Source organism: Rhopalosiphum maidis, chromosome 1 (genome assembly GCF_003676215.2).
Source record: "Rhopalosiphum maidis isolate BTI-1 chromosome 1, ASM367621v3, whole genome shotgun sequence".
Classification (NCBI taxonomy): domain Eukaryota; kingdom Metazoa; phylum Arthropoda; class Insecta; order Hemiptera; family Aphididae; genus Rhopalosiphum; species Rhopalosiphum maidis.
Window position 1 is genome coordinate 68,716,819 of NC_040877.1, and position 61,513 is coordinate 68,778,331.

The window sequence follows — 61,513 nt, forward strand, 5'->3', positions numbered from 1 at the left end:
AATTATAATATATATAATAATATACATGTATATGAATTATTAAAGAACACCATTTTAGGTCGTTTACAACCGTACGATCTATAACCAAATCCCACACACAACATATGAACATGGCCGTGTACATATATACGAATATACGATGTACAGGTATATCTTATAAGCAATCACAATATAATACATTTGGTAGGTACTTTTCTGTCGTCCGTAGGCGGTGCAGATTGAGTTGCGTTGTAGGAACGAGATAACTTACATTTTTTTCTTTTAAACTTGTTTCACGAAAGAAAACCCATGTGTTTGATAAAGGCATAATTAAGTTTAATAAATGCCTACTTAGATACATATTTGGATAGAACCCACGTGGTTGCGTATACGATTAAACTTTTTTCTAGGGAACACGATTACGTATACTAAATACGCTCTCCGTCTCCAACATTGTTAAATTTAAAGTTATATAATTTTCAAAATAATACAATAACATGTTTTTTAATAGTTTCAAAAATCAATCTAGCGACGAAAATGTAATGGTATACATTTACTTAATTATTAGTATCATATTATAATATAATAAATAAAAATAATTTTATATCTTGGCAACTTAATTAAAAAACTAAAAATGATTACTCGAGGAAAGTATTATGTATAAAAATATAATAGTAAACTAAAATCGATAAAAATTTAAGATAAAATATTAAGATTATTTTAGAGAATTTTGTTAACCTAAAGTTACCTTAATATACCTACGTATATACTTGTATGTTTTTGTTTATTTATAAGAGTACACCTACTGTGTTCGATTTTACAATTATATCGGGGATCACCGCCAATTGTCTTTGACTTTCCATAATTTCTAAAAAAAAATTGACGTATTTATTTAATTATATTTTTTATAAAATATATAATAAAGCTTGAAAATATTTTATACTGTTTGTGGTTTAGATTATTTTATTTTGATATTTAAGTTTACAGCATTTACACAGTTGTAAAATTTAAACAATTTGGAAACATCGCATAAAAAATTTAAAATTAATTTAACTTGATATACAGAATCATATGTACTATATATTATGAAAAAGAAACCACCGTTAAATACTTTCACGAAAAGTGAAAATAAATTATTACTTAGTTTTTAAATTTTGGCCAGTACTCAATATTTATTACGGGTACATATACATACCTAGGTTTTAAAATCGTCAAAATTATTCATACAATAATATTTTTTCCTTAACTAAACTCTATAATTTATTTTAAAACAATAATCTATCTACAAACGCTGATCTAGTTTTATTTCACATATTTTATGAAATAATCTACTTTAAAAATCAAAAAATCCTAACTACAGCCTGATCATAATAATTATACAATTGAAATTACTGTCGTGTTCATAACATTTGCAATACTACGTTGTACGTGTGCATTTATCACACACACACACACACACACACACACACACGCATAATGAACAGATAGGTAATATAAACTTTAAGTTGATCTATACTCTATAACACATATGCAGGTTAACCTATTGAATATACTGAGTATAGGTTATAACCACCTACCAATCAATTATATACAGAGTGATTATCGAGCGTACTCACGTACTCCTTTTATCCTTAAATAATACATTTATTCAGGATTCTGAGTTTTGTGATTTTTAAGTACTAACATAACAGATTTCCCTACACATATATTCTTATACTGTTTATAAGGAAAATCCTCTAACAATGACAATACAAACTTCTTTTTTTTCAAATCAGAACTAACTTTTTTTATTGAATGATCTTTTTTGAAAACGTTGACGCATCTAAATAGAAATTCGAATTATTATACTTTATAAGTTATTTGAAAACACATACATTTTAACTACATATCTTACTATATCATATAATTTAAATTTATTAATAATGGTTCAACATAAAATATAATAAAGATGGAATATTTATAGTCTACTACTTATATTTACTGCACCTTTTATAGATCATAAATTTAATAATACATCCAATATTTTCTAAATACACCTATTATCGTTGATATTATTACCCTTGTAGTATTTAAAGTTCATGAAATTTGAAGCTACCTACTCGTTTGAATTTTAATTATATATCAAAATTTAAAAAAAAAAAAGATCATATCAAGAACATATAAGTATATGTATAGCATATATAGTTCTCATTTAAACAGCACATTCCTTAAACGGCATAGAAAAATATAAATAATTGAAAATATGGTCTAAAAATCCTAAAAAAAATCCTAATTAAATTAACTAATGCATGTAAACTGATTAAATAAATATATAGGAATAAACACTCCACCTGTAGACGGTATAAAAAATCCAAATATTTTAAAATATAATAATTTCAGTCAAAATTCAATTACAAATCATAAAAGAATGTGAACATATTATTACGCAGTGTTTGGTGAATCACTCTGTATAATGGATGACGGCCAGGTGTCGCGGGAAAGGACCGGTCCTAGGTCGCGGCGCGCCGTTGTAGTCGGAGCGCAGACAATACTATACCTGCCGTGCAACGCGTATTACGACGATACCATCCAGCAATGATAATAATAAAATAGTGAACGCGTTTCGTTGCTCGGAGGATGACGTGCGAGCGTCCGCGCGGTTACTCTTCGTTCGCTACGCCATAATATCGTCGTCATAGTCGTCTAGTGGAAATATTGTAACGTCGCCGTCGTTATTGTTATATTTGGACGATCGCGATAATAATATCATTTAAAATGTATAATAATTTATTTTCCTATCGCGATACACAAAAGTAATAGTTATTGTTAACACGGTACGGTTAACCGCCGTCGAGTATAGTTTTATTTTGCCATCGCCAGACGTACTTTAATATCCGATTGTCATCATGTCCAGGAAACTCGAGAAATTCGTCGTGCTGTTCGACAACACCAACCTGTTGTATTTCCCGGGTCAATTTCTCAGCGGCAGAGTGTTGGTGGAACTCAAGGACGACACGCAGGCCTTGGGTAAATAATAAATGCAACACAACAATATACGACAAACAGACGTTGCAGACGGATTATTTTTTGTAACATTAAGTACAATATGTAATAATAATTACACTGCATGCTATTCATCATAGCTACTGCGGGTAGATGCTAAGTAAAGACAATACATATATTGATACATCGTGTTCGTGTACATTTATATTGGTATACAAACGAGTAGGTGTAGGTCTGCATGATATTACCATTCTTATTAAGCGTTATTTAAATACTATTAAAAGTAAATAGGTACGAAACGCTGGAAAAAAACCCAATTATACTTTTACGGAATAAATTATACGGGGAGAACGTGTCTGTATACTATTAGTCAAATCCGTTGAGTTAATACAATATTTTATGTTAGTATAAAAACTTACTGTGTACTTGCCTGTAGTACCTACAATTTTTGTTTCGGAGAGCTTTCGCCAAAATATCTTTTTAACATATTATGTAGTTAACCACCTACCAACTCATTTTAAATACGTACAAAAAGTATTTTTACAAGCATATGAATGGATATTATTTGTACCCACTTAATATATTGTATCGTATGATTTCTCGTAATCTCGTACGACAGATTACATTTTCCGTCACTCAGCCGATCGCAGTTTATTAAAGTACAATAAATATACCTATGTGCGTATGTGTGTAAAAAAATCTCTGCAAATATATAATATGTATAAAGGTATTATAATTTATAATAATATATATATATATATATTATATATATTATGTGTTGTAACCGCTAGTGAAAGTGGTAGGTATAATATTAATATCCTACCGGTTGACGGAGTAGGCGTAAAAAAACCTGCAGCTCTCGGCACACGCCTCGTCGACTTGTACCTACATATATATATATATTTATTAAACATGCACTGTATATATAGGTATATGATATGATTTAAACGCATTATTGCGCGCGTCTTTGTTTTCACTAGCAGTGTCGTATTATTCACAGTCTTGTGTTTTGCGCCGTGATCGCGGAAACCGAACGTTTTGTCGACGTAAAACTTTCATTTTGATAAGGCTAGAGAATATTTCTATGTGTAGATCCGCGAAATTCTACATGGAAATTCATCCTCACAACCGCAGAATTCATATCTTAAAATATTATATATATTATGTTATAAATTTATAATAATATATAATCACCTCGTGTGAATCGTATAAAAACTTGTCTAAATATATGTTTGACGTCTGATTGGTTAGGTAGTTTAATATATACTGATAAAATTCAAAAATAACTAATTCCTGAAAAAAAAATTTTCATTTGATTAATAAAAAAATCTTTCAAACCAAAAAACAAAAAAGGTATGCAAGCGGATACCGCTTGATTGTACTATAGATATCGAGTGTGTCAGTTTGTCAATATTATGGGTGTGTTCAATTTGAAATCAGTGATAGGTATTACCAATATATAATTGCATACGAAAAACGATTCTGAACGGAAACGGTCATCAGCCTTAAACATCACTAAGCATATTTCGTGATAATCGACAACCGTGATATAAATTATTTTTTTTTTTTGTATAGCTATTAAAGCCATTTAATTTATTTTTAGTATTATAGTAGATTGATATTTTTTTTCTTGAATAATATATAGTATTAATATTATAATAATATACATTTACAGAATATTATAAAAATGTATATAACTCGAAATTTAATTTTATCATTCTGTAAATACAGTAAAACAAAAAAAAAATAGATTCATAATTAGATATTATTTTTAAATATGTAAATGGAAAATTCCATTGCGTATAGTAAAATGTATAATACTATAATATTCGTAAAAGTTTTAATTTTTCACGAATAATGTTTTTAAATTGTAACAAAATAAATAATATCGTTTAAATAAGTAATTTCGTCCAAATTTGAACTCAAAATGTCTATAAAAAATAATTGCTTTTAAGTATATTTTAGATTTTATGGTTTCAGTACTTACAACTACTTATGAGGAATCTTGTATTAAACTCATAAAACTTAAACATAATTTTTTTTAATAATAAAACAATGTTTCTTAGAAAAACAAAATTATATTTCATATTTGGATTCTCAGCAGTACCTAAGTACTTTTTAAAACGTACATTAAGCCTTACTATATATGTCTTACTACTCTCACTACGATCAAATATGACTTTACAGGCAAAAATGTAATCACTTATATTGAATACCAAATCTTGATTATATCATACGGCCATACGTAACTGCCGAATATGGATATATAATATGTGGCGAAGGTATGCATATAGTCGTAAAAGATCGTTAAGAGTACGCAAGTACCTATAATACGTATAACGTAGGCATAATAGTTGAATTTGGTATGTATTTCACTTTTTCACATTTTACCATCTACCTATATAGTATAGATTAATAATAATATACATCTGCTGATCTGCTATAGCTATATCAAGATGATGCTCTTCCTGCGCTCACTGAAATTGTTTAGCTAAACGTCGTTTTTTAAATTGTTAATTTACTAAAAACAATAATTCAAGAGGTATGTTTATCTCATATTATCTATCACATCTCTCGAAAAGTAAATTTCAATATTTAGTCCTAGGGTGTTCAAATTATTAATATTAACATATAAGTACATACATAATAAGTATATATAAAAATAACATACATATATATATATATATATTATCCTGTCAACTTGTTATCCAGCAAAAAAAAATTGTAAATAATATAACCTAATTAATAATTAACACTTATAATGCATAATAAAGTATTTAATGGTAAAAATATTTTTAAATTTTTTTGCGAGGAATAATAAAACAAATATAATATAATTGAATACATAATATTATATTATAGGTGTTGCCTACTCGTATATAAATAATTCATCGTAGTTAAACATTCATATTATGCATATATTTAATAAATATAAAATATGTAGGCACCTGTGTCATAAAAATCAAAAGTTTTGCAGCGTGGTTAATATATTATAATAGTAATTGTCTGTTACTTTTTTTTGACCTTCCTAAACTAACGACGGCAGGCCATCGGACGAATAACATGAAAATTGACGATGTCAGTATCGCTGTCTTCTATGAAAATGTTTAATGTTTAATGCCGTATGATTTGAAGTTTCTGTCCTTATACAATTTCGATAGCAAAATCGGTGTAAAAAAAGATTTTAATTGCGATCCTAAGTAAATAGTAAAAAGAAAGTACCTATCAGAATATCAGATTGATAATTACAGTTTTAATTAAATTAATAAAAATAGATTAATTTATATGCATTCACCACTAAGGTCGGTTAGGTTAGCACGATTAAACTGAACAACTAAAAAACAATTATTGTAATAATATTGAAATAAAAATTAAATTAATTTAAATTATTATACCAACTCTTTTTATGAATATTGAATATTATAATAAATTTAATAAATAAGTTATATGTTTTCTAATTGAAAGATAAATAAAGTCAATATATATTTCTATGTACCTTACGTCCTACACTGCAATTTGATGGATTATCGTATACAATTATAATTTTTGAATAAAATATTTTAAAGTGTTGTAGCCGTCCAATGGTATCTAGATAAGTAGGTAATTTAAAATTATCGAGCAGCATGCCAGCATATACTACATAGAATGATGTGCAATTTTGTATCCGACTGCATCACAAATCCATCGCCGTTGCAATCTGCAGATGTCCTAATCCGGTTAGGTTAGGACTACAATAGTGCAATACATATTATGTTGTAAATTACAAACCTTTATTTAAAATTATTTTAATGAAAAACTTACGGATCACAGCGGCATCCAGGTGTCCTCGATCAAGACACCTCGACATATTATAGTTTATATTTTATTGTATACATATACCTATACCACCTATGCCGGCCAGTACCAATTATAACACGGATAGGTATTTTCTTTTTATCGGAGATTATTTATCAATATTGTCCTAAATACCTGCAATACTCGACCAATTAATATACGAATTAATAATGTGTAGGTTTAAACAAAACAAGATAAAATAAGACGCGTCTACGTTATAGCATCCATCTATGCCGTTACAATAAACGTGATGCAACATTATTTTGTACGCAATTTCACTTATTTTATTTGTACAGTTTTTATCTCTGTCTATACCTCGCTATAATACGTTTACAAGCCACAAAACGACCTTATTTTGGAATGTCAATTTATTTTCATTCGTTTCGAAGCAACGCTGTCATTAATTAGCTAAAGCACTTACTTAGTATAAGAACATACGCCTATAAGAACGGTAATATGCAATCATCGTACAGTTATAATAATGGCATGATGTTATTTAGTTGTTGACTGTTGTAAATGTTGTAATAAGTATATATCACCAAGTAGCGTGACTGCACGATCGTTCAATGCTATTTGAAGCTCGTTAACAATTTAACGCACCAATCAATGAGGATCCGTTAAATTCTCAAGTCGTTGAGAAATTTTGCTGCACAATATTTATTACAGTGGTTAGTGACCATATAATAAACTGTAATAACGTCCAAATAACATCATGACAAATATATATTTATAATGATTCCTCTAACTTTAGACCCCGCCCCTTTCAAAAAAAAAAAATAATTATAATAATAATAATAGGAATAATCCTATAATAAAGTTTTTGTATCACACATATAGTATGTAATATATTCATAAGACTTCAATATTAGTAAATTAGTTTTAAAACAAACAAATAATATGATACATTTGCATAAATATCAATAATATTAGTATAATACCTGTTGACGACTTTGACGAAATTCCTCCAATTATAACGTAATCTGTGCACTACCTACTATGGTATTTAACCCAATAACTCTAGAATTTAGACAATCGTTTATTAATACTTAAATAACTTGTAAAGCCAAAGCACGTTATTAAGTTTTCTTCTCTTTTCAAGTAATCCGATATCAAAATTGGTTTATTCTTGTTCGAGAAAAGCCATAAAAGCCGCATATAAAGACATTCGATCACGAATATTATGCAATAATGGTATATTTCGATGGGGATTCAAAATATCTGAACCTTAATTTAAAATAAAATAAACTAAACAATAATATAAAAATTTTAATTTTTATACTCATATTCACGAATTGCAACGTATGAAACCAAATTCGCATTGTGTTTCGCAGGATATCGCAGTACTTTTATTTTATTTTTCCCCATAACATTTTTTGTTCCTTTGTCGAAAAGTTTTAATTCGATACAAGGTTCGTTGTGAGTGTTTTTAAACAAGTTACAAAAAACCAAAAGTATCTATATGTTATAGTCACAATTTCCACAGTCCGTATAGATTAATTTTACAATTTTATTTTACTGCTGATTTATAATTGTAATTATAATGCAGCATAAAGCAATTAAATAACATAACAAAAAACATTTATTCATATAAAATATGTATAGTTTTTAGTATAGCTATTATATAAATATTATAAGTATTTATACTTTATCAAGCGTAACAAATCATTCATTTTAAAAAAATTTTTGTGCGCTCCCAGAACGAAGCACGTTTATTTTTTTTTTTTTATCGGTAATGGCACGGGCACGTCATTTGACTCGTCAGGCCGTAGTTCGCGTTTCTATTTCAATAGACGTCACGTTAATAGCAAGTTCTGGCAATGATTACACCGCCTTTCTAGTGGACCAGTGAATTCGACGTCAGCCACATCCAATATCGACGGGCCTTCAATATAGGTGCATCAATATATGCTGCCGTAACGACGACGAGCGAGGCGGTGATGGGGCCTTTGCATCGGTGGCTGGCACGAATAATCAAAGCCATGTTTATCATCCGTCGCATCTGTGGTCCAGCGTAGTTGGCCAACAAAATAGGTGACGGACAATATTCGTGTGGCGCGTTGGGAGTCTGTTGTGGTTCAACAGGACGACCATCGCCACCAGACGTTATTACTTTGATATTTAATATCGAAGCAAAATATAGTTTATAGTTATAAAATTTGTAAATTCCTAGTTTTCTGACATTTTTGTCGATTGAGCGTTTTGCCGTTTTTTTTTTCCAATCAAGAATTCAATGGTTTTTAAATCAGTTGTCATATTTTCCACGATTCAACTATAGCAATATTTGTATATGATTTACATTAAGAGAATCGAATATAGAATATTCGATGTGCTCTTAAAAACAATACTAAATACAAGCAATTAGGCGGATATTACACGAATATTTTATATGTCAACACTATATGGTTGAGAATAGCAACAATAGATTTTTAATTATCACCTATTCGGGCAAAGAAAGTACCTACATAAAATAATACAAAATTTACAACAGAAAAGAGCCGTTATTAAGTTTTACATTGCAAATATTTATTCAAAACCTAGACACAAATAGCGAAGTAAATTTGTTATTAAAATATAAGTAAAAAACAAAGCTGCTGCATTCCCTTAACATTCGATAAAGAAGACTCATTAAAGCTATATGATTAAGAATGACAAGGCACATAAAAAGTAGCTGTGGAAAACAGGAACATGCCAGTTTATTTTTTCAAGTTTTTCAGGATGCCATTTTACTATTTAAAAAGTTACAAATAAAATAAAGGTACATCATTGAATTTACATCTAAATGTACGTACTTAAGTTATCAACCAAAACGTTTAATCAAGCTTTTATGATAGGTGTCTTAGAGTTATTTTATGTAAGCCAAGAAAACACTATTCAAATATATAGTGAATAATAAACATATTTTTAGTTATTTTGAAAAAAATATGTAGTTTTTTTTAATTTGTATGTTGATAATTAGAGAATATTTACTAATTAAAAATTATCTATGATTATATCAAATTGATTGAATATCAAGGCTTGTAATAAAGATATAGCCGATATAGGGGAAATTATACAACATAAAATATAATTATATTATTTGCCTATAATATAGTCGAGAAAACTGAGAAATCAAAAAAAATTAAATACTTAAAAATGTAGACAAGTGGGCATTATTATAGTACTTAAAGTGAATATTATATTTAAAAATGTTGTCAATTTTTATGTTATTGGCAAAATACTAATGTCTAGAAAACAATTGTCTTTAATTATTAAAAATAATATGCCATTTCGTAAATTAACCTAATCAAAATTTTAGATCAAAAATTATAAAATTAAATAATAAAATAAGTACCAAGTTATAATATAATTTTTATAACAGAAACGTCAAGTATGATCTTAAAATTATAAAGAACAAAAAATACAATTATCCATAATTAGGTACAACTGGAAAAGTTTAAAAATTAAATTGTTGATATTTTGAGTACCCTAATCAGTGTTATAACTTATAATAAATAATAATATAGGTACCTACTACAATTATTTAACCACAGTGTATTCGTACTGAAGATACCATTAAATACTACAGCAGAATGATATGGGATTGAAATGGTGTTTGTGTAGGAGGAAGTGGATAATCGAAATACACATTTTGAAAAAACTTCAAATGTATATAACCAACTTCGGTATTCGCGTGCGCAATAAAACTTACTTATTTTAAATAACAATATATCAATTTGCTACAGACTTGGATAGACCAAGTTTTTTAAACAATTTGTGAATAAATAATTTGTTTTAATTAAAATATTAACAAAGTTAGTATAAACACGACTAATATCCTATTGGCTTCCTAAAACCACGCAAAATCACAAATATTCTTACCTTAATTATTAACCTAATGTCTAATCTATTTGCTATAATATTAACGGGAAGAAGTAAAATAATAAAAAAAAAACTACAAAAGGTAATACACAGCACGCCACAATTTAATGATTCACGGAACATCGCCTCAGCGGCTCAGCCGTGACTACATTCGATGAAATACATAACTATATACGAATAAATATATTATGTCAAAATCTCAAATTATATAACTTTACGGAGATATTCATAATTGAAAACTATAAATTTGCTACGGTACAGATCGTGTGGTCGGTCAATCACTGCAACGAACATAAAAAATATTATTAATTTTAATAATGTCTGCAATAATCATATACACATATTGTAAATTTATAAACTTATCAACAAATTAATTATTTGACATATCATATAATATTTGATTTATTTATGAAATAGGCTTACATTTCCACGTCATCGGCGAAGGAGTAGTGCGATTGAAAAGCAAACGGCGTGAACGGATTTACGACAAGGAAAACTACATAGATTTTAGGATGAGACTGCTCGGAGAACCGGGTACGTATAATTATTAATAATCCTATAACAACTTTCTTGATATGTTGTGTAAAGTCGTAAAGATGACGAACATTAATATTATATAGCAACAACGTGTTAAACACAAAGTTCCGACGGACGCGACTGCGTGACGTAGATATGACCACCGACACCATATATATTATTATGGTTATTCAACAAATAACTTACCCCTATTTCTCCCATTAACCAATTTATTAAAATATTCCATTTTTTAGAATTTTTAAGTATAATTATTAAGACCAAATTTTTAAGTAGGTTGTGTTGTCTCCAACTTACAAACGTAGAACACAACAAATTTGCGTTCAGCAGAATCCATCTTATATATTGTTCGCTTTAATATTATTAGAGTCAATTTACCTATTATAAATAACTGAAGGTAAATTTGCTACGCTGAACCCTTTTAAAACTGAGACATATTACGTGAGAACGAAACGCGAGATCCTCTTGATAATTATCTCCAGTACCATTATTAAGGGTTTTGTAGGCGGCCTTATTAATAAGGGTGGATATATTTATTTTAACCTCGTGCCTCGTGTACACAATTTATGAGCCAGCCCTCCTAAACATTTTTTTTAGTCATCCAAGAATAAACTTCTGGATTTTAAGACCAGATAAAAAGAAAGAAATTTAAAAGTTAAGATTTGTAGAATATACATATTATTATATATACAAATATAATAAACTCTATACAGCTCATAATGTATAAAGTAATTAATTTAATGTAAAACACACATTTCTACTATTTTTCATTGTTATTATTTTTACATTTTTGAATGATATTTCGTTTTGAATTTCATATTCCGAAACAAAATATTAATTATTTGGAGTAGGTATTTCATGGTATAAGAATCAAATTTTAGGTGAGTAGGTAGTTAATTAGTTATAAGTATTTAAACTTTAAAGTTTATTTACGATCTGAATAGTGGATTGATACGATAATATATATTATAATATTATAGTCTATAAAATAATAAGAAGGACCGCCTGCTAAGAAAAAATAAATAAATTCCTAAGTCCGCCTACGATCCTATATACGTACACGAGTGACCATCTGACTACGCCAACTCTCAAGGTTACATTATTATAATATTATATTATTTTATTTAAAATGTCGTCTGTGTTGTGTGTAGGACAACCGCCGGTGATGTTGTCGCCGGGTATTCACAGTTTTCCGTTTAAACTCGGCCTGCCGCCGGGGCTGCCATCCACGTTCCTGGGAAAATCCGGCTGGGTCCAGTACTACTGCAAGGCGGCACTCCGAGAACCCAACTCACTTACACACAAGAACCAACAAGTTTTCATCGTCATGAACCCGATTGATCTCAACATGGAGCCATCCATTTTATCTGTAGTATAACATGTTACACGCAATAATAATAATAATATGCCTTAATAATATATTATGACGTATACATGCATAAACATCGCCGGTGGCGGATTCGAGAATTATTCCTAACCTAACCTGGTGGGGCAGGAGGGCGATAGGGCAATCGACCGCCCATTGGAACTTTCCTCTTCGATATATAAATTAAAATTTGTTCCGCGCGTTAGAGTCAGGTTTGCTTTTAAATTCAAGATTAATAAAATTGAGTACCTACATACAGGTATACTAAAATTCTAATAAAATTGTATGTTACCAAAAAAATATAATACTCGTATAATAAATAGTATAAATACATAATTATATTGTTGCAAGCTATATAATTTTTACGAATTATAGTTTCTTATATTATTTTATCGTACCTGCATATTTTCATAATTGAAAAATACATTTCATCCTTCAGGCTTCAATTAGTAGTGACGTCTCCCTGTAAGTGAACGGGTTTTTAGTGGTGGATAGGGAAATGCGGGTGATAATATTCCCAAACTGTCGTCCCTCGAAACCGCCATTGCAAGTATCTTATCCTAAGTTCTAATGTCACGTTAATATTCTGTTATTCCACTGACACCGAATACGATTTTATATCATTCGTCTCAGCAACGACGCATGTGTTATTTTCCAGGAACCGTTCCGGTGCGATATCGATCACAAGCTTTCGAAGGCTATGTGCTTGGGATCGGGTCTGGTCGAGTGTCAGGTATGTTTAGACAAGGGTGCCTACGTGCCAGGTGAGACCATCGAAATCACGGCCACGGTCACCAACAACAGCAAAGTTACCATTAAATCGACCAGAGCTACGTTGACGGAGGCGAGTATAAAAGCATATTATCCCTATCCTTAATATTATAGTCAAACATACTGCCATCATGACGCAATAGTATAGGGCACAAGAATCAAACGATACTTAAAAAATTATTGAAATAAAAAAGTATAATTATCAGTTATAAATTTATAATACGTTTAATTAAACAAATATATTATACATATCTATAGGCTATACCCAATTATTTATAAAAGTGAAATAAAAAATGCATGCTAAAATGCTAAATTGCAAACTATACATGTCTTACTAATGTGCATAGTATATGAATATCGTTTTTTCTAAAAAGAATAACTGTGAATTTTTTACTTTTGATCGAACTCTTTAAATGTAAATACTATACAAAATCCAATTCGCTATATTAGATCCTATCTTCAACAGTCAACACTACAGATTGAAACATTTGTTCAATCATAAAAATTATAAACACAAGTTTAAAAAAAAATACATCATTATACAACAAAATCTAAAAGTTCAGTAAAACCAACACAACTGTTTATTATAAATTATAACCGATGAGATTTTTAACTATCGGTTTTATGGGTAACCTACTATTTGTTGAACGTATAATATTAATTTGTATTCCGGACAACTAAACTTACTTCTTACTTTCGTAGTTAAATCGTTTGTTTTTAACGCATTTTAGACCATTCAATATTTTGCCAAGAGTAAAATAATACAATCGGAGACCAGAGAATTAGCTTCGCTAAAGAGAGAAAAAATCAGACCTAATGAAATGGACCAATGGCACAATGAACAACTGTACGTGCCACCACTGCCGCCTACTAACCTCCGTGGGTGTCATTTAATAAACATTCAATATGATATTTATGTAAGTAGAATTGTATTGTGAAAATAAATATTCAAGGTCACATTTTTTTTTTATTATTTTTATTATTCGTAAATGAAAGTATCTCTAAAATAAAAATTCTAATCAATTTTTGTATTTTGTAGTTCATTATATCACCGAATAACATGGAAAAGGATGTAAAACTACAACTTCCTATTATGATGGGTACATATCCATTTAGAACAGAAAATGGATCATTTGATGGAAAACTTGGGACTCATTATCCATCTACATTGCCAATACTAAGACCATGGTTGGAAGAAAAGACTTTTAAATGATTAAATTAATTATTTAAAATGATATGTATTAGTTAACTAACCAATTTTCTTATTATATTTTAAACAAATTAATATTAAATATACCTATGTGAATTTGAATTAAATAATTTCATTTGTTTTACTTATTCCTAGTTTTTTCAGATTAATTTTATTCTTTTTTTTTCTGAAAATTGATATTGAGATAATACAACTATTTTGAATTTATTTTTAATAATTACATATATTTTTAATGTAAAAAGTAATTATTACTATATTATATAAATAAAATTATTTAATAAAAACTGTGTACGAAATTCAATGAACGTAATAATAGAAATAAAAGTAATTTATTTAAAAATATCTAAAATCAAACAAAATTGCAATATTACCTGATAATTTAATATTTTTATAAAACATTATATTATAGCAAATTTATAATAACTAAGTCAATAAATTATAGTTTTATTGAAATAACATTGTTAGTGCTTACTTACCATAAAGTTTGGTTCAGATTGTCTTGTATTGAGGTGGTAACAAATACAATACAATCAAGTTTACTTATATTAAATATGTTTAATATTTTCCATGTTAGTATGATTGTATAATCTCAAAGTAGGTACATTGCCATTTAAAACATAGTTTACTCAACACTTTGTTTGTATGTAATGAAAACATTACCAAAATAACAATGCAATAAAAATTATTAATAATTAAATATTGACAACAAGTTTTATTATACAAAAATATTAACTAGGTAATAGACAATTTTAGTTCATTTCCATCAAATAAAAAACAATGGATTGTTAAATGTTTGACATTCAGCAATTCCCTATTTTTCATACCTAAGTTCTACAAATCCTTGAAATTGATTAATAGTATGCCATCCTGTACAAGATAAACTATCAAGTACCATGCGATCACTGTACATCACTCCTTTCAAATGATCCATTTCGTGCTGAACTATTCGAGCGGTCCATTCTTTTGCATCTAAAGTTTTTTTCTCTCCATTTTGATCAATTCCTAAGATAAATCATTTAAATAAATAACAAGGAAACCAAGACGTATATAAACATGATATAACTTTACCTGTTAGAAGCACACGCTTATATCTAGGTACATCTGCTGAATAACCCTTAAAGCTTGCACAAGATTCGGTGAACGTAACTTTATCATGATCCAAAACTTTAAGCTCAGGATTTATCCAAACCTACAATATTACCAAATTGTCATCAATCAAATTTGTAAGCTCAAAATGTATTCTACTGATCTGATTATTAAATAACCTGATTATCAACATGTTCCATTCCTTTAAGTATTATTTCTTCTTTGCTGAAATAATGGGATGGATTCGGAAAATGAATTACAAATATTTGTAGCGGTATACCAACTTGAGGTGCAGCCAAACCAATTAGATTTGATTTTTTCATCAGCGATTTCAAAATATAAATTACCTAAACAATAAAATAATTATCGCTGTCACTCAGGTCAGCGCAATAAAATAATTATCACTGTCAGCACAATAAAGCTCAAACGCTTACTGCTTACCAAATATTCTTACATTATGTACTTCCTTTGATCCAATTTTCTCTGAAGGGACTGCGATTGCTTTACTACGCAGTACTGGATCACCGATCTGTACTACATGACTTGTGTAAGGAGGCTTTGGGTCCTTGGCGAGAAACATTCGATTGTAAGTACGTTTTATAAATCGCAAAGCCATAATTTATTATAATACTGTAACACGAGCCAAATAGATCAACGGATAAACGTCATTGTTATTATACCGACGCATTTTTTAATTTATGAGAAATATATTTCCTTTACCTATGTATCAAAACGTATTCACGTATGTGCACTGTTGGGTTATTCAAAATATTTTTTAGCAGACACTTAAAACCTCTATAATCCTTAATTTTGAAGTAACTCAACAGAAGGCATGTATGTGACTATGGAAGTATTCAAATATTTTCATTAGAGCAAATACTCGACTAAATATCGTATACCTATTATAGTATTTATGAGCGAGTCTTAACATGTGATAATGTGACTGATAACTACTATCACACTACTATTTCATCCAGGGACCATAGATAATAAAGATATGGATAGGCCATAACGATCGTATCAGCGGTCACGAAGGGGAACTACATGAAGTAAGATATCTTAGTTCGTGGGTAACTATTGAGGCCAAATAAGTTACCTATATCGAGTATCGACTATCAATATAAAAGAAGCCTCAATTAACCATAGAACACTAGTGTTCTATGAATTGACTTCCCCTCCAGGCACGTGGCCTCAAATATACTTAACATATGCTTGTCCTATCCATTTCTTTAATATCTATGACAGGGGCACAAGTTGATATTTGATAAAATATATTAAAAATCAAAATGGTTTCGTATCAGTGTTTACCGATTCCGTCATCTTTGTGCCTAATGTGAAGAGACGAAAAAATATCACTTATGATAAATACGAATTAAAATATTTAAAATCAAAATAATTAAATACCTAACAGAATTCTGTCATAACCATATCACATACAATTAATTTTAAACAATGAATTGCTGTATTCAAAGAAAAACCAAACGATGGAAAATTTAATATTTTGATTTGATTCGATTTGAGTACTAACATAAAATTTAATAAATTGTATTTCAATAATATTTAGTATAATTTGAAGACCTAAATTATGATATTCATAATTCTAAGTATACCACAGCATGGTTAGTTATATTATGTTAGTGTATTATAATTTAAAATTATCAAAAACTAAACAGTACCTCAACCATTTAATGATTTAGTCTTATATATTATCACCCCTAAATATAAGAACCGATTCGTCGTGAAATTAAGTTCAGGAACTATATATAGTATGTTCAATTATTCATACTGTTTAAAAAAACTTGATATTATAGTTAATTTCTTTAACAAAACAAAATTCACATGTTGAAAAAAAAAATATAATATGTATACTAAAAACAAGAAATCAACTTACTGAACCCAATGGTTATAAATGTTTAATATTTTCAAGCATAGCTCAGTCAAAACAAATATTAGACTCCCTTAAAATGTTAACTAATAGTTATTTAGATTAAATGCTTATATTTTCATAAAAATATAACAATCATTTTCAAATAATTTTTAGACAATAAGACAGTATTCCATTTTTAGTTATTAAAATAAAAATATTTGTAATGGCAGAGTACACTGAAAAAAGTTAACACGTTGACCATGTGTTTAAAAAGCATAAACATTTAGTTCATAATTCTTATTTCATAAATCTAAAAAAAAAAAATTGCAAATACAATAAAACTAATTAGTCTGATATTTTAATTAAATTTTTTTTATTATTAATTTGTATTATAAACTAAATTATACAAGTATTTTCTCCCAACAAAATAATTTACATGTTGCCCTAATAGAAAAAATAATTTTTACTTATCATTTACAAAAAAAAAAAAAAACTATATATACCTTTACTTATAATATATGTATATATTTAATAATTATTATCATATTGTAAGAATTAAGTGCGAGATCCATTTGAATGAACAAGCTACAGTGTAAAGTGAACTCTGTTTCTTTAATCTTGCTCAAACAACTCGCTTTAAAATAACTTAAACATTAGTACTTTGGAAGTGGCGTAACCAACGTTTTTATTCTTATAAAATTTGGGGACCATTGAAATATATATATATATATAAAGTCATCAAATTCAGTCGTACAAATCAGAATGGCAAGCTCTAATAATAAGTAGTGTTAAGCCACTAAAAGAAATTTTAACTGAGTTTGAGAAAAAAATATTTGTTCACATAAATAAATCATTTACAATTTTTAATTTTTATAGTGAAAAAAGTTTAACTGAAAATATCTCACAAAATTGTATACATACATAAATATTTTTTATTTAAATAAAATAAGGAAATATCTTAAGCCAGTTTTAAATTTTAATATGATTTTGAGCCAATATCCAACATTTTTAGTTACGCAATATAAAAATGAATAAAACAAACAAAACAATCTTAGCTTAATGATTACTTAAATTAATTATTACTCTTTTACTATTATCATGAAATTCATATATTTTAAATTAATTTAATAATATCGAGTTTACAAAAATGTATAATACATAAAAAACATTGTTAGTCAGTCGATTGTTGACTTAAGGCTGAATAATTATTTTGTCTATTAAGTGCGTCTAAAATTTTGTTGTAATTCAAAACCATCGCTTGGAGTTGTTGTAGAGTTAAGACAAATCTAAAATTATAAAAAAAAAAATCAATTATTCAACACATAATAGATATCTAAATAAATAACTTATTCGACAAATATATATTTTTATCAATTTAAAAATACTAATTCTAGATTGTATAAATATTTAAATGTCTGTACAAATTAAGTTAACTATTTATGATGTTGTGTTAAAGAAATTCATAAGTAGATATTGAAGCACACTTATGAATACCTGAATTTAATAAAAGTTTATTAGTAAATTTAAAACCTATAAATAAGAAAATTGAAGCTAAAACTGAAATGGCTATTCAGAAGTTCATAATGATAAAATATGAATGTTTTGATACCGGTTGAGAATGTTTATTTTTTGTTACCAATCAAAGTGTTGAAAAAGATTTTTTAGTGTCAAGAGAACAGTTAATCATTTTTCCATCCACTGCAAATAATAGTCAGAAAGTAAAAGACCAAACCACATTAATATACATACATAAATGCACCCTACACGTTTTGTCTAATATATAAAATTCTAGCTAATAGGTGAATTACTTCAATGCTGTTGTATAAACAATATGGCATATATATAAATAGAGAATAGCAAGAAAAAATCATTATAGATTATACTATTGTATCAACTAAGGCTGTAGAGGTATGATGAAAAATAGTATGTGTAGCTTATGCAGTAGAGTTAAATTATTGACAAAATATATCAATATGTCATCCAATACTAAAAGAACTCGTTTCCCATGCCATTACTACACAAAATATTATTGTATCCATCCAGCAAACTGGGAAAATAAAATGGTTTGATAACTGTTCATTTGTTACCAGTTTATATTGTGTTTATCACAAAAGTTATGTTGCACAATATTTTCCCATTACCATGTATATATAGAGGGATTACATTAATTATTACTCTGGCCAGTTGCCTACTCCATAGACAGGCTATCTGTAAACATACCACCAACTTATGCTTCTATACCACTTCCCTCCCCTTAAAAAAACTAATATCTATGAAATATTAAGATCAAGAATTAACAATAATTATGAATTTATGTATAATACTTATTTACAGTATTATTTATTTAATAGTTTTTAATTATTTTTATTATTTTGAAAAGTATTTTAATAATAGTATTTAATAATTAAATTTAGAAAATATGAAAACAATCAATAATAACTTACAGCTTGGATCCTCGGCTGCTTCAAAACGTCTGTGCAATTGATCATTGGAAAACTTAACAAAAGCTTCATACTGCTCAGATAATTTCATGTTTAAAATCTTATCATATTCTTCACGTAATTGACTTTCACGTTCATTTAACATACGTTCACAAATCATTCCTACCTAAAAAAATTTTTTTTTAGTATGTGGCTATTTACATTTTTATAAAACAAAATTAGTATTATAAAATCATTAAGCTTAACTAACTTAATAAAAAATACATAAAAACATTTTACAGGATGGTTGGTATATTTTTAAGTGACATTTTACAATAATTTAAAACTAAGATTTTTTGATTTATTTTGTTTTCAGTACTATGAAGTCTACCAGTCTTTGTCCTTTATCTCCATATAGCTATATTCACCTCTTTTACTCTTAGCTCTCCTCATATCATTCTTTATTCTATCTATTAATCTTTTTTTTCTCTTTTCCCTTAATTTCTATAACCAAATTTAATACATCCTCCAAGTCACCTATTATTATAACACAACTAAACTATCTTAATTTTTTCTTCCCAATTTTGTCTATAATTGGTGTCTTTTCAATAAACACCCAGAAAAGGCACTTCCTTTGAAGAGGCCCTGGGCAAAACTTATTTAACACGTTCACTGCCACCGCCGATCCATGATCGTCACTAGTTCTTTTATTTAAATATGTTTAAATCATACGGCCATAGAGACACTGCTTCAATATTTATCATGACCAATCAGAAAATATTTATAAGCAATGCATTGCAGTTGGTTTTTGTTTCCCGCGTATTTTTGTTAAGTTATATAGAAAACAACTGTTATCAACAATTATACTACGTGGCCACAAAAGGCCAGATTAGGAATATACGAGCGGAGGTGAACGTGTTAAACAATAACCATAGCAACCTATAGCCTATAGCAGGAGTCGACAACTGGCTAACCGCCATATAAATTACCATACACTCTCTCAACTCCATCTAGTCAAAATAATTATTCTGCTAAATCACCAACCTTAAACAATTGAACCTATTTATTTCATACACTACCCCTCATGCCTTCTCTCATAAATTTCTCAATTACAACCTCAAAAATCATACACATTTATCTCTGTTATACTCCTACCTGTTATCTCCTTATTATCTTGGCCCCTTCTTCTGTATTCCTTACTAATCCATACAATTACATTTATGTAAATCATTGAAATAAATTATGAAAAAAAAATTTACCACTCAAATAAATAAATTAAGAAATTTGAAAACAAAAGTGTATATATATTTGTATGACGCCGCTCATAAAATTATATTTTCAATACTTGTAAATTGTAGTTATACAATATGAATAGTGTTTTTGAGTTATTTAGTAATTATTAAATATAATACTTGACGAAAAGTGAATAGCGGTTTGTCTTTGGCTGATGATGGAAATGTATTCTCAGATGAACTATCTGAAGAACTGTCATCTAAATTACGGTTTTCTGATAATTCCATGTTAAGTTGACGCTTGCGACGCATCCTTTGAACTTCTTCAGTTAAACTAGCAGACAACATTTCTAAAACAAAAATATTATAAATACAATATTAATTAATTTTCATACAAAAGTAAATTAATCTCAGAACATTAATTTTTATTTCTTAATAGTCGAATACTATATAATTTAGCTAAACAAAATCAATTAGGATAATCTGTTTTATGTAATAATAAAAATATTAATGAATCTCATACAATTTAATACGATGAAATAATTAATAAATAGGTATCTAAATTTGCTAATAATAATGATTCTAAATTTCTTATCTGATTTAACACTGAACTAAAAAATGTCTTTTTAAAAAAATCTTTTCTTTCAAAAATTTAAATATTAAACAATTCAGATGATAATAAATTATTTTTCAATTACAGAAAAAAGGGTAAAATTTAAAAGAATACTAGTTACCATAATAACCAACTCCAAATACAAAGTCAATTATTTCTAAATTCAAAATACTTTTAGAAGTAGATACATAAAAAAAATTACAATCCAACAATAATCTCATGTGTCATGCAGTACCTATGCCAGTACAATAATGATTAATTAGCATACAAGTTTTACCTGATTTTTGGAAATCTAGTTATATCACACATATTTAGAAGGCTAGTAATAGATCAGACGTCACTTACTATAGATCAAAATATAAGTTAAGTGTTCTACCTTAACTATTTGAACCAAAATTATTAAATATATTGAAACATACTCTTAATCATTGAACAGTATCGCTTACGTCAAATGAAATCAACCAGCACTAATCAATTAATGTTTTTTAACTATATATCTAGTAGGTGGTATAGACAGGAATTTTCATTAGGGGTGGCAGGCATGTATCTGGAACCTCATCTTGAGAGGAACAATTAATTTTTTTAGGAATAGTCCAAATCCTCCATCATAATATATTTGTACAGGTGTACTCTTATTTAAAAAGGGTTGCTCGTTATATATAATTAATAATTAGGGATGAGAAGTTATAGAACTTGCATATTTTCGGTTAAGACTCCTAATTATAGTTAAAGGTGAGTTATAAATCCATTTCATAAGTTAGCGAGTTCATTTTTGTTGTTATTTTTTTTATATTTGGGTACTTTTTTAAGAATAGCATATTTAATGTTTTTTCACGAATAAAAGAGCATATTTAGTTAATATTATCAAAGATTATGCTTAAATTAAATATTTTACAGTAAAACCTTGATAAACGAAACTTTGATAAACAGAAGCCCTGGTAATACAGAAAATTTCATTGGTGCTGTTTTCAAATTTCATTTTTTTGAACCCTGTCAAAACAGAAACCGTGTTAACACGGAAAAATTGCAAGAGGTTTTACTGTACTTAAATAAATACATAAAAATATCCTCTTGGACAATCATCGTTGATTATACGTTGACAATCTTAAAAAAGCTCTAGTTGTCCAATACAACAAATTAACAGGAATGAAAAATAATTTAAAATTAAATGTGAGTGTCACAATATTTATAATATAATTATTTTTAGATATACAAACGTTGAAACAAGAAGTCGTAAATTAGATGTTAAAATTTTGACATTGTTTATAAATTGTAAGTATTATATTATATTATTTTTATTCATAATAAAAAATGCTTTGAAAAATTTTTTTGTCATATTTTCGTTTTTCTGTGCGTATTTGCCTATTTTGACAATTTTTTTTCCTTTAACTTCTTATCCCTACTTATAAGTTATTAGTAAGTACTAAAATAGACTATAATATGAGCTTTGGAGGGGGGATATATATAAAAAAAAGATAATGGGGGTCCATCTTCAACAAATTTTAAATCAACATTAACATCTTGGAATAAATACATTTATTTTTAAGTAAATGTATTTGAAAATTGTTATAAACGCTTGCTTAAAACTTATTATAGTCAAAATCTTTTAAATCACATATTATAGAAATTATAGAGAATCATATATTTAAAGATTTGACAACATTTGTATAACTATACATTTAATTTGTAAAAGGATTGATGTACAATTTTAGATGATTTTATCATACTTAGTGTTTAATATTAAAAACACAAAATTAAAAAAATTAAATAACACCGCCCACCATTATTGTCATTATATAATCATATAACACAAAAAAACAATTTTGGAAATTTTAGGAATGATAAAAAAAAATACTTTGTTAACCTTTAATTTTCTATAATAGTCTTAAAGTACCATAAAACAATCAGATGATTGACTCTATATTATAACATCAACACCTTTAATGCATGACTGTCGTTTGTCACACTGACAATGTTTACATAAAGTTACAGAAGTAATGTATACTTTTATTTTGATAAGCTGCGTAATATATAAATATTACCAGTGTGACAACTAGGAGTTATGCACCAGATATGAAATTGAGTCGGTTATCTAGTTGTTGTATGCCTGAAATTAGTGCGATTAAGTGATAGTATTACAATACAAATATATTGAAATCAAAGAATGCTTACTATCATGGAGGTAGTTCATGTTTATTTACCAATAAAAATATAAGTATTCACAAATACCAATTATGTGTGAAAACATACCAATTGACAATTTTTTTTGTTTTATAGGTAGTATTATCTAATCATATTATTTCTTAGTACGAGTACCTATATTCGATCACCGTATATAGAAGGTTATGATTGCTATTCTTAAGATAGGCGATAAGCCATGAATTTTAATTAAATTATTGATTACACATTTCAATTTACAATCAATAATTTTACAATGACTCCACTGATAAAATCTGTGATTCCAATATTAGGACAATAGGTAGTATAATATTATTTGAGCAATCTTATTTTCATCATATTACCCAATAACTATTTTTATAAGTATTGAGTATGTATCCTTTAGTTTTTATTAAATTCCAATAACTTAGCTAAAGCACTAAATCAGTACCAATAAAATTCTAAATTATTGTGTATTTGTTATTTATGTCTTCTGTGTTATATTTAAACAGCTCTTCACACAAACTTGAATATTATCTATTGCTGTATGAATTTCAAAATAATTGCAATATGTATATATATTTTTTTTTTAACGATGACTAGATTATTATGTTATTATTAAAAATTTATCAATATGTTTTTGTAACAAATCTCAAATACATGTAATTAAAATTAGTTTCTGTAATTATAATGATTAAGTATACATAAAAAGTTTTAGAGGCAGAAAAAGATTGTTTACTTCATGAATTAGATAATTTTACATTGAAGTATAATATTACAATCTGCATTATAGAACCTATATTTAAACTATATAATACCATTATTTAATTTTTTCATATCATACAAATATATTATGTAGTGGTTTTTTAAAACTTCATTATCAAGTTCCTCTAGATATGAAATTTACCAAAACAATTAAATTAAAAACAGACTCAACTAAATATGAAATCATCTCCTAATCTGCTTTGTCACCTCGTTTGCCACAGAACACCATATTTTTAATGCTTTCCATACTTATGTAGTTAAAATTTACAGAGAAAAATAATGCAACAAAAAATTATACTATAAAGACTTGGTAGTTAACTCCTAAAAATAATTACATAAAAAAAAAAAAAATCCAAACCAATTTTTATTTATTTTTAATATTACATGTGGTATTAGGTACCTACTTGATATTCCTAGTTTTTTAATATTGTTAACTAAAAAGTAGGTACAATTTCAAGTTTATGAATGGCAAAAACAATGTTTAGTTAAGATAAAAATAAAAAAAATCATATTTAGTACTGGTCAAGTAATTAAAAAAAGAGTACATATTAGGAAGTTGGTTTCGAAATGTAATAAAAAACCACTAGTATGAAAAACAAAATAATTGTTTAATTTAATAAAATTTTAATACAGTTAGTATGTGTTAAATTATTGTGTCATAATTTAAAATACTTATACGATTAAATGGCAATTAAAATAATGATAAAATAAACAATTTGGTTATTTTAAAATCTTTTGTAATAAGCATCTCATTACAGAACATTAAATTATGCAGATTACCATCCACACTATTGGGAACCACATTTATGATATTGTCCCGGTTTAAAGACTATCTACACCCCTAAATCATTACTAACAATTATCATTACCTAACAATTTAAACCTACAAATATATTTACTCAATAGTTCAATACTGTTGAAATACAATACCTGCCAATACAAATTATTGGCAAGTCCATTGGATTTACTGTAGATACTTTATATTCATAACAATTAAAATTAAGATACGAAATCGAGTTGCACAGACGGGCAGACGATAACTGCCAACTAATATCAGTTGCTTATATAAATAGCAAACGACATCATCAACACCGCCGTAACAACGGTAATAATAATAATAATCATAACTGTTTCAAACGGCAATTGCGAGACAAAAAAAATCTCCTTACCTGCAGTGATTTTTGGTACGACATCGCCACCAAAATGGGGCGAGACGTATTCGGACCTGGAGCTGTTTGGGGGAGAGCTCGAAGGCGATATGCTCATAGGCGTACACCTTTGTCTCTTGGTCGGTCTGCACATAGGGGGTTCAAAATCTAGCGACCGTTTCAGCGTGGCACAAGCCATGGCGTTGTTCGACGTGCACACGACACCGACGACGTCTACGAACACAGAGAAACCGATTCGTTGGGACGGCAAACGGGCTGTAAGCGCGATGAAAAAACCCAAAACGACGAGAGGTGTTTTCGTGCACGGAACAAAATGGCTTCTCTCGGATCGCACACAGGACACGGGTAACGGAACGACGCAAGTCTCGTACACACACACACACACACACACACACGTACGCACGCACACACTCACGCACTGAAATGCGTACGGAAACGGACGGACGGGAGCGGGAGCAACTCGAGCGAGCACGAAACAGAAATGACGGTGGACGGAGAGTACTTGGGTCGCAGGACGATCAGCACGAAAACTTATTTAAATAACTGCTCGTTCGACGCAGTGTGACCAACTCGAACCCTCGCCATTGATACACGTAGTTGTTGTCGAACACTGTAAGGCCGTGACCACCTTTGGTCTCTCATGGAAAAACGATAAATACCACCACCGCGGCTAACGGTTTTATACTCCAGGAATGTAATGAAAATCGTTCGCGTACTATCATATTTTTATCACATTCTGCAGAAAATGATAACAGTCACGGTTGAGGAACGTGATTAAAGATAAACAATATTTTGCCCTTATTGTATACATATACTTTAGAGGTAGACTAGTCAGTCGGCGGGGACATTGGACGTCAACCATTGGCCATTGCTGCGATACCTCATATCACTGACAATATACTAAATTATAGTGCGTACGTTTACACCTGGTTGTTTTTCTTTTTATCGCCGAGAAGTTTATGTGACGTGTTACTAACGTTAAAACAATATTATATTACTATCGTAAAGTACCGTTTGGTTGTCGTCGTAGGCCAATACTTTGATTATTCAAATTATGTAAATTAACCCATAACCGCACCATGCTCCCAGAGTAAATGTTCGATTTATGTACAATCCGAAACAATAATAATGGCCGGCCAAAAGTTTCAGTATGACGAAAGTGGAGCGACTTTTTTCTATTTTTTGTTGTCGTTTCTGGCTCTTCTACTGATCCCCGGCACGTATTACTGGTGGCCGAGAAAACAAAAAGAAGGTAATGGTGATCAATGATTGTCACCTCGTCAATCAATGCATGTCGTTTATTTTTTGTTAATTATTTGAATTTTAGATCCAAAAGCGTTGGCATCTGAGTGTTATTGCCCAGGATGTCGAAAAAAAAAACTTATCCTGCAGTCCACCAAACCATGGGAACTGATGAAAAGGACATGCATGTGAGTACTTTTTATTTTGAACATAGTCAAAGGTAGAATATTACATTAAGACGACATTACACTTGCAAGTGTTGTCTCTGTCTTACTAACATACATCATAACAAATTTGCGTTTAGCAGAACACATTTTGTGATGTGAAAAATTGGCTATAATGTACGTTTGTATGACAGAACAACACATACTGGTATAACATCCTCTTAAACAGGAGTTGAAATTACTTCTTAATTTTTTTTTTTTTTATTCAACAAATTCTCAGCTTCTAGTGTTCTTAATATTAAGTATCTTTATTTATAAACAAATCTAATAATAACCAAAAAACTGTTTTATAAACCGTAGGATTAACACAACTTTTAGGGAACATGAAAAATGTAATTTAATTAATTTATGGTTTTTTTTATATATAGGTATATTTTAAAAAGTATTATTATAATCTATACAAAATAGTTTAAAACGTATTTGTGATAAAAGTTGACAATAATATTTATGAAATAAAATAGGAAGATTCAGCAATGCTGTCTGATGTTTTATTTTTTGTAATATTTTATCTTATGCATTTAGCAAATATCTTAGCCATTGTCTATTTAGTCTTGTGCTTATGTATATGAAAGAGTATAGTTATTTGATTAATGGATTTGAATGAGATTGTAGTTTTGAATAGATTTTTGTGTAATTAGACTTGGTAAAAACATTTATGGTTTGGAATTTTAAGTTTTTCTGAAGATTTTTGTTAGTTTATACCAAGTAAAAGAGGTTATAGGAAAATTAATTTATACACTTATAGTGTTTTGGTGTTGGACAGCTTAGCTTAGCAGACCCCTAAGTTAAATACCATTAAGCCAGACCATGCAAATTATAGACTTGAATATTTTGACTTTGTTAATTTGGTTTTTAATTGAGGTAAAAGAGATGCAATCTTGAGTTGACTGATTTGCGTTTTTGTTTTAAATATGAGTTCTGTGGGTTAGTAATTGGCTTAATTTGCAGGTGGTAGGACATTATTAATTCTTATTTGTAATTCTTTTATCTGTACATATTTCAAACTAATTACCCTTACAAATAAAAATTCTCCATAATTAATCATGCTATAATTTGTTTATATTTTAGAAAAGTAATCATTATTGCTGGATGGGTATTATTGGCTTTTCTTGCTTACAAAGTATCCCAATTTGACTATGAAAGTGCAAGTTTTGATCCATATGATATTCTCAATGTTCCAATTGTAAGTGTTCATAAATATTTATTACATATTTTATTTTTTATTAAATTTGTTTTTAAATTTGTTAAGGGAACAAGTGAAAAAGTAATCAAAAAAGCTTACAGAAGGTTATCATTAATTTACCATCCAGATAAGGAAACTGGTGATGAAAAAAAATTTATGAAACTTACCAAAGGTAACGCTTATTTATTTAAATATTTCAAAATAAAAATATTATTAGAAGTCTAAAAAAAATTGTTTCTTAATTTTTTTTTTTTTTAATTGGCTCTTCTAATAATTAGTTATACCTTCTTATTCTACTTAGAATGTTGATATCATTGCAGTCGACCACTTAATTTTTTAATAAATTATTATTTATAATATTATGTACAATTTTAGCTTATCAAGCCTTAACGGATGATGAATCCAGAAAAAATTGGGAAAAATATGGAAATCCAGATGGACCTGGTGCAATGAGTTTTGGAATAGCATTACCATCATGGATTGTAGAGAAGGAAAATTCAGTTTGGGTAATGATCAATATTATATTAATTATTTTAGTAATAATAATTAGCTTCATTATGAAATTATATAATAAATGGGTTTAAATTTTAATTAATATCTTAATATAAACATTTATTAATTTAATACCTATTTAATTGTTCAATATAACTATATTTAAACCTGTTAGTGATATTTTATATTGTGCATCCTGGCATTATGCATTATAGATTTTGTTAGTTCTTGAATAAGCAGATTATTGATTCTGTTGATATTTAAAATTCTGAATATTAAATTATATAAATCATAAAGAACATTAATCATTTTTGTTTATAGGTTTTAGGTCTGTATGCTTTGGTTTTTATGATTGCATTGCCTACTACAGTTGGTATGTGGTGGTATAAATCTATCAGATATTCTGGTGATAAGGTAAGATAAATCTACTAAATTATATATAATTAAAATATTACTTCTTATAATTTTAGTTTTTCTTTAATCATTTTTTTATTTTTGTAGGTTTTATTAGAAACATCTCGAATGTATTATTATTTTTTACATAAATCAAATTCCATACCTTTGAAACGAGTTATAATGATTTTAAGCGCTTCATTAGAATTTGAAAAAAAGTACAATAGTGAAATTGTTGAACGATCTTCAGATGAATATGAAATGCCTCAAGTAAATACACATATAATATATATGTATATATGTATCAGTATATTATTAAAATTAATTATAAATCTAATTATTTTATTTAATTAGTCTATATTATGATATGTTATTTTACAGTGTGGTATTTATAGGTGGGGAGGTTTCCACCAAATAAATTGGATGTTTATTAGTTATTAAACATAAATTTTATATTCTAGCTTATAAAACAACTTTATAATTTTGGAGAAAAGGCACAAAAAGAACCACCACTATCTTATAATTATTCAATAAAAGCTAGAGCTTTGATACATGCACATCTGTCTCGCCTGACACTTAAGGCAGATACATTAGATTTAGATCGTATGTACATAGTGAAGAAATGTCCATATTTAATACAAGAAATGGTTGGTGTCGTTTCTCAATTAATTTTACTAGCATATGCTCAAAGAGGTTTGTATGATTATTAATACTACATAAGTGTATATAAACCTATGCTTAAACTAAATATTTATTTTGCTTATTAGTGCCTCGTTTACTTAATATTGAAACCATAGAAAACTGTATGAAACTTTGTCCCATGGTTGTTCAAGCATTATGGGAGTACAAAAGTCCATTTATGCAATTACCATACATAACTGAAGATCATATAAAACATTTTGACAATAAAAAGGTTAGTTGTAAAGATAATTTAGACAATCAAATTTCTTCATTGTATCATTATATTTTTAGAAACGTGTTAGAAGTATTCAGCATCTTGCTCAATTAAAAAATGAAGACAGGCGAAGCACATTAAAATTTTTATCTGATAGTCAATATGAAGATTTAGTAAAAGTATTAGGTAGAATGCCCTATATAGACTTTAAAGTTCGTTGCGAAGGTGTGTATTATTATATATTAATCATTTTGTTTATTTACCAAAATGTAATATTTACATTATAACATTTTATTTAGTTATTGATGACGAAGCTACTACAGTATATACAGCTGGAGCTATAGTAACTGTGACTGTACAGTTGAAAAGGCGAGATATGAGGGTTTTATTTGGCGATGATTCATATGCAGATAAACATATTGAGTTAGAAAAAAATGCTGCTAAAGAAACAGAAAAACCAGATAAGTCAGAGAAACCTTTGCCTAATGGAGATGTTGTCGAAAATAGCGAAAGTGTTGAAAATAAAGAAATAAAAGATGATGAAAAGGAAAAAAAAACAACTAAAGGTATTTGGCAGCAAAAACGCCAATCAGGAAAAGGCAAAAAGAGTGGAAATGTCAAAAAACAAAAAGCCACATTATCAGCATCAGCTAAGAAAAAAATTAAAAAGAAAGAAAAATTGGAGAAAGCAAAAGTAAGTATTAATTTTGAGTTTTATTGACTAGTAAATTATTTTAATAATAGTAGTTCATAATATTTTCTAAACCAAATGATGTTTAGTTATAATTATTGATTATCAATTCCTAGTCTGTTATCGTTCTGATCCTTCTATTAACAAATACTGGTCTTAATTATTGTTACATTACATTCATACATTATCTTTATATGTTTTACTTATTAAATTAGATGATAATGCTAATTTTTACTTTCAAATTAACTAAAATGTTATCATTTATCTCTTAAAAACCCATAATGATCATTGTGCTCAAAATATAATTACCACTTTTAAAATAAATATTTAAATATTGTATTTAATAATTTAATTATATAGTTGGGTGATCCAGAAACTAAAGAAACTGAAGATGATAAAACAGAAGATAAAGAGCAATCAAAAGATAATGTAACTTCAGATGATGACTCTGATTCCGATAATGAAAGTTCTAGTGATGCTTCTGGCGATGAATCAGAGAAAACAGATGCTGAAGAAACAGCAGATGATAAAAAAAAGGTATTTATAATAATTTATGTAGAAAAAGTATTTATTTTTTAGAAATAGTTATTTTGTGTTAAATGAAAATTGACTCATTACATAAATAGGCTGAGTTAAACATGTAAATTCACTTTAATGAAAATGTGATAAGCAAATAAATATTAACAATAAAAGAACCAAAATGACTTATTAATATTATAATTATAATATCTATAACATTAATTATTTTTATTTTTTTGGCTCAAATAAATACATCTAATATATTTAAACACATCATTATAAAAACATTCTGTACAATATTAGTTTAAGAATCACACGCATGAAAAATGTTGATATTACAATAAAATACATTGATTTACCAAATTAATATTTTAATTGACTTCTCGCTTCCATTTTTGTTTATGTGGTGATTCTTTAATCACAAAACACTCTTTATTTCAATGACTATTCGACATTTTTGAAAATATTTTTCTTGCTTAATTTAGGCTAAATAAAATCACATTTTTAATATTTTATATTATTGTAATTATTTAAATTTTCACTTAATTTCATATTCTCAAGCAGAATATTTTTCTGGGTATTTTAAAACATAGAAACCTAAATTCGATTGAGTAGTTTTTGGTTATAAGTATTTAAAGTTTAGGTTAACAAAATGTAGTTGTACTGATAACCAGTGAAATGTTGGTCCATTATTCCACTGATGGGCGGATGGCCATTTTTTGCCTACCAAGAAATTTTAAAAAGGGTCACCAAGAAATGATCTGTTTTCCGGTAAGCCTATCCACCCTAGACTCCACTCACCTAAAATTAAAATACTTGTAATTCAAAAACCACTCTTTCGAATTTCAATTTCTATGTATTGAAATACTTAAAAAAAATTTTCTACTTCAGAATATGAAATTAAAAATTTATGTTGTCTTTCAAAAAAGTAAAAATCTTAAAAAATTATAAGAATATTGTAAATATTAAATAAATATTGTTTTATTAAACTGTAAATTTTATGAAAGAAAATATTTTTAAACACTTAATAGCTTATGCAATAATGAGTGGTTCATGATATACAATCTTCTGATACAATATACAATGGAAGTAGTTAATCAATTGTTTTTTAAGAGTGTTTAATATGCGTGTGTATCTGTGTTAATTAATAGGTTATTTATTTTGTAATAGATTTCAACAAATAATGATGATGATGATGATGATGATTGGGATAAATTTCAGTCTGGAGCCAATAAAAAGGATAGAGTACTTGAAGGCAGAACTAAACAGTCACATTTGGTTCACTCACCATATTTCCCTGAAGTATAAAAAATTAACTATATAAACTAATCAATTATAATACGTATATTTTTTAATCTACAAAACTTATTCATAATTTCAATATCTTTACAGGAAAAACATGAATATTGGTGGGTTTATTTGAGTGATCGGAAAAGTCGCACATTATTGACTGTTCCATATCATGTCACTGAACTTGTTGATGAAGAAGAAATTCAATTAAAATTCACAGCTCCTAGATGGCCTGGAGTTTATGTTTTTGCCGTTTGTCTAAGATCAGATTCATACTTTGGTTTTGATCAAATGCATGATATCAAAGTAAGTACTTTAAAAAAATCCCCTTGGACAAATGATAATGTTATACCCTAATGTATAATTACATTAAAATTATATTTTTAGTCTCATCAGTATCATATTATATTATATTGTTAATAAATTATTATGAAATATGTATAGAGTTCTGTTAAATTAATCTACAGCCATTTCAATTATAAAACTAGCAACCTGACAGTACTTTATAGAAATTCTATATATTCTTAAATATATGTAACCTATTACTTTATTCAATAAATTAAAATATTTCTGATAGAAAAACTAATTAATTAAATAAAGGTTAATCCGCCATAATATTTGTGTATACGGACATTTTTAAATACTCAAGTAATTTTTAATATTAAATGAAATATAAAAAAATATATCAATTCTACATTCATTGGTCATGAATTTTAGTATTTGTATCTATAAATTTCTTCTATAAAGTACTAAAATTCCTTCCCCTACACTCAAAAATAATACATATATACCAATGTAGTATTAAATAATAAAAATAAATATATATTTTCATAGTACATTATTTTCTTACTTTATCTTTTTTAGTTGGATGTGAAAGAAGCACCAGAACCTTTAACAGAACATCCTCAGTGGGATATTTCTGATGAAGAAGATGATACTAAAGAAGAAGATAAGCAAAGTGATATTTCAGAATTTACTACCGATGAAGATGTCGAAGATTAAATAATAAAAACATATAAAAGCTTTGGGTGACCTGACAAACAAAGAAGTTCAAAACAATAAGTAGAATTTAAAGTAAGTAATAATAATATTAATTATGATAATATTATTTTAATTGGACATCTCGCCCTCATGTGTTGTCTCCTTCTTACACACGTACAACATGGTAAATTTTTGTTCACCAGTCTCAGAACAGTATCTGTATTCTCTCGTTGATTTTTGATATTTTAATTTTGAAGTGAATTTTGAGCATTTTAAAATATTTATTAATTTCATACTCATAATCACCTAAAAATTAAAATATAAAAACCAATGAGAAAACACAGATAATGTTCTTGCCTAAAAGTTTGATAATAGGTTAATTATTATTCACTTATTATTCACTCTAATATTAAAATTAAAAGCACACTATTGAAATTGGTGAACAAAAATTTACTATATTGTATGTTTGTAAGACTGAGACAAATCATGCAGGTGAGACGTCCTCTTAAGACTTTATATTTAAAGCTATATAAAAGATATGTTTATCAATAAATTAGTGTAATTATGCAATATTTTCAATTTTATTGTTTTACTTTTCATATATTATATTATTCATGTTAAATATAATTTAAAAATAAAATGCTTTTTTTATTTGACTGATAAAATATATTTTGTTTAAATCAATTATAAATATAATAAATTTATATATTTAGTCCTCTGCCTTATTATTTTACCTACTTTTCACTTATAAACAATTTAATGAATAATTACATTTTATTATTAGCTTAAATATTATTTAGACAATTATATAATATTTTTTGCTCAAAAATCCTAAATCCTAGGACTTCTAATCAAATAATCATAATTCTGTACTAGTGTACTGATAAACTCTTGATTGTAAACTTTACAGATCATTCTCATTAATTTGCCTCCCTTGTAGCTAGGATGTGGCTGGAGTAACAATTAGTTGCTGTAAGATCATAGGTACATAATAATTTAATTATTTAATATATTGACTACAATATATTACTGACACATCACAAACTGTTAAATGTGCAAATTTTACTCACAAATGTTTATATAGTTTGAAAAAAATTTCATTAAATCAATGACAATAACATTAGTACATTTATCAATTGTGTGTATATTCACATAATCTAATCATTGTTTTTTTGTTATTCTTATTAATATAGTTTTGATCCTAAAATGTATATTGCTAATACAACTACAATTTTTCAGTAAAGATCAATTATTAAATACCCATATAAGTATGCAGTGAATTTTACATCAGAATTAATACAATTTTATTAATAGATATATCAAACTTTTTTATGGTTGACGATTAAACAATGATTGACTCTTGATTAAAACACTGTTTTATTGTCGATATGCATTATACAAATCTAAATATGCAAATTATATGTTTATCAGGTGGACAGTTCATAATCTTTATGATGTTTAAAAGCATTAAATATTAGTATAATTTCTCCCTTTTACAACTACCATTTTAAGTGTGAGTAAATTTGTATAAAAAAACGTAACATGTATTTTAAATTTACACTATCTCTTGAGATCATTGTTAAGGTAAATGGTAGCATAAATTGTTTTATTAATTTACATTCTAAAAGTTGTATACTGCAATATTTTATTACTTAAATAGTTAAATGATTCATTAGACTTTACCTATGTAATTTAATTTCCATAACTAATATAATATATAATATGTGTATGCATACTGCACAGCAAAAATAATACATTTAATTGGAACATGGACATTTAATAATTACTACCAATCACCTATTAATGATAAAAAGGTGTCATAAGGATTTAGTCTATTTTTTAAATAATAACTAATTAATAAACAATACCATAACCATTAGGATATATTATATATTATGAGTAAATTATGACATAATATATTTAATTGATATACGAATAGAAAATACAAATGTAATGAATTAAATTTTTTTTTAAAGTACAATACTAGGAAATACTTAAAATATTGTTTATTAATAAATATTTAAACTTATAGTTATAAATGTGTTTTGAACACTAAATTAACGACAGAAACTTGGTGGAATTCCATCATCCATCCTAGCTCGTTTCCTCGCTTGCATACCAGAAAAAAATTCTTGTACATCTTCCACTTTAACTACTTTATCGCCTTTAAAACTGCCCAGCCACTCTCCTAAATCTTCTTTGAATTGATTATATTCTAAAATATTACGAAATAACATTTAAGACATTTGTTATTTTGACAATATAGATAATCACAAATACTAACGATGAGCTAATTCTACTGCTGCCACTCTATCCATTGATGATAAAGCTTTTGAAAGACCGTCTTCACTTTGTTTTTCTTTAGCCATCATTCTTTCACGACTTTTGTTTTCATATGCTTGTAATGTATCTTGTTGATCGGTAATAAATGGAACGCCTTCTTTCTTATATAATTCCTAAAAATATATCAAAATGAATACCTATGATAAATTTTTAATTTTATATTAATCTTGTTATCTTACAATACAAGTGGAACATGTGCAAAGTTGTTGTCGCCAACCTTCTACCCAGAAAGAACTTCCAATAATTTTCTTTGGATCTTTCACATTTATCAATTTACAATTTTCCCCGCTAGAAGTGCCAGCTTTAATGTTATCAGATACCTAAAAAAAAAAAAATTAATTATATATATAACTGGTTATATAATTTAAACATTAAGCATACCATGTCCTTGGATACAACATTTAAACCATTTTCAGCATTATCTAAAAATTAATATTTTTTGTAAGAATAATAGTTTTTTTTTATAATGTTAGAGTTAAATTTACCTTGAGAATCCTTGACCGTATCTACAACATCTACATCCTATATAAAACAATTTTATTCTCAAATTAAAATGTAAACATATTGAAAGAATAGCAATACTTAACATAACTATCTTTATCTTAAATTAATTCAAACTAATATATTTAATATTGGCATTAGAGAAAATTAAAATTAAATTGTGTTGTATAACTATGAATTCTTGTTGTTTAGGATTCAAAAATCACATGTCATCAATACTTATAAATGTTTATGTGAAGTAAGTCAGTTATAGCAGAAGAAAAATATTATTTAACATACAGAAAAGCGAATTAAGAATTAAAAAAATCATTTGAAAACATACCTCAGATTCATCACTTTTTTCGATATTCTGTACAGAATCATCAGTCACTGCAAAATATTATGTAATTATTTAAATGTAATATAATATTTAGTTTTTAAGTGTGTTTCAAATTGTTTTAATGGTTGCTTATTTTGATATATACATATATATATATAATATGATTTTTGGTACTGAAATAAACTAATAAATTAAATGTATTTTTTTTTTATATCAATTGTCATCTCCACAAATATAAAAATAAATCAATTCTTACCAATTAAATGATTATAAGCTGGTAAGAAACTTAATTTTGATGTACAGCCAGAACATATCATTTCAGAATAATCATCTGGATTCATATCTTTTGTGCCCAAATGCTAATAAAATATTTTGTTAATAGCTGAAAAATATTGACATTTAATTAATTAAATAATACCTTGCTATGAAACCAATCTTCACAAACAATGCATTGTATCATCTCATCAGTATTTTCAGAATCGGGATATGGACGTTGACAAATGCAGTATAAACCCTTAAAATTTTGATTGTAAATGTTACGGTCATTTGCTTCAGGTTTTGACTAGTTTAGAAAAAAAAAACAATTATAATTGTTAAAGAATGCGATAAAATTAATATATTTATATAAATATATCAACTATTGCATCATAATAACCTAGATAGGAAAAAACATAATTTCAATCAATATTGACTAAGATAATATTATATTCAACCTATATATTTTGCTGAACTATTGATTTTTTTAAAAATATTTAATTACGAGAACATTTTTTGTAATATTGCATCTTATGACATATAGTCCATAGTCTGTTTAAAATAAAATTGACCAATTTTACAATATACAAATGAGGTTTTCATTGCTCAATCCCCCCCCCCACTACCTCCCTTTCAATAACTAAAAAAATTTTTGTCGGCAATTATATTTTCTAATAAGACAATACAATAAATCCCACTTTCTAGCTAATTAATGGATAACGTTAAAACACATTTAGCTTATGTACTAAATTAATTACCGGTTCTAATTGACACTCTGATGTAAACTTATCACTTCCACAATCACATCGATAATTCCTTTAAAAAATAAAAATAAATTAGTGAATAATTACTAAGGAGCTAAATACTAGGAGCTTCCTGTGTTTATTACATTTTAGAAATAAACATATTAAAATAGTGTTAGCCTAAAAATTATAAAGACTCAGATACACCTTATTCCATTTTTATAAAAATATTGTGGATAAATTTGTATACATTTTTGAGACAGAGAAAACAAATGCTGGTAAGTATATCATTCTATTAACACGGTAATATACTGTTTTGTATTAAAACAGTTATAAACAATAACAATTCAATTATACTTTTTTTTTAGATTCTGAGCGGAAAACTAATGAACTGATTTTCTGCTTGTTATCACCTTTTGATGCATTAAAATGTATTTAATTTTCAACTTACTTTGGTTTCTTGTAGCAAATTTAATCTACATAATACTTGGGGAAGTTAAAAGAGGAATCTTCTTAATAACTATTCAAATAAGATAGGAAAAACATTTTTTTAGGCTCATTCAAAAAGCTATAAATAATTAAATAAATATTTAAAATTAAAATACATCATTTTTTTTTACAGACATTTGATATTTAAATTAGGATAAAATTAAATATTTAAAACTTTAAACGAAAAATAATGATTTTAGTTATATGGTTGCATTTATAAAATATTTTTTATGGGGCCAATTTTTTTTTACGTATATTGTTATGTTTTATTTATTCATAAACAACATTTTCAAAACATTTAAATTAATTTTAAACTATTGTCTCATACCATTCTACAGTTAAAAAGTAGTGTTTCAAAAGATAAAAACAGAAATATATTATACAAATATATATGTACTATTATATTAATTAATAATACAAGTTATTTAAAAAAAAAAATTAATTCAACCTACTATTTTACTAATAGTAAAATAAAATACTATTATAGCAATATATGTAAATATTATTCAAAATATTTTTTTAAATATAGATCATTTCTGCTCAAAATTATTTTATTTATATAATGATCTATTATTAAATTCAAATTCATCAAATACATTACCATGGCTTACTTAATAACGAATCCAACTCTACCTATTCAACAGCAGAGCTATTCTTTACTTTCTACCTTTTTTTTTTTATCTAGGAGTTTAAATCTAGTTTTTTATTGTGATTATAAATATATGCCTATTATCTCAGAACTACAAGCTTTATAACAGGTACTGCTACATAAATGAGCATTTATTATCTTTATTAAAAAAAAATATAGTAAATATTAAACAAAAATATATATAATAATATACCTAAATAGTATTTTACTAAGTTAAAGTGAGAACACGAGTATAATTCATGTATTTGTCCATTATTTGATGATATAAATATATTTATAAGAATACTTGGATGCATAGGTACAACCTAACCTAGGGTAGGGGGCTTTAAGCCCCCAAAAATATTCTACATTTTTTAAGCTTTATCAGTATTATTATAGTGTATGATGCAAAATTTGTTTTAAGATTATGTAATTCATAAATGCACAAATTTTATTTATTGTAGTATTATTTTCATTATTATTGTACATTGTAGATTTATAGTCATAAACCATAATACCTACCAAGAACTAAGAATACTATGCGTTCTTATTCTGGAGTTTATAGTTGCAGGTTTGCAGCTCATATTGATATACTACATGTACTACATTTATACGTTATATTTAATACGCCAATACGGGCTACAAAGTATACAGTATACTATGATAACAGGTATACCTGTTACTTGTTAGTTATATATAACTATATAGGTATACCGTATACATATACCTAAATGTACTAAAACATTTTAAGGTGTTGATTACTTTGCATAAATGCTTCATTCATTAGCTAGAGCTTCAGCCTCCCCTTCCCAATCTCAAATGCTATTTGTGCCTATCCTTGGGTGGCAAATAATCATATCTGGTCATTTTAAAAGGAAATTCAATATTATAGCATCAGTTGGTACTCGGTTATATAGTTTCTTATGAATGTAATTATCTAAATTTAAGTTTAATTTAAAATTTAAATAGTGTATTGATAATAATTATAAAATGCAAATTGTATGACTAAGAGTAAAATAAATTTTAGCTACCTTTTTGTCCATAATTCAACCAAGTCATGGTCTTCGTGGCATTGGTACATACAAGGCAAACACACTGCACCGGGCACCTTGTCTTTTTCAGTGCAAGTTAGACAGGCGTACAACGCTTGTCGATTCATATATCCCTGTAACAAGATGGTTTAATTTATACATATATTCAGTGCAACTGGCATCAAAAGGTTTACAAACCAAAGAATAAGTGCAACTATCGCTTTCGGACGCCTCAAGTATTAGATTGGCTTGTTCGATCTCAGCATTTTGATCGTTGATGTACTCGACAAGTCCGACCACCTGATCCTCTTCGTTTTCGTTGAAAGAATTACCCTCAGACTCGGACATGATTGACAAGATATCGTGACTGAGACCCAACACACACGTCGATTACAGTATATAACAATAAACAACTAACAGCAGTCAGCGGGCAACGACCATCGACTGTAAAATCGAATATCGATCGCAGTCTTTTCTTCGGATCAGTAATCAAACGTTCAGCGCTTTCAGTTGCACAGGTCGCCACTAGTGCGTCGGTTGTTGCTCACTATTACTGTTTCACTGTTGTAGTGTTCTATAGTGTTGTCTCTTGTAACTTGTAACAGTCGTTACTGCTTACCACAGAACCGTATCATATGCGCATGCGCGCGTATAACTGTGTGTGTCATTTTAGTGTTTGTATATTACCATTGATTAAATATATATACTTAATCAATGGTATTACAATACTGTATAGTTATTTTATTTATCTGCGGTTATTTATTGTTTATGTCGCTCTCCAATATGGTAGGTGTACCGTAATATTGTAACCACAGAATTGATATCACTGATAAATATCAATCTATGGTTAATGTTCTATCACCTAAACCAACCGCATACGTGTTTTTAATAAGTTTATCTTATCATTACGCTATGATTGTATGCTATTGTCAAGAAATAAAAGCAATTAACAAATTGAGTAAAACGCTCAATTGATCAATTCCATAAGAATGTTTTCAATTTCCTATAAGTTACATTAACTTCGATATTGTGATACAATTTGAAAATTTTATAAAATTTGGATCTTCTATGGTTTTTATTGACAATTATAAAGATAAATATTTGAATGAAATTCACTAACAGGTAAACATAATATGCATATTTATAAATTGTACAAATATACTTGTAGTTTGATAACAAATAGAAAGTAAGTTTGTAGTGTTAGTGTCATCAGTATACATATTAAATTCTGTCTACAAAAATGAAAGTATATAATGTGTATTATGTGCTTTAATTGTGGTACCAATAAATAATAAAACTATATTTTCTTATTACCAATTTAGTATACCATATTTTTTAAATGACTACTCGAAGAAGACGAGGAAATTCTGATTCAGATCAAACGTTCACAAATAATTTTAACACTCAGGAGTCTCCTATTGCCCCTTCAAGAGAAAAAGAGATAAATAAAATAATGCCACGAGACCGTACTGCTGAATTCAATAGTGCAGTCAGATCCCTTCAAGGTCGACAAATAGCAAGAGCTGTGCAAGTTCGAGATGTAAAAAAAGTTAAAGCTCTTCAAAGCTATGGAGAGTTTATGATGATAGCCAAAAGTGTTGGCTTCAATATTAGTAATACTTATGCAAAATTAGAAAAATTGACCTTACGTAAGTTTTTAAGTATGAATTCAATTTTACAATCATGTTAAATTTTTTTAATTGGTTGGTAATTTTATAACATTTGAAAATTAAAAACGCAATACTTGTGTCAATATTATTTTATTTTTGTATTTGATATATCTGATTCCATAATTCAAAAACTTCAAAACTGAAATTATAAAATAACTAATAACTAATAAATAGTCTTACCTAAGTAAAATTATTAGAATTTTTTTGTTTGATTAGTGTATGGCCAGCTATTATAAAGCTTATTATATATTACTATTTAATATTATGTATATAAATATAATATATGAATAGTGATTTTCTATATCTACTATATTCTTTACATATCATCAGACATATTTTTATCTTTACATTATAACTATTTAGAAACTAATTAATTAATTGTATTGTAGTTTTTTGATCAACATGATTATACTATAATTGTATAGAAATTTGTTAATGGCATATGATAATATGTTAATTGTAACAATAGACTACAATAGATACAAATTACATAAAAACAGTATTTAGATATGATAATATTCCATAGAGTTTGAGATTCTATTTTGCACTAAATATTACTAACATTACTTTAAAAAATTATTGCTGCTAATGATACATTAATATGTGTAGTATGTAAAATATTAATTTATATTAATTAAACATGTCATTTAGTTGCCAAACGGAAATCATTATTTAATGATAGACCTCAAGAAATTCAAGAGTTGACGTATATTATCAAAGAGGATTTAAATAGTTTAAATCAACAAATTGCAAAATTACAAGAAGTTGCTAAACTGCAAAAAGCTGCTCAGAATAATGTTGGGCGAAAACATTTATTGTCACATGAGTCTAGTGTTGTATTATCACTACAATCAAAGTTGGCAAATATATCAAATGAATTTAAATTAGTTCTTGAAATTAGAACAAAAGTAAGTTTCTGTAATATAAAAGAGGGGTGGGCATTTATAGTATAATTTTAACATATGGCACATGCCAAATAAAAAAGATATGCATGCCACCAGTTGCATAAATGTGATATAAAATATTGTTCACATTTCATTAATTTTTCAATGAAGTTTTTTTATGAAAATATTTAACTATTTGTTATTATATATTCTAATGTTAAATTATTGATCTTTTTTTTTTTACTTTTTATGTGTAGTGACTTTACTAAAATTAATAAAATATTTGGTTTAGAATTTAAAACATGCTAAATCAAGAAGAGATCAATTTTCTCAAGGAAATAATTTAGCCGCATTATCCGATTCATCATCTCTAGTTCCAAGACACAATTCCCTTTTAATGTCTAGTAATCAATATGCTATCAACATGGATAATAATGGTGATCAAGATCGTCTACAGCAAGTCACACAACAGACACAAGCAATGGCAGTATATGATAATACTGTAAGAACAAATTAATAATACATAGACAAAATTAAATTACAAAAAAAAATGTATTTACATAATACAGATAGTGTAAACTATGATCATATTAATTTGACATTTTTTAATCAGATTTTTCATAGATTTATGTTATATCATTATTTTGTAGGATCAATATCTGTATAGTAGAGCAGAAACCATGCAAAATATTGAATCAACTATTGTAGAATTGGGTGGAATATTTCAACAACTTGCACATATGGTTAAAGAACAAGAAGAAATGGTTGAGAGGTATGAAATAATTAATAACTATATACTAAAATAACTGATACATATTTTTTAGCAATATTTTATATTAAAATAATACTTTTATTGTTTCTAGAATTGATTCCAATGTTCAAGATGCTGAACTAAGTATTGAAGCAGCGCATACTCAAATACTACGTTATTTTCAATCAGTATCTTCCAATCGATGGTTAATGATAAAAATATTTGGAATTTTAATATTTTTTTTTATATTTTTTGTTGTATTTGTTTCTTAAACACACATATCTACTCTGTTCATATCTAAACAAATTGTTATTGATCCATACACTGTTATCCAATTTATATATATCTGTAATATAAATAATTACCATATACCTACTATTACATTTTATTATTATACATTTGTTAATTGTTTTTATAATATTGCGTAAAGGTATTTTAAATTTTAATAAATTATAATCTCATATAAATGCGTGTAATTAATAATATTAAATGCCTTATATTTGACAATTTCATACAGGATTTAATTTATGTAACTATTATTCAAAATACACAAAAAAAAAAAACATTTATTTAACTCAAGCTTAAAAAAAGAAACAATAAAGCTAATAAATTGAGATTAATAACAAACTTTCTACCATATATTTTTAGTTGAAATAATTTTCATAAAATGCAGCCTATTGAGTATTGGTGTTATTACATTCTTATACATTTAAAAAGATCTTTTTACTATGTCAATGGACATTATGAAAGCAAATTCCATGTTAATCAAACTATTCTATATTCAGTGTTGGCCTGGCCGTAGCCTAGACCCTGAGCATTTCTTTTTTAGTTTTCCATAGGTAGGGCAAGAGTACAAATACTAAATATCCATGTCTGTCATCATGTTTTAGAGTAGTAAATAGTAATAGTGCTTTAATTTTTAACACTTCAGACTCTCTTTGAAAAGGAAAATATCTAGTTGATACTTTGGGGGGGGAGTCAAAAGTAAAAAATTGTGAGTAAAGCATTGTTTATAAGCATTTAAATTCAAATGTTCATGACATATGTCAAAATTGCGAACATTTGCAAGGAATTTTAAAATTCAAAATTCAAAACATTTTTGTGATTTATACCTACCTAAGGTTAAAAAACCCAATTATAATATTATAATATATCTATAATAATTGTATTATTATAGATATCAATACTAATTATCCGTAAGTTTTCCTTCAAGTAACTGTAAAAAAAAGTTCTAACGTTAATATGAAAAAATTTTATGAGAGTATGAAATTTATTTTTTTACAAAATCGAATAAATATTACAATTTAAATATAGGTAATATATCCTACTAATTATCCTAGACTGACAATTAATCTCCGTTCAGAATTGTTTTTCGTATTCAATGATACCTGTCATTGATTTCAAATTTAACACGTCTATTATAATTTAAAGTGACCTACTGTCTATCTCTACTATTATACAGCAGAATGATACCCACTTTCCCATCCAAAGTGAATTTCAGGTTATTCAGTTAATTTTCACCATACAAGTATTTTCAGATTCAGAATTATACACCAAACGTCATGTATTATTCATGCATCATTATTGGAATTGTACTTGGTGTTTTTTCTTGTACAGGATACTTGAAAGGAAATGTCTACAAATCATATCTCATCATATTTCACAAAAATACTGGAAAACGGTTAGGTATATAATACCGAACCCGGACATTTCGCTACCGGGCCATTAGCCGCCGGACTATTCGCCGCAGACCCATATGATACATTTAAGACTAAAGAAGTCAATGTGAACAAGCCAGTGCAAAATATTGTATCCGCCATCCGGTGATGTTAAATTCGAAGTATCTGTCCGTGAACACCGTGACGAGGACTGCTGGCTGTACTTACCTTACGTGTCACGTGTGGCCAGAGGTTGGGACACCGGTGGAGAGGAAGAGGAAGAAGGTGCAGCTGGCAGGGAACTTCCTGTTCCAACAGCTGAAGAGTAAGACGAAAGCTAGGGAGCTTATAAGCCAACAATATTGGCTAGCGAAGCACTCTAAGCCGACTTCGAACCTGGATGCCGCTAGCACACCAGCCTTAATTAAAGAGGAACTAACTCGTTAACTAACTTTGTGGTGCATAGTGCATACTACATAGACTAAGTGTCATGTAGTCATATTAAACTATTTCGTTTGTTTTCCCATCAATGTTTTAAATTGTTTAAATCCAGTATGGACTATTGGCTATTTTTAAAAGGAACATAGGGTTAAATTTTAAAAGCCTTGCCATAAATGTTGAAGATTATATACATTTTTTATTACAAGGTACTTATAATTTATAAAAAAAAAAGTATTAAATAAGTATAATTCCAATGTATAAAATTCAGCCATATTATAGTTAAAAATAAATGTATATAAGTATACTTAAATTCCAACAATTGAAATTAAAAATGTGGTACAGATTACATATTTTATTTTTCTGTCGTAGCGCAAAATACATGTTATATTTTTATATTCTGGCGCAAATTACATACGTACTTAAATCTATCTATTGGTGGCGCAAATTACAGGTAATAAAATTAGCGCAAAATACCATCTCCCGGCGTCTAATATTAAATAAAATTTCGGTAGTATTTTTTTATAGTATAATTATACATACTTTGACGAAGATATATATATTTTTCAGGAACAAACACCTATACATCTATAAAATTAGACATTAGCTACTGTAGTTCGTACATCATACTCGAAGAATAATATTTTATCTATTAGATTCATAACACCCTTTGTAACTATATAGTTCTGTATATATGTTACATAATCAGCCAATAATATACCTACAACTAGTACAACTGGAATTAAATAGCTGTATATACCTAGTATATAATTATATACCTATGTATATCCGTATGGCGTATTAATCGTATTATAGATAGTAATAACTAATAAGTTAGGTTTAAGTAATATACTTACCTATGTAGTTTATACTGTACCATAGGCTATAGGTAGATACTTACTATTTTGTATAATATTAGGACCAATAGTATAACATGGCGATCAACTTCCAAATAAAAATTATTATTATTTTTAATTTTATATTGCCTTTAATATTTTATAGTTCTATACCTACGACTTGTATTTATTAGTAGTTGGACTATAACTGTTAGTCTTGTGCATAATTTCTATGCGACATAAATAGCATATCTGTATGACTAATGACTACTTATATATTATAAAAAGATTCAAAAATTATACTTATATTATACAGCTATATCCTACACATCAAATAGGTCACCTGTCACCTGTAAGAATCACCAGAGACCAGAGCACCTACCTATATGAAGCACTTGTACTCAATTATGAAAACTCCTACAACATTTTAACTTTTTTAAAAATAACCAAACTTTATAACTTTATATACCTAGTTTATACGTTTTTTTTTCTTTTTTACTGTGTTTTCCTTTTCTACATTATACACGTTTAAAATCAATCATATTGTAATATTTTCGGAAGTCATGCAGCCATACAGCTAAAATGTATTATTTTTATCCAATATTATATCAAATATAGATTATTATTTACCTATTAATTATTATTATATTAAAGTATATATTGTTATAGAGTTATAGTATAGTCAGATAACCAATATAGGTATAACTGGTATAACGTATAAGTATAATTCAATAGCCAGTTTATTTAAAATCAATGTTCGTATGTTCATAAGTTATAACTTGTAAATTAAAATAGAGTACCTATACCTAATTTGCTATTTAGAATATTACGCACTTTAAATAATTTATTTCGAAATATATTTTAGTATACAGTTATTTTTTTTATTATTTTAAAATTAAGTATACACTATAACATCGATTATATTTGTGCAGTTGAAAAAAATCTTTAAAATAAAGCTTGTTTGAGTTCAAATTTAATTTTTTTAATTCTGATAAATAGATTTTTTTATTTTCCAATATTTTTTTCCAGTACTTACTACTTCATTTTAATAATTAATAGCTAATTATTATAGCAATCTATATCTATACTAATACAAATATTAATTATTTAAATAACAAAATTTATATGTTGAAATATCATTACATTTTTAATTAGTTTAAATTTAAGATTTTTTTATTCCCCCCGCCTTTAAGTATTATTTATTAACACTTATGCTGGTAAGTATAGGTACTATATAATATAACCTATACTTTAACCTATGCTAGTTAGCATAGATAGCTTTATTAATTATTAATTAATAATTATTTATTATTTTATACTACTTTATACACTGGCGCAACCAGGATTCGTTTTCGGGGGGGGGGGGGGGTAGATAGTAGATTTGGAAAAAAATCATTTATTAGACAAATTCTAATAATATAATAGTTTACAATTTAAGATTAATTCGTCGTGTAGAGTGCTTTGCCATTTCATCTAGTACCAAATCTGGTTTAACTTCCATATCATTATGTATGTTTAAAGTAGCTATTCCATTAAGTCTTTGTTGTCCTGTAGTGTTACGTAAATACGTTTTCAACCTTCTAAGTGTAGAAAATGATCTTTCTCCTGTAGCAGTTGTTACTGGCAATGTAATTAAAATTTGTAATAGTTTTGAAATTACTGGGTACACTTGAGAATCACATTGGAAATATTTATCCATAACAGATCTTGTGTAATATCTGACTGATCCCTGGTAATCACAACTTTGGTAACATAAGTCTAATTCTCCAAAACTCATTTGATAGTGACAAAAGAATCAGAACAGTCATTTAATATGTCCGCATACAAGTTTAAAATTTCTTTAAATTCGAGTTGAATTTCTTTAGTAACAACTTTTACTCCTGGCTTTGGTAGTAAACAAATGAAACTTTTTAATGTGGTTTGGTGTTCCAAAAATCGATTTTTCATTTGGTCCGAGAAATTGTCAATGAATGGAATAAATATGGAAACACGATAATAATGTATTGGACAGTCAGTGGCTACATTGCATCTCATTGACTGCTTGCCTGTGATTCTCGGAACACATATATTAATAAAGTCTTCATGATTTTACCTTATACTGATTATGAGGTCTACCGTCTATGGTACGAATAATATTCATATTTCATATCGATTAGCTGTTTCGCGAGTTCAAGAGATAAACAATTTTTTTCCTACGTAGAATTTGTAAAAACATCAGGAAAATTTCGGGGGGTCACAACCCCCAACCCCCCTAGTTGCGCCACTGACTATATATACATACATACATAAAAATATCAATTAATTTAATAACCATCTAGGCATAGGTACATCGTATGTCATGTCTACTTATATAGTTATATTTTATAAAAATTAACACGATTGATATTTTTTAAACGACAAATAGATTTCACATGAATTATACCTACTTACCTATATATTATTATAATATATGCACGCTAAAACCGTTTAGCAATTTCAATTCGCAATTATACTTTATACATTTTAAGTAACATTTATATAGGCATTATAAATGGACACCGACTATATAAAAAGGCATCGTCCAACAAAATGTTTAAAATAGTATACAAACATTCTGTGTAGTCGTACAAGTTGTAGGTACCTATTAATTATATTTTCATATAATCTATTAATTTTCAGTTTGTAAGTGAAGAGCAGGCCTAATTAGCATCTTTTGGGCCTTACGATTTACGAATGATAAAAATAAATCGCTGTTTCAGAAGGTAGAACTAATGTAATATAATTATATTAAAGTGTAAATTATACATGGAACAATTTGTGAATTTGAACTAGAAAGTAAGAAGACAGATAATTACTCAACGTGTCATGATACATAAGTAGTAGGTACATAAGTATACTTAAACTTAATACTTATATAGGTATCTGGTATACCTACAATTTTTACTAGTTAATAAATTACTACTTGGTTATATACAACTATATAAAGTAGAAACATATGCCAATAAACAAAATATGTACAATAGATACCTACTCGTATTCAGGGTGTTTAATTTATATACATATACTAAAAATATATAAATATTAATTATAAATTCGGGGAACCTCTAATGTCTACCTATATATTCTACAAAAATACCTACAATCTAATAATTGTATTGCTAAGATATATTTATAATTTTATAATTTGTCTGTATTTTATACCACTAATGCTATTTTTAAATCGGCTGTTTTACCTAAATAAAATTATTAATAATACAACTGTCGATCGGCTTGAGTGCTTGACCGTAGTATGTTTCGCTCAGAATGGTGGAATAAAAAAATTTTTTTAAATATTGAAATTTTCATTTGACAAAATTAAAATATTTATTAAACCGTACCGTACTACCATCCGTACCAACTATTCATGGTGTCACTGTCCCTTGAGGATTTATCCATTCAGTAGCGGTCCAGCACAAAATAATTGAGTAGGCCAGTTTTGTTCTGTATCGTGTTAGTGTGTTTATAACTATTACTGTTTACTAGGGAAGATTTATCTTATCGTATGGGATATTGGTATGATAATAATATTCAATAATTAATATTAATAATATTAATATTTAATAGTAACATTTTTATTTTTGATAAAAAAAAAAACCTAACAGTCAAATAAAAATTGGGTAGGCCCGGACCTAGTCGGCCTACCCTGTAAACACGCCACTGTATCCATTGCAATATTTCCTGAAATAATGGAAATATCATAATTAAGTTTTTTTTAAAGACACAAGTTGCGAGGACAAGGACTACAAGTATTTCATACTTTGATTTAACTTAATATTTTGATAAATAAGTTAAAAAGTATTTTTTTATTTAATTGTTTAAAAAAAATCAAAGATAGCTATTTTGTAGTTTATTATTTTGAAAATGATGACGTTTCAACGTTTCATTTTATTTGTATTAGCATTGTGATTTTTAATATTTTTTTAAGTTTTGAGAAAATCTTTGTATTATATTATACGCGTAGACATTTCATATACTTAATATATATTTATTTTTATCACTAAATTTTAGAAAGGATACCTAAAAATATATTATTTATCGTATTATTCACAGTAATACCATGAATCGTGATGCAAATATGTAATAAAAAATTGAAAATATTGAGAGTAGAATAATAAACATAATAACTTGGTAATTTATTATGTTCATGAAAAATGAAAAGTAGCTAGTACTGGCCCAGTAGCCTTGAGTATTTGTAAAATGATCCCCTTCCATGCATAATCGATATAATATTATTATGTTGATGATAATAATATGTCAAATACCAAAATGAAGTCGCCGCACATGTTCTATCTCATTCCTCATCAGCGATCAGTTGATTCTGTGTTTTGTGTACATAACGTTCTTATCATTTCGGTTTTGTTTTGAAACTGGCAAATATAATAATACGTCAGATGACAGATACTTTAAACGGTTTCAATTCATAACGTTTGTACTGTACTACTGCATTGGGAATTGGGATAATTAAAATTAAATATTATAATATTATCGTAATATCGTTATAAACGTAATAATCTTACATCGTTTTATTTATTAGGTATTTTTTTCGTAGGTTTATCGAATTATAATGTATGAAATGGTTTTTATATTAGGTACCTATCTATAGAGACCTAGGGTCTGATGATTTATAACTTAAAGTGCATTTTATGTTGCACTGTATTAAAGCAATGGCTGTTTAGAATAACTATTAAAGATAATATTTAAAAAACAACAAAATGAAACTATATAAAGTTGAATACTTAAGCTCTTGTACAGTCAACAAACGTCTTACAAACCCAATGATCCCGTGGATTATTGCAGAGATTAAGAAAAATAATTATCACAAAAAAGTAAGTATAATATTCTTGTGTATAAACTAAATATTAATATCATTACTCATAACTACTGGACTTTTAAATAAAGTGTATCTGTAAGAAATTAAAAGTTTTAATTAATTTAAATTTTAGAAAAATTTAAAAACAAATTAATACAAAAACTTAATTTTATAATAGTATTATATAACATTTAAGCAATGTCTCATAAATTCTATAAATGTTATCAGTCATAGTGTGTTTAAAGTGTATTTGATTAAATATTAATACCTGCTTATTAGAGCAATATTGATGGCATGTATTAGATTGTTAGGATTGTAGATGCAAACTGAGTTAGCATTGAAATACTTTCAATCTAGGTATAAGCGATTTGCAAATGCAAATTAGAGTCCTTGTCAAAGATATTTTTATAAAATTTGGGATGCTGGTTTTAAGTTTGAAACTTGAATAACCGAAAAACAAAAATAAAGTGTTTACAGTTAGGTATCTATCAAACAATAGAAATTATAATTTTAAATTTTACTTGGATATCATTAGTTTGTTAATTTCATATTTATTACTTGGTAATATCAATACATAGATTAAAAAAACAATTCTATAAAATGTTGAATGGATTTATTGAGCGATTTAAAATATAATAAGAAATAGTAATTAGTTTATACTATTAAGTTATAAAATATTTGCTTTCATTAAAAATTGAGTATTCTTTATCTTATAAATTATATAGATATTATAGATATTGTTTATGTTGAATATTATAATATAATGGTGATTATTTATTAAATATATATTCCTTAAATTAAATTAAATAGTAAGTTAAAATAAATTAGTGATATAAGTTATTTTGTGATATTTTAAAAGGTAAGAATTGGAATAGAAGATGTGAGTCTTGTGATTTATGAAAATTGGGATTCTAAGAACAAATTAATTTTTCAACACAAATTAAAGTACATAACCAGATTAGCATTTTTAAATAGCGATGTTGCTACATTCTTTTATGCAGTCAGAGATATGGCAGATGAAAACAATGTACATTGTCATGTTTATACTACAACTCAACCAGATGAAGTAAGGACATTTTTTATTATAAATAATTATTATATTTTAATGGCATGTTAGTTATAATAAATAATATTTTATAATTAGTGCATTTTATTTTATCTTTTAAATTGTTTTTATTATGTAAATAGTATACAATTTAATGTTCTTTATAATTAGTATTGTATTGTAGATGAAAAAAATTGTGTTTAATAAGTGGTTATGTTTTATGAAATAATAATAAATTAATTATAACTTCTTTCAAAAAGATAAATAGCTAAATTACATATAGTTCGATTAAATGAGTTAAAATTTTTCAATAAAATCAGGATCATTTATTTTTTAGTAATTATTATTAAATCCTGTCTATATTAATAATATTATTTAACTGGCCAGTTGTACGAGTAAAGCCTGAATAATAACATTGAAAATAATAGGAGTTAAAATTATGATGTTGGTTAGGAACATGAATTAACGTTATTCATTGTGACCAAGGACAAGGTGAACTAGTATTATATGTTTAGTAACACTTTTACATGTTGTTTAAAAAATCATGTAAAAATATAAAATGTTATTATCAAAATAATTACCTATTTTATTCTTAGTTTTTAGTTAATGCTTTAATAAAGACAAACAATTGCAATAAACTTATGTTGAACATCCAATTTTATAATCAAAAAATAATATTTTTTATAACTTTACACAAGATTATAAATACTATTCTTATTATCAAATAGAAATTATTTTAGTTAAAATTATAAATGTTCTCATCTGTACCTACATTATTTAATTTGTTTTTGATAATTTCAGTAATTTAAATTGTTATTTTTGTTTAAGTTCAATATTTTATGTTAATTATATCACATGTCTTATATTTAGTCTGTTTTCTGTAATAGCCTTGACTCTTGAGCTTCTAATAACAATGACTTTTCTTGATTACCCATTAAAAAAATAATGATACAATTGATGGTGACGATGTTGTATTATTATTATTATTATTATTATTATAACTAAAAAATGATAAATCATTTTAATAATTTCTTAGAATGGTTAATGCTGTACTGCTTACTATTTAATAATCTTTTAAATTATGGTTAACAAAATGTATTTATGTATCATAATTATTCATAACAGTATTACATGTTAAACAGTTAACGCCAAAAAATAATAAAATCTAGTATTTCAACCATTAAATTTTAAAGTTGATATACCTAGAACATATTAAAAAAATGATAGTTTTTAAATAGTTAATAGGTCTATACCTAATATAACTAATAATATATGAAAAATTAAAAAAAAAAATAACAATAATTTATAGATTTTCAATTATAATTATTATTTGTTTTCTTAACTTAAATTAATTTAAAGTAAATTGAAGATGTTGCTTTAAATTAAGTTTCCAATAATGAATAAAAATGTTTATTTTTCACTCTTTACAATTGTTGATTGTGGTTGATTAATTTTATAATAATTAAATTATAATTCAATTTAACTTGGAATTTAAACTAAATTAGTTAATTTTCAGCTGTTTTAGTATTTTGATTATTCTTCTTTCCAGTCAAAAAATATTATAATGCACTTTATCTTATATATTATTTTATATACATTTATACTATAAAATAAAATTGGTAATAACTTAATAAAATTTTTTTTTATCATTTTTAATGATAAATTAAACCTGAAATATATTGTATAGATGAGATGTTATCCAATTTTGTTTTAATGTATGACATACTGTATTTAAATGTATAGACAATTTGAACACCTTCCAACTTCTAAATTTAGAATGCCAAGAAACTATTTTGTTTTGTTCGGCAATAATTCATTAGTTTTAGTCAACAGTGGCCTGAAAATATTCAGATTTAAGTATTTTTTTATTTTTTTTAGGTGATGGAGTTATTTTCCACAATGAAAGAAAATTCACATAAATCATTACAAAGTATTGGACGTTCTTTAAGTAATGCACAGACATTAACTTCATTGTGTGCTGATATATCTCCCAACTCATCTCATTTTTTTGAGGTAATAATAAATACATGTTTAACATAGTATGTAAATTATAACTATATTTAATGTTACATAATTACAATTGACAATATTGTTTTTTTACATCTAAGGTTTTTATGTTTGAGTTATGAAGGTTATTCTAAATTATTTTTATTCTACTGTTTCTTGTTCAGTGAAAAATACTAATATTTTTCTAGGTGTTATATGTTGGTAAAATTAGAGTGTCGCAAAAAAAAGTTCCAAATTCATTTATTGATGATGCATTAGAAAAATTTCGTTTACATGAATTGGAAAAAAGTAAAAAGTCAAGTAGTACTAATACTTCAAGACGAGGATCCCAAATAAATGTAAATTAAAAATTTATTATTTTATTTTTAATATTATCCTATTAATTAATAATAATTCAGTATTAAAACATACAATATATTATTTTTTCTGATTATAGTCTATAGACCAGAATACAACCTATCTTTCAGATCCAAGACGTGGATCAATGACAGTTTTATCGCCTGGAATTGAAAATCAAGGTTATACATTTGGAGCTGAAAAACAATTTAAAGAATTAGAGTAAATTATGTTAAAAAAGCATATTTAAAAATTGTATTGAATTTGTATTCGAATGTTTTATTTGGTATAGGATTACAAGAACAAGATCTGGATCTATAAATTACCCAATTAAAAACCTAGATAATAATGTAAGTATACATTTTTATTTTTGAACAACAAATTATTATGTTATACTTCAATATGAAATTTTTTTACTTTAAGGGACAAAACTCTAATATAGCGGAAGAAATTAACAGAACAATGGTTTTTCAAATTGGTCGAAGTGACTTACGATTAATAAGCCCAGATCGCAAACAAATTCTTTTGCATAAACAATTAAAAGATATAATTAACTGTGTGCAGGTTTGATACAAATTATCAATCAGTTTAAAATGACAACAATTAAATTATGCAATTATATTTTAATTTAGGGTGCTAGAAATCAATTACATTTTGGTTTCACCTGCAGAGATTCTTCATCGAATGAAAGTTGTATTGGATATATTTTTAAATGTGAATCGGAGTCTGTTGCAATTGAGCTAGTCACAGGTTTTTAATGCTTTATGATGTTTGATTGATGTTTTCATTAATTTAATTTAATGTATTAATTTACCTGTTTAGCAATTAATTTAGCATTTAATAATTCTAATGAAGCTTTGAAGAAAGAAAAGCAAGTAATTGTATCTTGTGAACATTGTCCTATGGTCTGGTTTCATAAGCTATGTTCTGACATTGAAAGTATATTTATAATATTAGTAAAAACTTAACTGCTTAACAATTTGATGTAAATATTTTTTCAGATCTTAATGAACATAAAATTCAAACTGTAATATTTAAACAGTTAGAAACATTACCTGAAGATGATCAAGAAATTGTACTAACAAAGCTACATGGTTTAGAAACATTAAGTAAAATAAGTCTTAAAGAACAAAATGAACTACTTATAATGTTGTTAAGAACACACTGCGAAAGCAAACAGATGAGACATGTTCATGATTCAGCTGAAAATAGGTATGAAAGAGGAACTTACTATTATAAAATTTATTTTTTACAATAAACATAAATATTCTTTTCTAGGCATGAATTTTTAAATCAATATCTTGGTGGAAGTACAATTTTTATGAAAGCTAAACGTTCACTAACAAGTTCTTTTGATCAACTAATGAAAAGGAGAAGTTCAAAAGATGATGTAGGCCTAATAGCTGCAGTTAAAGAAAATTCTTTGCCAAATAATATTGCATTTTATAAAGTAAATATATTAATAAAAAGTAATTATAATTATAAAATATAGATCATTAGTTCATGGAAAATATTTTTGGTTGATTTTTTCTGAATTGAGTTGCTATTTATTTCTCAAGTCAACACAAAATCTTTCTTTCCTTTTAACCTTATTGTTTATATAAGTTACAATAAGTAATTGTATAATTTATGAAATAAACTGCAAAAAATTACTACAGTTTTAAAATATAACATTAATTTTACTATGAATAGTCTAGTAAACTAAAATACTTAAAGTAATTTAAAATTAACTACCAAACAAAAAATAAAAAAATAATCTTTTTTTTCGTTTAGGCATATGTTATTTTCATTTTGCATCTTTAAATTATGATTTTATCATTATATTATAAACTTTATAATAAGTAATGTTTTTATATATATATATATATATATATTATCATCTATTTCATTATAAATAGCAGTGCTAATAAATAGTTAAATAATTAAAATTTAATTAAATTAATAAATAATTTTAGAATTTAAATAACTTATTATTAATTTAAAAATAAAAATATTCAATTATATTTTAGGAACCTTCTCCAAAATCTGATTTAAGTTCACGATTACTAGTACAACAATCAATATCTAATAGTAAAGCACAACCTAATAAATCAGAAGTTTGTTTGGCTGAAACTAAATCTCACAGCAGCCCAGCGTCAATGATGAATATGTTGGTTAATAGGATTATAGTATAATATATAATCTATAATTACTTTAATAAAAAATTCTAATTATTTTATTTTAGGTTTTTAAAAGTTGGTCAATCCCCAAAATCTTCTATGATTTCAACTTCAGATAATGATTCTGATGAACAAAATGATCTGAACCCAGGAAGTTGGCGTCAAGCAATTTTCAAAAATGTTGTCACTCCGAATAAACAAACAAAAGGTAGTTAGAATTTTAAAATGTATTGAAGTAGCTTATTTATATCTTATTTAATCTTAATGCTTTAGATACTGAGAATGTTAAAAAGAAATTAGATGCTGATGATTTAAGAGCTTTATGGAAAAAAGCAATTAATCAACAAGTATTATTAATTCGAATGGAAAAAGAAAATGCAAAACTAAAAGGTTAGTAAAATTTGTGAAAATTCATATAGGTATACCACAGCCACCAAAATTTATATTATGAACTATTAAAATACTAGATTACAAGATTAGTAAGTAAAATAAACCAACAAATATTTGAGTAAATTTTAAAATTGTTTTTATTGTACAAGCTAACTACAGAAATATATAAACAAGTGAACAATATAATAACAAGACTAAGACTAAAAACAGTGAAAACTAAATACTACTACTTGAGTATAATTGGTTATTATAAATGCTAACTCAACTAATTCCAGCTCCTTACTAGTTACCAACTCTATCCTTTATAATATATACTAAGTAATAACTATATAATATATCAAGAGTTCCAAACAGTACACATCTTAAATATAAAAAATGTTTAGAGTTGTTTCACTAATTATTTTATTTTAAAAAGCTTAATAAATGATATTACATTTGCAAATTATAGAAAGGCAAGAAGAAGCAACAGTAAAGAGAATAAAACTAGAATACGATGATATTGGTTCATCTGCTCGAGAATATTTAGGTGTGTGGGAAACAATAGTTAATAAAGAGAATCGTAAATTTGATGCAAAAATGTTGCGTCAAGCTATAAGACAAGGTAAACAATATTTATTTTCTTAAACACCTTTTAAAAATTAGAACTTTGTTAAGTGTAAATTTAAACAATAATAATTAATATAACAGGAGTTCCAAGAAGTAAAAGAGGAGATGTTTGGATATTTTTTGCTGAATTGTATTGCAACACAACTGCACCTTCTCCTATTGATCTGGAAAAGTTTCCAAATTTCAATGTACCATATGAACAATTATTAAAACAATTAACTAAGTATCAACATGCTATCCTTATAGATTTAGGTAAGTTGTATTTAAAAATATGTATTTCTTATTTTTATATGAGGTTATTATACTAAAATTTGAAGTTTTAAACTTAAATTAAATTTTTTAACTTTGAACAATAATCGAACAATTAAACTACTTGTCTAGATATTTGTTTTATTTATGCGTTGATAATTATTATTTTATTATTTAATATATTATTATTTTTTATGGAAATCATAGGAAGAACATTTCCAAATCACACTTATTTTATGTCACCTTTTGGTCCTGGACAATTAGCTTTGTACAATTTGCTTAAAGCGTATTCCTTATTAGATCCAGAAGTTGGGTATTGTCAAGGACTATGTTTTGTAGCCGGTGTTTTACTATTGCACGTAAGTAATACTTTTATAGAAAATTAATAAATATGATCATTATAGATAAAAGTTATTTTTTTATAGATGTCTGAAGAACAAGCTTACATGATGCTAAAACATTTAATGTTTAGACGTTCATTAAGAAAACAATATCTACCTGATATGGCAGCTTTGCAAGTTCAACTCTATCAGTTATCTAGACTTCTTCATGATCACCATCCTGACCTTTATGCACATTTTGACAATTGTGATATTCCTCCAACATTGTATGCTGCACCTTGGTTCTTGACAATGTTTGCTTCTCAGTTTCCATTAGGATTTGTTGCTCGTATATTTGGTATAATGATACTAATTAGTTATTTTAGTCTTATAATTATTTAAATTATTAAATATGTTTATGTTTTACCTATAGATATACTATTTTTTGAAAATATTGATGTTCTGTTTCGTATAATTTTATCATTATTGACATATCACAAGGATAATTTACTCGCATGTGATGGAATGGAACAAATAATGAACTTTATTAAAAATGATTTCCCTGTCGTAAATAAAGAAATCATCGATAAAATTATTAAACAAGTATGTTTAAACAATTATATCCTCTTACTTTTATTATATATTTTTATTTTTATAAGGTATTCACAACTGATTTATCAAAACAATTAATGGAATATGGAGTCGAGTATCATGTCTTGCAAGAAGAATTATCTTCACCCAGTCCAGAATTAAAAAAAATTAAGTATTTAGAGGAAATGAATAAGACATTAATGCAACAAAATAAAATTCTACATGAACAACTTGAGGTAAATTTGTATAATTATTTAAAACATGTATAAATTGCTGAGCATAAAATATAGTATTAAAAATTATGGTCTACCAAAATATAAATATTACATTTTAATTTATTTGTTTGATGAAAATGTCATGACTTTTGTTATGTAGATATCAATAACAAATAATGGACGTTTGGAGATGAATAGATCTTCTAATCTTTCAGCAATTAACCGTTTAGAAAGTGAAGTAAAAAGTCTTGAACTCACTGTGGCAACTTTGGGAAATTTTGTATCTAAACTAGCATATGCTCATTCAGATATAGAGATACCTCCCGATGTACTAGGTTTGATTTCACAAATAAATATGTGTCGAAATCGACGAAATGAAAATAAGCAAACAAACATCAACAATTTGTTCAGTAAGCCTCAGTTAGAGATACCATATAAAATAAAACCTATGTTGGAAAAATCTTTATCAGACACCAAAAACGTATTGAAAAAATCAATAAAAGAAGAAATAAATCAGGAAGAGGTGAACAAAAAAAATTGTCTTAAAAGTTCAAAGAGCAATTATGAATTATTTAGTAATGAAAGTAATTTAAATAATAATGGATTACATCCACTGGACTGTGAAGACGTAAATGTATGTTATTCTGGAACTACAAAATTGAGATCAATTAAACCAGTTCGTAGCAATAGTGATGGTCATTTTATTTTGCCAAATATTGTTGCAATAGATGTAGATGATTCACTTTGTAAACGAGATAAAAATGAAAATATTGAATTCAATACTTCTGCCGTCAATGGAAATTAAAAATTTCTCATCCTTCATTTGCATATTATAGTGTACAACTTTATTGTTATTATAAAATGTATTGTCCATTTCTTTAATATATTTATACTAATTTATTATATTTTGTGATAATTTCTATTTTTATTTTTCTCAATTAAAATTAAAAAGTTGTGTTTGAATAGTTATGTATGTTGTAAATACTGTATGTTGCCTGTATGTTATCAAATCAATTTGAATTTAATTAAGATGAATTGTACAACAATTTTTAAACAAATATGTAGTATAATAAATTATTTCCATTGAGTTTTTTTGTGAAATTTGTAAAAAAACTGTTAAATTCTTATTTGCAGATACATTTATTTTATTGTATAAAATAATTTTATTTGTTATTGTTTTATTTTTTTATTAAGCTATATTTAATTAATAAATCATATGAATAAATATGCTCTTCTAAGTAAATTTATCAAGATCCACTTATACTGAAATAAATAATAATGTAGGTACCTGACAATTAAGATAGTTAACATTTTGTTTGGTCATAGGTTTATATTTTAAAGCTCATAAAATTATTACATTTTACACGTGATTATATAGGTGACAATCGAATAGCATAGTGCATCTATTCAAGATGTATTTCAAATTTCAATTATTTTCTAAAAATGTTTCCGCAAAAATCATGATATAGGGCTACAAGTTAATGATTACAGAGTACAGACATAACTACCTAAGTGCAAGAGATATTAATGTTTATGATGGTTGGTGTACCCGGTGAGTTATGAATCATAACAATTTTAAGAACATTCTTATTGTTTTTATGGTATTTCTAACATTCATTAAAAAGAAACAAGAATCGTTTTGAAAAAGTTAAATGGAGGTATTAAAAAATATATCGAAAACAATACTTTCCAGTTGTTTTAAAAGTTATAGGTACAATGTATATACAGTATTATTTATTTAACTTTAAATAATTAAAAATTATGTATATATTATATTAATTGAATATGGATTTTAATTGCAGGCTAATATGAAAATGAAATGAGTAGATTCTCATATACAATAAAAAATAGATATTTTCTTTACTTTCTTTTAATTTAATTATACATATATACATTTATAAGTATTAACCGGTTAATAGAATTAAAATGATATGATTTGATTAAGCGAAACTTACTGTTAGTATCGTCAATAACATTTTTATCATAGTTAGGCATTTTTTTTTTTTTAATTATTATATTAGAATGAATGATTAATAAATCAGAAGTAAAACAAAACTGCACAAGTAACAACGTACAATATACTATTAAAAAAAAAAAAATTACTGTAATATAATTAAAAATTTTTTTTTTCATTTTTAAGTTATGATAAATATAATTTAAATGCATTTTTTTAAGGGCATTAAAATCCCAGCCCTACTTATAATGCAGTTCAGTAATTCAAATCATTATTTAAACCAAGTTTTATGGTGAATAATAACACTCAATTTAAATATTTTATTTTATTGTTTAACTAACAAAATAAATACCTACAATATTAGTTAATATATGGTAAAGTTAAACTGATGAATTTTCCTAAGCCTTTTAGTTTTTTAGTGTGTCATATTAATACCATTAATTTGCTTTTTTTTTTAATGATATCTTTGTTTAGGCAATGTAGTTTTCTACACTCTTCAGAAACATGAAAAGCT

At 26.6% G+C, this 61,513-nt stretch overlaps 7 protein-coding genes across 11 annotated transcripts; 4 read left to right on the forward strand and 3 right to left on the reverse strand.

Annotated features, from left to right (window-relative positions):
* Positions 1-2,515: 2,515 nt before the first annotated feature.
* LOC113549450 (arrestin domain-containing protein 17) lies at positions 2,516-14,644 on the forward strand. 2 transcript variants are annotated; one of them, XM_026950757.1, is made up of 6 exons: positions 2,516-2,985; positions 11,071-11,187; positions 12,339-12,559; positions 13,212-13,397; positions 14,056-14,241; positions 14,364-14,644. In XM_026950757.1, exons 1-6 carry the CDS (start codon positions 2,865-2,867, stop codon positions 14,535-14,537), a joined length of 1,005 nt encoding a protein of 334 aa, XP_026806558.1. In that variant the 5' UTR covers positions 2,516-2,864; the 3' UTR covers positions 14,538-14,644. The 2 variants fall into 2 exon arrangements, with proteins under 2 accessions (XP_026806558.1, XP_026806559.1); XM_026950758.1 differs by having other exon boundaries at positions 2,517-2,985; positions 12,339-12,556.
* A 582-nt stretch (positions 14,645-15,226) lies between these two features.
* Positions 15,227-16,831, reverse strand: LOC113548585 (peptide deformylase, mitochondrial-like). The gene is made up of 5 exons (XM_026949540.1): positions 16,341-16,831; positions 16,075-16,250; positions 15,800-15,967; positions 15,603-15,723; positions 15,227-15,536 (listed from the first exon to the last, which is right to left on the reverse strand). Exons 2-5 carry the CDS (start codon positions 16,234-16,236, stop codon positions 15,346-15,348), a joined length of 642 nt encoding a protein of 213 aa, XP_026805341.1. The 5' UTR covers positions 16,237-16,250; positions 16,341-16,831; the 3' UTR covers positions 15,227-15,345.
* Positions 16,832-17,987: 1,156 nt separating this feature from the next.
* On the reverse strand, positions 17,988-26,341 carry LOC113549188 (akirin). Its single transcript, XM_026950374.1, has 4 exons — positions 25,844-26,341; positions 21,320-21,489; positions 19,932-20,094; positions 17,988-18,773 (listed from the first exon to the last, which is right to left on the reverse strand). The coding sequence occupies exons 1-4, from the start codon at positions 26,019-26,021 to the stop codon at positions 18,763-18,765; spliced, it is 522 nt and encodes a 173-aa protein (XP_026806175.1). The 5' UTR covers positions 26,022-26,341; the 3' UTR covers positions 17,988-18,762.
* Positions 26,342-26,971: 630 nt separating this feature from the next.
* On the forward strand, positions 26,972-37,112 carry LOC113550423 (translocation protein SEC63 homolog). Of its 2 annotated transcripts, XM_026952237.1 has the most exons (16): positions 26,972-27,095; positions 27,171-27,273; positions 28,378-28,492; positions 28,559-28,664; positions 28,868-28,998; positions 29,306-29,398; positions 29,486-29,647; positions 29,839-30,070; positions 30,145-30,290; positions 30,350-30,497; positions 30,572-30,966; positions 31,324-31,500; positions 32,653-32,784; positions 32,875-33,078; positions 33,637-33,846; positions 36,790-37,112. In XM_026952237.1, the coding sequence occupies exons 1-15, from the start codon at positions 26,972-26,974 to the stop codon at positions 33,772-33,774; spliced, it is 2,406 nt and encodes an 801-aa protein (XP_026808038.1). In that variant the 3' UTR covers positions 33,775-33,846; positions 36,790-37,112. The 2 variants fall into 2 exon arrangements, with proteins under 2 accessions (XP_026808038.1, XP_026808040.1); XM_026952239.1 differs by lacking the exons at positions 33,637-33,846; positions 36,790-37,112 and having other exon boundaries at positions 31,324-31,499; positions 32,651-32,784; positions 32,875-33,017.
* On the reverse strand, positions 35,726-40,668 carry LOC113550425 (putative E3 ubiquitin-protein ligase UBR7). Its single transcript, XM_026952240.1, has 11 exons — positions 40,261-40,668; positions 40,063-40,196; positions 37,930-37,987; positions 37,335-37,478; positions 37,173-37,275; positions 36,920-36,966; positions 36,582-36,618; positions 36,478-36,518; positions 36,276-36,416; positions 36,038-36,209; positions 35,726-35,968 (listed from the first exon to the last, which is right to left on the reverse strand). Exons 1-11 carry the CDS (start codon positions 40,408-40,410, stop codon positions 35,811-35,813), a joined length of 1,185 nt encoding a protein of 394 aa, XP_026808041.1. The 5' UTR covers positions 40,411-40,668; the 3' UTR covers positions 35,726-35,810.
* A 177-nt stretch (positions 40,669-40,845) lies between these two features.
* Positions 40,846-43,763, forward strand: LOC113550426 (syntaxin-5). 2 transcript variants are annotated; one of them, XM_026952241.1, is made up of 6 exons: positions 40,846-41,184; positions 41,385-41,711; positions 42,384-42,640; positions 42,909-43,118; positions 43,267-43,388; positions 43,480-43,639. In XM_026952241.1, exons 2-6 carry the CDS (start codon positions 41,402-41,404, stop codon positions 43,637-43,639), a joined length of 1,059 nt encoding a protein of 352 aa, XP_026808042.1. In that variant the 5' UTR covers positions 40,846-41,184; positions 41,385-41,401. The 2 variants fall into 2 exon arrangements, with proteins under 2 accessions (XP_026808042.1, XP_026808043.1); XM_026952242.2 differs by lacking the exon at positions 40,846-41,184 and having other exon boundaries at positions 41,402-41,711; positions 43,480-43,763.
* A 6,856-nt stretch (positions 43,764-50,619) lies between these two features.
* LOC113548671 (TBC1 domain family member 1) lies at positions 50,620-60,063 on the forward strand. Of its 2 annotated transcripts, XM_026949674.1 has the most exons (22): positions 50,620-50,821; positions 50,907-51,143; positions 51,987-52,193; positions 54,051-54,185; positions 54,368-54,517; positions 54,616-54,737; positions 54,808-54,865; positions 54,939-55,079; positions 55,148-55,265; positions 55,338-55,454; positions 55,517-55,727; positions 55,794-55,965; positions 56,525-56,664; positions 56,740-56,882; positions 56,948-57,064; positions 57,513-57,665; positions 57,752-57,922; positions 58,127-58,278; positions 58,345-58,597; positions 58,673-58,842; positions 58,899-59,066; positions 59,206-59,850. In XM_026949674.1, the coding sequence occupies exons 2-22, from the start codon at positions 51,030-51,032 to the stop codon at positions 59,848-59,850; spliced, it is 3,657 nt and encodes a 1,218-aa protein (XP_026805475.1). In that variant the 5' UTR covers positions 50,620-50,821; positions 50,907-51,029. The 2 variants fall into 2 exon arrangements, with proteins under 2 accessions (XP_026805475.1, XP_026805474.1); XM_026949673.1 differs by having other exon boundaries at positions 50,620-51,143; positions 59,206-60,063.
* Positions 60,064-61,513: the final 1,450 nt, after the last annotated feature.

Excerpts from the sequence above, each read along its gene's own strand:
- LOC113549450 (XM_026950757.1), top strand. The coding sequence starts at position 2,865 with ATGTCCAGGAAACTCGAGAAATTCGTCGTGCTGTTCGACAACACCAAC. Across the intron at positions 2,986-11,070 it reads GGACGACACGCAGGCCTTGG|GCTTACATTTCCACGTCATC; the intron begins GTAAATAATAAA and ends TTTATGAAATAG. Across the intron at positions 11,188-12,338 it reads GAGACTGCTCGGAGAACCGG|GACAACCGCCGGTGATGTTG; the intron begins GTACGTATAATT and ends TGTTGTGTGTAG.
- LOC113548585 (XM_026949540.1), bottom strand. The coding sequence starts at position 16,236 with ATGGCTTTGCGATTTATAAAACGTACTTACAATCGAATGTTTCTCGCC. Across the intron at positions 15,968-16,074 it reads GATCAAAGGAAGTACATAAT|GTAATTTATATTTTGAAATC; the intron begins GTAAGAATATTT and ends TTTATTGTTTAG. Across the intron at positions 15,724-15,799 it reads TGGAACATGTTGATAATCAG|GTTTGGATAAATCCTGAGCT; the intron begins GTTATTTAATAA and ends GTAATATTGTAG.
- LOC113549188 (XM_026950374.1), bottom strand. The coding sequence starts at position 26,021 with ATGGCTTGTGCCACGCTGAAACGGTCGCTAGATTTTGAACCCCCTATG. Across the intron at positions 21,490-25,843 it reads CGTACCAAAAATCACTGCAG|AAATGTTGTCTGCTAGTTTA; the intron begins GTAAGGAGATTT and ends TTTTTGTTTTAG. Across the intron at positions 20,095-21,319 it reads CGCTATTCACTTTTCGTCAA|GTAGGAATGATTTGTGAACG; the intron begins GTATTATATTTA and ends AAATTTTTTTAG.
- LOC113550423 (XM_026952237.1), top strand. The coding sequence starts at position 26,972 with ATGGCCGGCCAAAAGTTTCAGTATGACGAAAGTGGAGCGACTTTTTTC. Across the intron at positions 30,071-30,144 it reads ACTAGCATATGCTCAAAGAG|TGCCTCGTTTACTTAATATT; the intron begins GTTTGTATGATT and ends TTTGCTTATTAG. Across the intron at positions 33,079-33,636 it reads ATCAAATGCATGATATCAAA|TTGGATGTGAAAGAAGCACC; the intron begins GTAAGTACTTTA and ends TATCTTTTTTAG.
- LOC113550425 (XM_026952240.1), bottom strand. The coding sequence starts at position 40,410 with ATGTCCGAGTCTGAGGGTAATTCTTTCAACGAAAACGAAGAGGATCAG. Across the intron at positions 37,479-37,929 it reads CAGAGTGTCAATTAGAACCG|TCAAAACCTGAAGCAAATGA; the intron begins GTAATTAATTTA and ends TTTCTAAACTAG. Across the intron at positions 35,969-36,037 it reads AGCAGTAGAATTAGCTCATC|AATATAATCAATTCAAAGAA; the intron begins GTTAGTATTTGT and ends GTAATATTTTAG.
- LOC113550426 (XM_026952241.1), top strand. The coding sequence starts at position 41,402 with ATGACTACTCGAAGAAGACGAGGAAATTCTGATTCAGATCAAACGTTC. Across the intron at positions 41,712-42,383 it reads ATTAGAAAAATTGACCTTAC|TTGCCAAACGGAAATCATTA; the intron begins GTAAGTTTTTAA and ends CATGTCATTTAG. Across the intron at positions 42,641-42,908 it reads TTCTTGAAATTAGAACAAAA|AATTTAAAACATGCTAAATC; the intron begins GTAAGTTTCTGT and ends TATTTGGTTTAG.
- LOC113548671 (XM_026949673.1), top strand. The coding sequence starts at position 51,030 with ATGAAACTATATAAAGTTGAATACTTAAGCTCTTGTACAGTCAACAAA. Across the intron at positions 55,080-55,147 it reads ATATAATTAACTGTGTGCAG|GGTGCTAGAAATCAATTACA; the intron begins GTTTGATACAAA and ends ATTTTAATTTAG. Across the intron at positions 58,279-58,344 it reads CCGGTGTTTTACTATTGCAC|ATGTCTGAAGAACAAGCTTA; the intron begins GTAAGTAATACT and ends ATTTTTTTATAG.